Source organism: Anopheles coustani, unplaced genomic scaffold, assembly GCF_943734705.1.
Source record: "Anopheles coustani unplaced genomic scaffold, idAnoCousDA_361_x.2 scaffold_13_ctg1, whole genome shotgun sequence".
NCBI classification, from domain to species: Eukaryota; Metazoa; Arthropoda; class Insecta; order Diptera; family Culicidae; genus Anopheles; species Anopheles coustani.
Window position 1 is genome coordinate 463,979 of NW_026525388.1, and position 72,089 is coordinate 536,067.

Below are 72,089 nucleotides of genomic sequence, written 5' to 3' on the forward strand. Positions count from 1 at the left end.
TTTATATGTAGTTTCTAGCATCTTAGTTCGTCATTCCAAGTATCCCGAAACACTTTATATGTAGTTTCTAGCATCTTAGTTCGTCATCCCACGCATCCCGAAACACTTTATATGTAGTTTCTAGCATCTTAGTTCGTCATCCCACGCATCCCGAAACACTTTATATGTAGTTTCTAGCATCTTAGTTCGTCATCCCACGCATCCCGAAACACTTTATATGTAGTTTCTAGCATCTTAGTTCGTCATCCCAAGTATCCCGAAACACTTTATATGTAGTTTCTAGCATCTTAGTTCGTCATCCCACGCATCCCGAAACACTTTATATGTAGTTTCTAGCATCTTAGTTCGTCATCCCACGCATCCCGAAACACTTTATATGTAGTTTCTAGCATCTTAGTTCGTCATTCCAAGTATCCCGAAACACTTTATATGTAGTTTCTAGCATCTTAGTTCGTCATCCCACGCATCCCGAAACACGTTATATGTAGTTTCTAGCATCTTAGTTCGTCATCCCACGCATCCCGAAACACTTTATATGTAGTTTCTAGCATCTTAGTTCGTCATCCCACGCATCCCGAAACACTTTATATGTAGTTTCTAGCATCTTAGTTCGTCATTCCAAGTATCCCGAAACACTTTATATGTAGTTTCTAGCATCTTAGTTCGTCATTCCAAGCATCCCGAAACACTTTATGTGTAGTTTCTAGCATCTTAGTTCGTCATCCCACGCATCCCGAAACACTTTATATGTAGTTTCTAGCATCTTAGTTCGTCATCCCACGCATCCCGAAACACTTTATATGTAGTTTCTAGCATCTTAGTTCGTCATCCCACGCATCCCGAAACACTTTATATGTAGTTTCTAGCATCTTAGTTCGTCATCCCACGCATCCCGAAACACTTTATATGTAGTTTCTAGCATCTTAGTTCGTCATTCCAAGCATCCCGAAACACTTTATATGTAGTTTCTAGCATCTTAGTTCGTCATTCCAAGCATCCCGAAACACTTTATATGTAGTTTCTAGCATCTTAGTTCGTCATTCCAAGCATCCCGAAACACTTTATATGTAGTTTCTAGCATCTTAGTTCGTCATTCCAAGCATCCCGAAACACTTTATATGTAGTTTCTAGCATCTTAGTTCGTCATCCCAAGCATCCCGAAACACTTTATATGTAGTTTCTAGCATCTTAGTTCGTCATCCCACGCATCTCGAAACACTTTATATGTAGTTTCTAGCATCTCAGTTCGTCATTCCAAGCATCCCGAAACACTTTATATGTAGTTTCTAGCATCTTAGTTCGTCATTCCAAGTATCCCGAAACACTTTATATGTAGTTTCTAGCATCTTGGTTCGTCATTCCAAGTATCCCGAAACACTTTATATGTAGTTTCTAGCATCTTAGTTCGTCATTCCAAGCATACCGAAACACTTTATATGTAGTTTCTAGCATCTTAGTTCGTCATTCCAAGTATCCCGAAACACTTTATATGTAGTTTCTAGCATCTTAGTTCGTCATCCCACGCATCCCGAAACACTTTATATGTAGTTTCTAGCATCTTAGTTCGTCATTCCAAGCATCCCGAAACACTTTATATGTAGTTTCTAGCATCTTAGTTCGTCATCCCACGCATCCCGAAACACTTTATATGTAGTTTCTAGCATCTTAGTTCGTCATTCCAAGCATCCCGAAACACTTTATATGTAGTTTCTAGCATCTTAGTTCGTCATCCCACGCATCCCGAAACACTTTATATGTAGTTTCTAGCATCTTAGTTCGTCATCCCAAGTATCCCGAAACACTTTATATGTAGTTTCTAGCATCTTAGTTCGTCATTCCAAGTATCCCGAAACACTTTATATGTAGTTTCTAGCATCTTAGTTCGTCATCCCACGCATCCCGAAACACTTTATATGTAGTTTCTAGCATCTTAGTTCGTCATTCCAAGCATCCCGAAACACTTTATATATAGTTTCTAGCATCTTAGTTCGTCATCCCACGCATCCCGAAACACTTTATATGTAGTTTCTAGCATCTTAGTTCGTCATCCCAAGTATCCCGAAACACTTTATATGTAGTTTCTAGCATCTTAGTTCGTCATTCCAAGTATCCCGAAACACTTTATATGTAGTTTCTAGCATCTTAGTTCGTCATCCCACGCATCCCGAAACACTTTATATGTAGTTTCTAGCATCTTAGTTCGTCATCCCACGCATCCCGAAACACTTTATATGTAGTTTCTAGCATCTTAGTTCGTCATCCCACGCATCCCGAAACACTTTATATGTAGTTTCTAGCATCTTAGTTCGTCATTCCAAGTATCCCGAAACACTTTATATGTAGTTTCTAGCATCTTAGTTCGTCATCCCACGCATCTCGAAACACTTTATATGTAGTTTCTAGCATCTTAGTTCGTCATTCCAAGTATCCCGAAACACTTTATATGTAGTTTCTAGCATCTTAGTTCGTCATCCCACGCATCCCGAAACACTTTATATGTAGTTTCTAGCATCTTAGTTCGTCATTCCAAGCATCCCGAAACACTTTATATATAGTTTCTAGCATCTTAGTTCGTCATCCCACGCATCCCGAAACACTTTATATGTAGTTTCTAGCATCTTAGTTCGTCATTCCAAGCATCCCGAAACACTTTATATGTAGTTTCTAGCATCTTAGTTCGTCATTCCAAGCATCCCGAAACACTTTATATGTAGTTTCTAGCATCTTAGTTCGTCATTCCAAGCATCCCGAAACACTTTATATGTAGTTTCTAGCATCTTAGTTCGTCATCCCACGCATCTCGAAACACTTTATATGTAGTTTCTAGCATCTTAGTTCGTCATTCCAAGTATCCCGAAACACTTTATATGTAGTTTCTAGCATCTTAGTTCGTCATCCCACGCATCCCGAAACACTTTATATGTAGTTTCTAGCATCTTAGTTCGTCATTCCAAGCATCCCGAAACACTTTATATATAGTTTCTAGCATCTTAGTTCGTCATCCCACGCATCCCGAAACACTTTATATGTAGTTTCTAGCATCTTAGTTCGTCATCCCAAGTATCCCGAAACACTTTATATGTAGTTTCTAGCATCTTAGTTCGTCATTCCAAGTATCCCGAAACACTTTATATGTAGTTTCTAGCATCTTAGTTCGTCATTCCAAGTATCCCGAAACACTTTATATGTAGTTTCTAGCATCTTAGTTCGTCATTCCAAGCATCCCGAAACACTTTATATATAGTTTCTAGCATCTTAGTTCGTCATCCCACGCATCCCGAAACACTTTATATGTAGTTTCTAGCATCTTAGTTCGTCATTCCAAGCATACCGAAACACTTTATATGTAGTTTCTAGCATCTTAGTTCGTCATTCCAAGCATACCGAAACACTTTATATGTAGTTTCTAGCATCTTAGTTCGTCATTCCAAGCATACCGAAACACTTTATATGTAGTTTCTAGCATCTTAGTTCGTCATTCCAAGTATCCCGAAACACTTTATATGTAGTTTCTAGCATCTTAGTTCGTCATTCCAAGTATCCCGAAACACTTTATATGTAGTTTCTAGCATCTTGGTTCGTCATTCCAAGTATCCCGAAACACTTTATATGTAGTTTCTAGCATCTTAGTTCGTCATTCCAAGCATACCGAAACACTTTATATGTAGTTTCTAGCATCTTAGTTCGTCATTCCAAGCATCCCGAAACACTTTATATGTAGTTTCTAGCATCTTAGTTCGTCATTCCAAGTATCCCGAAACACTTTATATGTAGTTTCTAGCATCTTAGTTCGTCATCCCACGCATCCCGAAACACTTTATATGTAGTTTCTAGCATCTTAGTTCGTCATTCCAAGCATCCCGAAACACTTTATATGTAGTTTCTAGCATCTTAGTTCGTCATCCCACGCATCCCGAAACACTTTATATGTAGTTTCTAGCATCTTAGTTCGTCATTCCAAGTATCCCGAAACACTTTATATGTAGTTTCTAGCATCTTAGTTCGTCATCCCACGCATCCCGAAACACTTTATATGTAGTTTCTAGCATCTTAGTTCGTCATTCCAAGCATCCCGAAACACTTTATATATAGTTTCTAGCATCTTAGTTCGTCATCCCACGCATCCCGAAACACTTTATATGTAGTTTCTAGCATCTTAGTTCGTCATTCCAAGCATCCCGAAACACTTTATATGTAGTTTCTAGCATCTTAGTTCGTCATTCCAAGCATCCCGAAACACTTTATATATAGTTTCTAGCATCTTAGTTCGTCATCCCACGCATCCCGAAACACTTTATGTGTAGTTTCTAGCATCTTAGTTCGTCATCCCACGCATCCCGAAACACTTTATATGTAGTTTCTAGCATCTTAGTTCGTCATTCCAAGCATCCCGAAACACTTTATATGTAGTTTCTAGCATCTTAGTTCGTCATCCCACGCATCTCGAAACACTTTATATGTAGTTTCTAGCATCTTAGTTCGTCATTCCCAGCATCCCGAAACACTTTATATGTAGTTTCTAGCATCTCAGTTCGTCATTCCAAGCATCCCGAAACACTTTATATGTAGTTTCTAGCATCTTAGTTCGTCATTCCAAGCATCCCGAAACACTTTATATGTAGTTTCTAGCATCTTAGTTCGTCATCCCACGCATCCCGAAACACTTTATATGTAGTTTCTAGCATCTTAGTTCGTCATTCCAAGCATCCCGAAACACTTTATATGTAGTTTCTAGCATCTTAGTTCGTCATTCCAAGCATCCCGAAACACTTTATATGTAGTTTCTAGCATCTTAGTTCGTCATCCCACGCATCTCGAAACACTTTATATGTAGTTTCTAGCATCTCAGTTCGTCATTCCAAGCATCCCGAAACACTTTATATGTAGTTTCTAGCATCTTAGTTCGTCATTCCAAGCATCCCGAAACACTTTATATGTAGTTTCTAGCATCTTAGTTCGTCATTCCAAGCATCCCGAAACACTTTATATGTAGTTTCTAGCATCTTAGTTCGTCATCCCACGCATCCCGAAACACTTTATATGTAGTTTCTAGCATCTTGGTTCGTCATTCCAAGTATCCCGAAACACTTTATATGTAGTTTCTAGCATCTTAGTTCGTCATTCCAAGCATACCGAAACACTTTATATGTAGTTTCTAGCATCTTAGTTCGTCATTCCAAGCATCCCGAAACACTTTATATGTAGTTTCTAGCATCTTAGTTCGTCATTCCAAGTATCCCGAAACACTTTATATGTAGTTTCTAGCATCTTAGTTCGTCATCCCACGCATCCCGAAACACTTTATATGTAGTTTCTAGCATCTTAGTTCGTCATTCCAAGCATCCCGAAACACTTTATATGTAGTTTCTAGCATCTTAGTTCGTCATCCCACGCATCCCGAAACACTTTATATGTAGTTTCTAGCATCTTAGTTCGTCATTCCAAGTATCCCGAAACACTTTATATGTAGTTTCTAGCATCTTAGTTCGTCATCCCACGCATCCCGAAACACTTTATATGTAGTTTCTAGCATCTTAGTTCGTCATTCCAAGCATCCCGAAACACTTTATATATAGTTTCTAGCATCTTAGTTCGTCATCCCACGCATCCCGAAACACTTTATATGTAGTTTCTAGCATCTTAGTTCGTCATTCCAAGCATCCCGAAACACTTTATATGTAGTTTCTAGCATCTTAGTTCGTCATTCCAAGCATCCCGAAACACTTTATATGTAGTTTCTAGCATCTTAGTTCGTCATTCCAAGCATCCCGAAACACTTTATATGTAGTTTCTAGCATCTTAGTTCGTCATCCCACGCATCTCGAAACACTTTATATGTAGTTTCTAGCATCTTAGTTCGTCATTCCAAGCATCCCGAAACACTTTATATATAGTTTCTAGCATCTTAGTTCGTCATCCCACGCATCCCGAAACACTTTATATGTAGTTTCTAGCATCTTAGTTCGTCATCCCAAGTATCCCGAAACACTTTATATGTAGTTTCTAGCATCTTAGTTCGTCATTCCAAGTATCCCGAAACACTTTATATGTAGTTTCTAGCATCTTAGTTCTTCATTCCAAGCATCCCGAAACACTTTATATGTAGTTTCTAGCATCTTAGTTCGTCATTCCAAGTATCCCGAAACACTTTATATGTAGTTTCTAGCATCTTAGTTCGTCATTCCAAGTATCCCGAAACACTTTATATGTAGTTTCTAGCATCTTGGTTCGTCATTCCAAGTATCCCGAAACACTTTATATGTAGTTTCTAGCATCTTAGTTCGTCATTCCAAGCATACCGAAACACTTTATATGTAGTTTCTAGCATCTTAGTTCGTCATTCCAAGCATCCCGAAACACTTTATATGTAGTTTCTAGCATCTTAGTTCGTCATTCCAAGCATCCCGAAACACTTTATATGTAGTTTCTAGCATCTTAGTTCGTCATTCCAAGCATCCCGAAACACTTTATATGTAGTTTCTAGCATCTTAGTTCGTCATTCCAAGCATCCCGAAACACTTTATATGTAGTTTCTAGCATCTTAGTTCGTCATCCCACGCATCCCGAAACACTTTATATGTAGTTTCTAGCATCTTGGTTCGTCATTCCAAGTATCCCGAAACACTTTATATGTAGTTTCTAGCATCTTAGTTCGTCATTCCAAGCATACCGAAACACTTTATATGTAGTTTCTAGCATCTTTGTTCGTCATTCCAAGTATCCCGAAACACTTTATATGTAGTTTCTAGCATCTCAGTTCGTCATTCCAAGCATCCCGAAACACTTTATATGTAGTTTCTAGCATCTTAGTTCGTCATTCCAAGCATCCCGAAACACTTTATATGTAGTTTCTAGCATCTTAGTTCGTCATTCCAAGCATCCCGAAACACTTTATATGTAGTTTCTAGCATCTTAGTTCGTCATTCCAAGCATCCCGAAACACTTTATATGTAGTTTCTAGCATCTTAGTTCGTCATTCCAAGCATCCCGAAACACTTTATATGTAGTTTCTAGCATCTTAGTTCGTCATCCCACGCATCCCGAAACACTTTATATGTAGTTTCTAGCATCTTGGTTCGTCATTCCAAGTATCCCGAAACACTTTATATGTAGTTTCTAGCATCTTAGTTCGTCATTCCAAGCATACCGAAACACTTTATATGTAGTTTCTAGCATCTTAGTTCGTCATTCCAAGCATCCCGAAACACTTTATATGTAGTTTCTAGCATCTTAGTTCGTCATTCCAAGCATCCCGAAACACTTTATATGTAGTTTCTAGCATCTTAGTTCGTCATCCCACGCATCCCGAAACACTTTATATGTAGTTTCTAGCATCTTGGTTCGTCATTCCAAGCATCCCGAAACACTTTATATGTAGTTTCTAGCATCTTGGTTCGTCATTCCAAGCATACCGAAACACTTTATATGTAGTTTCTAGCATCTTAGTTCGTCATTCCAAGCATCCCGAAACACTTTATATGTAGTTTCTAGCATCTTAGTTCGTCATTCCAAGCATCCCGAAACACTTTATATGTAGTTTCTAGCATCTTAGTTCGTCATTCCAAGCATCCCGAAACACTTTATATGTAGTTTCTAGCATCTTAGTTCGTCATTCCAAGCATCCCGAAACACTTTATATGTAGTTTCTAGCATCTTAGTTCGTCATCCCACGCATCCCGAAACACTTTATATGTAGTTTCTAGCATCTTGGTTCGTCATTCCAAGTATCCCGAAACACTTTATATGTAGTTTCTAGCATCTTAGTTCGTCATTCCAAGCATACCGAAACACTTTATATGTAGTTTCTAGCATCTTAGTTCGTCATTCCAAGCATCCCGAAACACTTTATATGTAGTTTCTAGCATCTTAGTTCGTCATTCCAAGTATCCCGAAACACTTTATATGTAGTTTCTAGCATCTTAGTTCGTCATTCCAAGTATCCCGAAACACTTTATATGTAGTTTCTAGCATCTTGGTTCGTCATTCCAAGTATCCCGAAACACTTTATATGTAGTTTCTAGCATCTTAGTTCGTCATTCCAAGCATACCGAAACACTTTATATGTAGTTTCTAGCATCTTAGTTCGTCATTCCAAGCATCCCGAAACACTTTATATGTAGTTTCTAGCATCTCAGTTCGTCATTCCAAGCATCCCGAAACACTTTATATGTAGTTTCTAGCATCTTAGTTCGTCATTCCAAGCATCCCGAAACACTTTATATGTAGTTTCTAGCATCTTAGTTCGTCATTCCAAGCATCCCGAAACACTTTATATGTAGTTTCTAGCATCTTAGTTCGTCATTCCAAGTATCCCGAAACACTTTATATGTAGTTTCTAGCATCTTAGTTCGTCATTCCAAGCATCCCGAAACACTTTATATGTAGTTTCTAGCATCTTAGTTCGTCATTCCAAGCATCCCGAAACACTTTATATGTAGTTTCTAGCATCTTAGTTCGTCATCCCACGCATCCCGAAACACTTTATATGTAGTTTCTAGCATCTTAGTTCGTCATTCCAAGTATCCCGAAACACTTTATATGTAGTTTCTAGCATCTTAGTTCGTCATCCCACGCATCCCGAAACACTTTATATGTAGTTTCTAGCATCTTAGTTCGTCATTCCAAGTATCCCGAAACACTTTATATGTAGTTTCTAGCATCTTGGTTCGTCATTCCAAGTATCCCGAAACACTTTATATGTAGTTTCTAGCATCTTAGTTCGTCATTCCAAGCATACCGAAACACTTTATATGTAGTTTCTAGCATCTTAGTTCGTCATTCCAAGCATCCCGAAACACTTTATATGTAGTTTCTAGCATCTCAGTTCGTCATTCCAAGTATCCCGAAACACTTTATATGTAGTTTCTAGCATCTTAGTTCGTCATTCCAAGCATACCGAAACACTTTATATGTAGTTTCTAGCATCTTAGTTCGTCATTCCAAGCATCCCGAAACACTTTATATGTAGTTTCTAGCATCTTAGTTCGTCATTCCAAGTATCCCGAAACACTTTATATGTAGTTTCTAGCATCTTAGTTCGTCATCCCACGCATCCCGAAACACTTTATATGTAGTTTCTAGCATCTCAGTTCGTCATTCCAAGTATCCCGAAACACTTTATATGTAGTTTCTAGCATCTTAGTTCGTCATTCCAAGCATACCGAAACACTTTATATGTAGTTTCTAGCATCTTAGTTCGTCATTCCAAGCATCCCGAAACACTTTATATGTAGTTTCTAGCATCTTAGTTCGTCATTCCAAGCATCCCGAAACACTTTATATGTAGTTTCTAGCATCTTAGTTCGTCATCCCACGCATCCCGAAACACTTTATATGTAGTTTCTAGCATCTTAGTTCGTCATCCCACGCATCCCGAAACACTTTATATGTAGTTTCTAGCATCTTAGTTCGTCATTCCAAGTATCCCGAAACACTTTATATGTAGTTTCTAGCATCTTAGTTCGTCATTCCAAGCATACCGAAACACTTTATATGTAGTTTCTAGCATCTTAGTTCGTCATTCCAAGCATCCCGAAACACTTTATATGTAGTTTCTAGCATCTCAGTTCGTCATTCCAAGTATCCCGAAACACTTTATATGTAGTTTCTAGCATCTTAGTTCGTCATTCCAAGCATACCGAAACACTTTATATGTAGTTTCTAGCATCTTAGTTCGTCATTCCAAGCATCCCGAAACACTTTATATGTAGTTTCTAGCATCTTAGTTCGTCATTCCAAGCATCCCGAAACACTTTATATGTAGTTTCTAGCATCTTAGTTCGTCATCCCACGCATCCCGAAACACTTTATATGTAGTTTCTAGCATCTTAGTTCGTCATCCCACGCATCCCGAAACACTTTATATGTAGTTTCTAGCATCTCAGTTCGTCATTCCAAGTATCCCGAAACACTTTATATGTAGTTTCTAGCATCTTAGTTCGTCATTCCAAGTATCCCGAAACACTTTATATGTAGTTTCTAGCATCTTAGTTCGTCATTCCAAGCATCCCGAAACACTTTATATGTAGTTTCTAGCATCTCAGTTCGTCATTCCAAGTATCCCGAAACACTTTATATGTAGTTTCTAGCATCTTAGTTCGTCATTCCAAGCATACCGAAACACTTTATATGTAGTTTCTAGCATCTTAGTTCGTCATTCCAAGCATCCCGAAACACTTTATATGTAGTTTCTAGCATCTTAGTTCGTCATTCCAAGCATCCCGAAACACTTTATATGTAGTTTCTAGCATCTTAGTTCGTCATCCCACGCATCCCGAAACACTTTATATGTAGTTTCTAGCATCTTAGTTCGTCATTCCAAGTATCCCGAAACACTTTATATGTAGTTTCTAGCATCTTAGTTCGTCATCCCACGCATCCCGAAACACTTTATATGTAGTTTCTAGCATCTTAGTTCGTCATTCCAAGTATCCCGAAACACTTTATATGTAGTTTCTAGCATCTTGGTTCGTCATTCCAAGTATCCCGAAACACTTTATATGTAGTTTCTAGCATCTTAGTTCGTCATTCCAAGCATACCGAAACACTTTATATGTAGTTTCTAGCATCTTAGTTCGTCATTCCAAGCATCCCGAAACACTTTATATGTAGTTTCTAGCATCTCAGTTCGTCATTCCAAGTATCCCGAAACACTTTATATGTAGTTTCTAGCATCTTAGTTCGTCATTCCAAGCATACCGAAACACTTTATATGTAGTTTCTAGCATCTTGGTTCGTCATTCCAAGTATCCCGAAACACTTTATATGTAGTTTCTAGCATCTTAGTTCGTCATTCCAAGCATACCGAAACACTTTATATGTAGTTTCTAGCATCTTAGTTCGTCATTCCAAGCATCCCGAAACACTTTATATGTAGTTTCTAGCATCTTAGTTCGTCATTCCAAGTATCCCGAAACACTTTATATGTAGTTTCTAGCATCTTAGTTCGTCATTCCAAGTATCCCGAAACACTTTATATGTAGTTTCTAGCATCTTGGTTCGTCATTCCAAGTATCCCGAAACACTTTATATGTAGTTTCTAGCATCTTAGTTCGTCATTCCAAGCATACCGAAACACTTTATATGTAGTTTCTAGCATCTTAGTTCGTCATTCCAAGCATCCCGAAACACTTTATATGTAGTTTCTAGCATCTCAGTTCGTCATTCCAAGCATCCCGAAACACTTTATATGTAGTTTCTAGCATCTTAGTTCGTCATCCCACGCATCCCGAAACACTTTATATGTAGTTTCTAGCATCTTAGTTCGTCATTCCAAGCATCCCGAAACACTTTATATGTAGTTTCTAGCATCTTAGTTCGTCATTCCAAGTATCCCGAAACACTTTATATGTAGTTTCTAGCATCTTAGTTCGTCATCCCACGCATCCCGAAACACTTTATATGTAGTTTCTAGCATCTTAGTTCGTCATTCCAAGCATCCCGAAACACTTTATATGTAGTTTCTAGCATCTTAGTTCGTCATCCCACGCATCCCGAAACACTTTATATGTAGTTTCTAGCATCTTAGTTCGTCATTCCAAGTATCCCGAAACACTTTATATGTAGTTTCTAGCATCTTAGTTCGTCATCCCACGCATCCCGAAACACTTTATATGTAGTTTCTAGCATCTTAGTTCGTCATTCCAAGTATCCCGAAACACTTTATATGTAGTTTCTAGCATCTTGGTTCGTCATTCCAAGTATCCCGAAACACTTTATATGTAGTTTCTAGCATCTTAGTTCGTCATTCCAAGCATACCGAAACACTTTATATGTAGTTTCTAGCATCTTAGTTCGTCATTCCAAGCATCCCGAAACACTTTATATGTAGTTTCTAGCATCTCAGTTCGTCATTCCAAGTATCCCGAAACACTTTATATGTAGTTTCTAGCATCTTAGTTCGTCATTCCAAGCATACCGAAACACTTTATATGTAGTTTCTAGCATCTTAGTTCGTCATTCCAAGTATCCCGAAACACTTTATATGTAGTTTCTAGCATCTTAGTTCGTCATTCCAAGTATCCCGAAACACTTTATATGTAGTTTCTAGCATCTTAGTTCGTCATCCCACGCATCCCGAAACACTTTATATGTAGTTTCTAGCATCTTAGTTCGTCATTCCAAGCATCCCGAAACACTTTATATGTAGTTTCTAGCATCTTAGTTCGTCATCCCACGCATCCCGAAACACTTTATATGTAGTTTCTAGCATCTTAGTTCGTCATTCCAAGTATCCCGAAACACTTTATATGTAGTTTCTAGCATCTTAGTTCGTCATTCCAAGCATACCGAAACACTTTATATGTAGTTTCTAGCATCTTAGTTCGTCATTCCAAGCATCCCGAAACACTTTATATGTAGTTTCTAGCATCTCAGTTCGTCATTCCAAGCATCCCGAAACACTTTATATGTAGTTTCTAGCATCTTAGTTCGTCATTCCAAGCATCCCGAAACACTTTATATGTAGTTTCTAGCATCTTAGTTCGTCATTCCAAGCATCCCGAAACACTTTATATGTAGTTTCTAGCATCTTAGTTCGTCATCCCACGCATCCCGAAACACTTTATATGTAGTTTCTAGCATCTTAGTTCGTCATTCCAAGCATCCCGAAACACTTTATATGTAGTTTCTAGCATCTTAGTTCGTCATTCCAAGTATCCCGAAACACTTTATATGTAGTTTCTAGCATCTTAGTTCGTCATTCCAAGCATACCGAAACACTTTATATGTAGTTTCTAGCATCTTAGTTCGTCATTCCAAGCATCCCGAAACACTTTATATGTAGTTTCTAGCATCTTAGTTCGTCATCCCACGCATCCCGAAACACTTTATATGTAGTTTCTAGCATCTTAGTTCGTCATTCCAAGCATCCCGAAACACTTTATATGTAGTTTCTAGCATCTTAGTTCGTCATTCCAAGTATCCCGAAACACTTTATATGTAGTTTCTAGCATCTTAGTTCGTCATCCCACGCATCCCGAAACACTTTATATGTAGTTTCTAGCATCTTAGTTCGTCATTCCAAGCATCCCGAAACACTTTATATGTAGTTTCTAGCATCTTAGTTCGTCATCCCACGCATCCCGAAACACTTTATATGTAGTTTCTAGCATCTTAGTTCGTCATTCCAAGCATCCCGAAACACTTTATATGTAGTTTCTAGCATCTTAGTTCGTCATTCCAAGTATCCCGAAACACTTTATATGTAGTTTCTAGCATCTTAGTTCGTCATTCCAAGCATACCGAAACACTTTATATGTAGTTTCTAGCATCTTAGTTCGTCATTCCAAGTATCCCGAAACACTTTATATGTAGTTTCTAGCATCTTAGTTCGTCATCCCACGCATCCCGAAACACTTTATATGTAGTTTCTAGCATCTTAGTTCGTCATTCCAAGTATCCCGAAACACTTTATATGTAGTTTCTAGCATCTTAGTTCGTCATCCCACGCATCCCGAAACACTTTATATGTAGTTTCTAGCATCTTAGTTCGTCATTCCAAGTATCCCGAAACACTTTATATGTAGTTTCTAGCATCTTAGTTCGTCATCCCACGCATCCCGAAACACTTTATATGTAGTTTCTAGCATCTTAGTTCGTCATTCCAAGTATCCCGAAACACTTTATATGTAGTTTCTAGCATCTTAGTTCGTCATTCCAAGTATCCCGAAACACTTTATATGTAGTTTCTAGCATCTTAGTTCGTCATTCCAAGCATCCCGAAACACTTTATATGTAGTTTCTAGCATCTTAGTTCGTCATCCCACGCATCCCGAAACACTTTATATGTAGTTTCTAGCATCTTAGTTCGTCATTCCAAGCATCCCGAAACACTTTATATGTAGTTTCTAGCATCTTAGTTCGTCATCCCACGCATCCCGAAACACTTTATATGTAGTTTCTAGCATCTTAGTTCGTCATTCCAAGCATCCCGAAACACTTTATATGTAGTTTCTAGCATCTTAGTTCGTCATTCCAAGCATCCCGAAACACTTTATATGTAGTTTCTAGCATCTTAGTTCGTCATCCCACGCATCCCGAAACACTTTATATGTAGTTTCTAGCATCTTAGTTCGTCATTCCAAGTATCCCGAAACACTTTATATGTAGTTTCTAGCATCTTAGTTCGTCATCCCACGCATCCCGAAACACTTTATATGTAGTTTCTAGCATCTTAGTTCGTCATTCCAAGCATCCCGAAACACTTTATATGTAGTTTCTAGCATCTTAGTTCGTCATCCCACGCATCCCGAAACACTTTATATGTAGTTTCTAGCATCTTAGTTCGTCATTCCAAGTATCCCGAAACACTTTATATGTAGTTTCTAGCATCTTAGTTCGTCATCCCACGCATCCCGAAACACTTTATATGTAGTTTCTAGCATCTTAGTTCGTCATTCCAAGTATCCCGAAACACTTTATATGTAGTTTCTAGCATCTTAGTTCGTCATTCCAAGTATCCCGAAACACTTTATATGTAGTTTCTAGCATCTTAGTTCGTCATTCCAAGCATACCGAAACACTTTATATGTAGTTTCTAGCATCTTAGTTCGTCATTCCAAGCATCCCGAAACACTTTATATGTAGTTTCTAGCATCTTAGTTCGTCATTCCCAGCATCCCGAAACACTTTATATGAAGTTTCTAGCATCTTAGTTCGTCATCCCACGCATCCCGAAACACTTTATATGTAGTTTCTAGCATCTTAGTTCGTCATTCCAAGTATCCCGAAACACTTTATATGTAGTTTCTAGCATCTTAGTTCGTCATTCCAAGCATACCGAAACACTTTATATGTAGTTTCTAGCATCTTAGTTCGTCATTCCAAGCATCCCGAAACACTTTATATGTAGTTTCTAGCATCTTAGTTCGTCATCCCACGCATCCCGAAACACTTTATATGTAGTTTCTAGCATCTTAGTTCGTCATTCCAAGTATCCCGAAACACTTTATATGTAGTTTCTAGCATCTTAGTTCGTCATTCCAAGCATCCCGAAACACTTTATATGTAGTTTCTAGCATCTTAGTTCGTCATTCCAAGTATCCCGAAACACTTTATATGTAGTTTCTAGCATCTTAGTTCGTCATTCCAAGCATACCGAAACACTTTATATGTAGTTTCTAGCATCTTAGTTCGTCATTCCAAGCATCCCGAAACACTTTATATGTAGTTTCTAGCATCTCAGTTCGTCATTCCAAGTATCCCGAAACACTTTATATGTAGTTTCTAGCATCTTAGTTCGTCATCCCACGCATCCCGAAACACTTTATATGTAGTTTCTAGCATCTTAGTTCGTCATTCCAAGTATCCCGAAACACTTTATATGTAGTTTCTAGCATCTTAGTTCGTCATTCCAAGCATACCGAAACACTTTATATGTAGTTTCTAGCATCTTAGTTCGTCATTCCAAGCATCCCGAAACACTTTATATGTAGTTTCTAGCATCTCAGTTCGTCATTCCAAGCATCCCGAAACACTTTATATGTAGTTTCTAGCATCTTAGTTCGTCATTCCAAGTATCCCGAAACACTTTATATGTAGTTTCTAGCATCTTGGTTCGTCATTCTAAGTATCCCGAAACACTTTATATGTAGTTTCTAGCATCTTAGTTCGTCATTCCAAGCATACCGAAACACTTTATATGTAGTTTCTAGCATCTTAGTTCGTCATTCCAAGCATCCCGAAACACTTTATATGTAGTTTCTAGCATCTTAGTTCGTCATTCCAAGCATCCCGAAACACTTTATATGTAGTTTCTAGCATCTTAGTTCGTCATTCCAAGCATACCGAAACACTTTATATGTAGTTTCTAGCATCTTAGTTCGTCATTCCAAGCATCCCGAAACACTTTATATGTAGTTTCTAGCATCTTAGTTCGTCATTCCAAGCATCCCGAAACACTTTATATGTAGTTTCTAGCATCTTAGTTCGTCATCCCACGCATCCCGAAACACTTTATATGTAGTTTCTAGCATCTTAGTTCGTCATTCCAAGTATCCCGAAACACTTTATATGTAGTTTCTAGCATCTTAGTTCGTCATCCCACGCATCCCGAAACACTTTATATGTAGTTTCTAGCATCTTAGTTCGTCATTCCAAGCATCCCGAAACACTTTATATGTAGTTTCTAGCATCTTAGTTCGTCATCCCACGCATCCCGAAACACTTTATATGTAGTTTCTAGCATCTTAGTTCGTCATTCCAAGTATCCCGAAACACTTTATATGTAGTTTCTAGCATCTTAGTTCGTCATCCCACGCATCCCGAAACACTTTATATGTAGTTTCTAGCATCTTAGTTCGTCATTCCAAGTATCCCGAAACACTTTATATGTAGTTTCTAGCATCTTAGTTCGTCATTCCAAGTATCCCGAAACACTTTATATGTAGTTTCTAGCATCTTAGTTCGTCATTCCAAGCATCCCGAAACACTTTATATGTAGTTTCTAGCATCTTAGTTCGTCATCCCACGCATCCCGAAACACTTTATATGTAGTTTCTAGCATCTTAGTTCGTCATTCCAAGCATCCCGAAACACTTTATATGTAGTTTCTAGCATCTTAGTTCGTCATTCCAAGCATCCCGAAACACTTTATATGTAGTTTCTAGCATCTTAGTTCGTCATCCCACGCATCCCGAAACACTTTATATGTAGTTTCTAGCATCTTAGTTCGTCATTCCAAGCATCCCGAAACACTTTATATGTAGTTTCTAGCATCTTAGTTCGTCATCCCACGCATCCCGAAACACTTTATATGTAGTTTCTAGCATCTTAGTTCGTCATTCCAAGTATCCCGAAACACTTTATATGTAGTTTCTAGCATCTTAGTTCGTCATCCCACGCATCCCGAAACACTTTATATGTAGTTTCTAGCATCTTAGTTCGTCATTCCAAGTATCCCGAAACACTTTATATGTAGTTTCTAGCATCTTGGTTCGTCATTCCAAGTATCCCGAAACACTTTATATGTAGTTTCTAGCATCTTAGTTCGTCATTCCAAGCATACCGAAACACTTTATATGTAGTTTCTAGCATCTTAGTTCGTCATTCCAAGCATCCCGAAACACTTTATATGTAGTTTCTAGCATCTCAGTTCGTCATTCCAAGTATCCCGAAACACTTTATATGTAGTTTCTAGCATCTTAGTTCGTCATCCCACGCATCCCGAAACACTTTATATGTAGTTTCTAGCATCTTAGTTCGTCATTCCAAGTATCCCGAAACACTTTATATGTAGTTTCTAGCATCTTAGTTCGTCATTCCAAGCATACCGAAACACTTTATATGTAGTTTCTAGCATCTTAGTTCGTCATTCCAAGCATCCCGAAACACTTTATATGTAGTTTCTAGCATCTCAGTTCGTCATTCCAAGCATCCCGAAACACTTTATATGTAGTTTCTAGCATCTTAGTTCGTCATTCCAAGCATACCGAAACACTTTATATGTAGTTTCTAGCATCTCAGTTCGTCATTCCAAGTATCCCGAAACACTTTATATGTAGTTTCTAGCATCTTAGTTCGTCATCCCACGCATCCCGAAACACTTTATATGTAGTTTCTAGCATCTTGGTTCGTCATTCTAAGTATCCCGAAACACTTTATATGTAGTTTCTAGCATCTTAGTTCGTCATTCCAAGCATACCGAAACACTTTATATGTAGTTTCTAGCATCTTAGTTCGTCATTCCAAGCATCCCGAAACACTTTATATGTAGTTTCTAGCATCTCAGTTCGTCATTCCAAGCATCCCGAAACACTTTATATGTAGTTTCTAGCATCTTAGTTCGTCATTCCAAGCATCCCGAAACACTTTATATGTAGTTTCTAGCATCTTAGTTCGTCATCCCACGCATCCCGAAACACTTTATATGTAGTTTCTAGCATCTTAGTTCGTCATTCCAAGCATCCCGAAACACTTTATATGTAGTTTCTAGCATCTTAGTTCGTCATTCCAAGTATCCCGAAACACTTTATATGTAGTTTCTAGCATCTTAGTTCGTCATTCCAAGTATCCCGAAACACTTTATATGTAGTTTCTAGCATCTTGGTTCGTCATTCCAAGTATCCCGAAACACTTTATATGTAGTTTCTAGCATCTTAGTTCGTCATTCCAAGCATACCGAAACACTTTATATGTAGTTTCTAGCATCTTAGTTCGTCATTCCAAGCATCCCGAAACACTTTATATGTAGTTTCTAGCATCTCAGTTCGTCATTCCAAGTATCCCGAAACACTTTATATGTAGTTTCTAGCATCTTAGTTCGTCATTCCAAGCATACCGAAACACTTTATATGTAGTTTCTAGCATCTTAGTTCGTCATTCCAAGCATCCCGAAACACTTTATATGTAGTTTCTAGCATCTTAGTTCGTCATTCCAAGTATCCCGAAACACTTTATATGTAGTTTCTAGCATCTTAGTTCGTCATTCCAAGCATCCCGAAACACTTTATATGTAGTTTCTAGCATCTTAGTTCGTCATTCCAAGCATCCCGAAACACTTTATATGTAGTTTCTAGCATCTCAGTTCGTCATTCCAAGTATCCCGAAACACTTTATATGTAGTTTCTAGCATCTTAGTTCGTCATTCCAAGCATACCGAAACACTTTATATGTAGTTTCTAGCATCTTAGTTCGTCATTCCAAGCATCCCGAAACACTTTATATGTAGTTTCTAGCATCTTAGTTCGTCATTCCAAGTATCCCGAAACACTTTATATGTAGTTTCTAGCATCTTAGTTCGTCATTCCAAGCATCCCGAAACACTTTATATGTAGTTTCTAGCATCTTAGTTCGTCATTCCAAGTATCCCGAAACACTTTATATGTAGTTTCTAGCATCTTAGTTCGTCATTCCAAGCATACCGAAACACTTTATATGTAGTTTCTAGCATCTTAGTTCGTCATTCCAAGCATCCCGAAACACTTTATATGTAGTTTCTAGCATCTCAGTTCGTCATTCCAAGCATCCCGAAACACTTTATATGTAGTTTCTAGCATCTTAGTTCGTCATTCCAAGCATACCGAAACACTTTATATGTAGTTTCTAGCATCTCAGTTCGTCATTCCAAGTATCCCGAAACACTTTATATGTAGTTTCTAGCATCTTAGTTCGTCATCCCACGCATCCCGAAACACTTTATATGTAGTTTCTAGCATCTTGGTTCGTCATTCTAAGTATCCCGAAACACTTTATATGTAGTTTCTAGCATCTTAGTTCGTCATCCCACGCATCCCGAAACACTTTATATGTAGTTTCTAGCATCTTAGTTCGTCATTCCAAGCATCCCGAAACACTTTATATGTAGTTTCTAGCATCTTAGTTCGTCATCCCACGCATCCCGAAACACTTTATATGTAGTTTCTAGCATCTTAGTTCGTCATTCCAAGCATCCCGAAACACTTTATATGTAGTTTCTAGCATCTTAGTTCGTCATCCCACGCATCCCGAAACACTTTATATGTAGTTTCTAGCATCTTAGTTCGTCATTCCAAGCATCCCGAAACACTTTATATGTAGTTTCTAGCATCTTAGTTCGTCATTCCAAGTATCCCGAAACACTTTATATGTAGTTTCTAGCATCTTAGTTCGTCATTCCAAGTATCCCGAAACACTTTATATGTAGTTTCTAGCATCTTGGTTCGTCATTCCAAGCATCCCGAAACACTTTATATGTAGTTTCTAGCATCTTAGTTCGTCATTCCAAGCATACCGAAACACTTTATATGTAGTTTCTAGCATCTTAGTTCGTCATTCCAAGCATCCCGAAACACTTTATATGTAGTTTCTAGCATCTCAGTTCGTCATTCCAAGTATCCCGAAACACTTTATATGTAGTTTCTAGCATCTTAGTTCGTCATTCCAAGCATACCGAAACACTTTATATGTAGTTTCTAGCATCTTAGTTCGTCATTCCAAGCATCCCGAAACACTTTATATGTAGTTTCTAGCATCTTAGTTCGTCATTCCAAGTATCCCGAAACACTTTATATGTAGTTTCTAGCATCTTAGTTCGTCATCCCACGCATCCCGAAACACTTTATATGTAGTTTCTAGCATCTTAGTTCGTCATTCCAAGCATCCCGAAACACTTTATATGTAGTTTCTAGCATCTTGGTTCGTCATCCCACGCATCCCGAAACACTTTATATGTAGTTTCTAGCATCTTAGTTCGTCATTCCAAGTATCCCGAAACACTTTATATGTAGTTTCTAGCATCTTAGTTCGTCATCCCACGCATCCCGAAACACTTTATATGTAGTTTCTAGCATCTTAGTTCGTCATTCCAAGCATCCCGAAACACTTTATATATAGTTTCTAGCATCTTAGTTCGTCATCCCACGCATCCCGAAACACTTTATATGTAGTTTCTAGCATCTTAGTTCGTCATTCCAAGCATCCCGAAACACTTTATATGTAGTTTCTAGCATCTTGGTTCGTCATTCCAAGTATCCCGAAACACTTTATATGTAGTTTCTAGCATCTTAGTTCGTCATTCCAAGTATCCCGAAACACTTTATATGTAGTTTCTAGCATCTTAGTTCGTCATCCCACGCATCCCGAAACACTTTATATGTAGTTTCTAGCATCTTAGTTCGTCATTCCAAGCATCCCGAAACACTTTATATATAGTTTCTAGCATCTTAGTTCGTCATCCCACGCATCCCGAAACACTTTATATGTAGTTTCTAGCATCTTAGTTCGTCATCCCAAGTATCCCGAAACACTTTATATGTAGTTTCTAGCATCTTAGTTCGTCATTCCAAGTATCCCGAAACACTTTATATGTAGTTTCTAGCATCTTAGTTCTTCATTCCAAGCATCCCGAAACACTTTATATGTAGTTTCTAGCATCTTAGTTCGTCATTCCAAGTATCCCGAAACACTTTATATGTAGTTTCTAGCATCTTAGTTCGTCATTCCAAGTATCCCGAAACACTTTATATGTAGTTTCTAGCATCTTGGTTCGTCATTCCAAGTATCCCGAAACACTTTATATGTAGTTTCTAGCATCTTAGTTCGTCATTCCAAGCATACCGAAACACTTTATATGTAGTTTCTAGCATCTTAGTTCGTCATTCCAAGCATCCCGAAACACTTTATATGTAGTTTCTAGCATCTTAGTTCGTCATTCCAAGTATCCCGAAACACTTTATATGTAGTTTCTAGCATCTTAGTTCGTCATCCCACGCATCCCGAAACACTTTATATGTAGTTTCTAGCATCTTAGTTCGTCATTCCAAGCATCCCGAAACACTTTATATGTAGTTTCTAGCATCTTAGTTCGTCATCCCACGCATCCCGAAACACTTTATATGTAGTTTCTAGCATCTTAGTTCGTCATTCCAAGTATCCCGAAACACTTTATATGTAGTTTCTAGCATCTTAGTTCGTCATCCCACGCATCCCGAAACACTTTATATGTAGTTTCTAGCATCTTAGTTCGTCATCCCACGCATCCCGAAACACTTTATATGTAGTTTCTAGCATCTTAGTTCGTCATCCCACGCATCCCGAAACACTTTATATGTAGTTTCTAGCATCTTAGTTCGTCATTCCAAGTATCCCGAAACACTTTATATGTAGTTTCTAGCATCTTAGTTCGTCATTCCAAGCATCCCGAAACACTTTATATATAGTTTCTAGCATCTTAGTTCGTCATCCCACGCATCCCGAAACACTTTATGTGTAGTTTCTAGCATCTTAGTTCGTCATCCCACGCATCCCGAAACACTTTATATGTAGTTTCTAGCATCTTAGTTCGTCATTCCAAGCATCCCGAAACACTTTATATGTAGTTTCTAGCATCTTAGTTCGTCATCCCACGCATCTCGAAACACTTTATATGTAGTTTCTAGCATCTTAGTTCGTCATTCCCAGCATCCCGAAACACTTTATATGTAGTTTCTAGCATCTCAGTTCGTCATTCCAAGCATCCCGAAACACTTTATATGTAGTTTCTAGCATCTTAGTTCGTCATTCCAAGCATCCCGAAACACTTTATATGTAGTTTCTAGCATCTTAGTTCGTCATTCCAAGCATCCCGAAACACTTTATATGTAGTTTCTAGCATCTTAGTTCGTCATTCCAAGCATCCCGAAACACTTTATATGTAGTTTCTAGCATCTTAGTTCGTCATTCCAAGCATCCCGAAACACTTTATATGTAGTTTCTAGCATCTTAGTTCGTCATCCCACGCATCTCGAAACACTTTATATGTAGTTTCTAGCATCTCAGTTCGTCATTCCAAGCATCCCGAAACACTTTATATGTAGTTTCTAGCATCTTAGTTCGTCATTCCAAGCATCCCGAAACACTTTATATGTAGTTTCTAGCATCTTAGTTCGTCATTCCAAGCATCCCGAAACACTTTATATGTAGTTTCTAGCATCTTAGTTCGTCATTCCAAGCATCCCGAAACACTTTATATGTAGTTTCTAGCATCTTGGTTCGTCATTCCAAGCATCCCGAAACACTTTATATGTAGTTTCTAGCATCTTAGTTCGTCATTCCACGCATCCCGAAACACTTTAAATGTAGTTTCTAGCATCTTAGTTCGTCATTCCAAGTATCCCGAAACACTTTATATGTAGTTTCTAGCATCTTAGTTCGTCATCCCACGCATCCCGAAACACTTTATATGTAGTTTCTAGCATCTTGGTTCGTCATTCCAAGCATCCCGAAACACTTTATATGTAGTTTCTAGCATCTTAGTTCGTCATTCCCAGCATCCCGAAACACTTTATATGTAGTTTCTAGCATCTTAGTTCGTCATTCCCAGCATCCCGAAACACTTTATATGTAGTTTCTAGCATCTTAGTTCGTCATTCCAAGCATCCCGAAACACTTTATTTGTAGTTTCTAGCATCTTAGTTCGTCATTCCAAGCATCCCGAAACACTTTATATGTAGTTTCTAGCATCTTAGTTCGTCATTCCAAGCATCCCGAAACACTTTATATGTAGTTTCTAGCATCTTAGTTCGTCATTCCAAGCATCCCGAAACACTTTATATATAGTTTCTAGCATCTTAGTTCGTCATTCCCAGCATCCCGAAACACTTTATATGTAGTTTCTAGCATCTTAGTTCGTCATCCCACGCATCCCGAAACACTTTATATGTAGTTTCTAGCATCTTAGTTCGTCATCCCAAGTATCCCGAAACACTTTATATGTAGTTTCTAGCATCTTAGTTCGTCATCCCACGCATCCCGAAACACTTTATATGTAGTTTCTAGCATCTTAGTTCGTCATTCCCAGCATCCCGAAACACTTTATATGTAGTTTCTAGCATCTTAGTTCGTCATTCCAAGCATCCCGAAACACTTTATTTGTAGTTTCTAGCATCTTAGTTCGTCATTCCAAGCATCCCGAAACACTTTATATGTAGTTTCTAGCATCTTAGTTCGTCATCCCACGCATCCCGAAACACTTTATATGTAGTTTCTAGCATCTTAGTTCGTCATTCCCAGCATCCCGAAACACTTTATATGTAGTTTCTAGCATCTTAGTTCGTCATTCCAAGCATCCCGAAACACTTTATTTGTAGTTTCTAGCATCTTAGTTCGTCATTCCACGCATCCCGAAACACTTTATATGTAGTTTCTAGCATCTTAGTTCGTCATCCCACGCATCCCGAAACACTTTATATGTAGTTTCTAGCATCTTGGTTCGTCATTCCAAGCATCCCGAAACACTTTATATGTAGTTTCTAGCATCTTAGTTCGTCATTCCCAGCATCCCGAAACACTTTATATGTAGTTTCTAGCATCTTAGTTCGTCATTCCCAGCATCCCGAAACACTTTATATGTAGTTTCTAGCATCTTAGTTCGTCATTCCAAGCATCCCGAAACACTTTATTTGTAGTTTCTAGCATCTTAGTTCGTCATTCCAAGCATCCCGAAACACTTTATATGTAGTTTCTAGCATCTTAGTTCGTCATTCCAAGCATCCCGAAACACTTTATATGTAGTTTCTAGCATCTTAGTTCGTCATTCCAAGCATCCCGAAACACTTTATATATAGTTTCTAGCATCTTAGTTCGTCATTCCAAGTATCCCGAAACACTTTATATGTAGTTTCTAGCATCTTAGTTCGTCATCCCACGCATCCCGAAACACTTTATATGTAGTTTCTAGCATCTTAGTTCGTCATCCCAAGTATCCCGAAACACTTTATATGTAGTTTCTAGCATCTTAGTTCGTCATCCCACGCATCCCGAAACACTTTATATGTAGTTTCTAGCATCTTAGTTCGTCATTCCCAGCATCCCGAAACACTTTATATGTAGTTTCTAGCATCTCAGTTCGTCATTCCAAGCATCCCGAAACACTTTATATGTAGTTTCTAGCATCTTAGTTCGTCATTCCAAGCATCCCGAAACACTTTATATGTAGTTTCTAGCATCTTAGTTCGTCATCCCACGCATCTCGAAACACTTTATATGTAGTTTCTAGCATCTCAGTTCGTCATTCCAAGCATCCCGAAACACTTTATATGTAGTTTCTAGCATCTTAGTTCGTCATTCCAAGCATCCCGAAACACTTTATATGTAGTTTCTAGCATCTTAGTTCGTCATTCCAAGCATCCCGAAACACTTTATATGTAGTTTCTAGCATCTTAGTTCGTCATTCCAAGCATCCCGAAACACTTTATATGTAGTTTCTAGCATCTTGGTTCGTCATTCCAAGCATCCCGAAACACTTTATATGTAGTTTCTAGCATCTTAGTTCGTCATTCCAAGCATCCCGAAACACTTTATATGTTGTTTCTAGCATCTTAGTTCGTCATCCCACGCATCCCGAAACACTTTATATGTAGTTTCTAGCATCTTAGTTCGTCATCCCACGCATCCCGAAACACTTTATATGTAGTTTCTAGCATCTTAGTTCGTCATTCCAAGCATCCCGAAACACTTTATATGTAGTTTCTAGCATCTTAGTTCGTCATTCCAAGCATCCCGAAACACTTTATATGTAGTTTCTAGCATCTTAGTTCGTCATTCCCAGCATCCCGAAACACTTTATATGTAGTTTCTAGCATCTTAGTTCGTCATTCCAAGCATCCCGAAACACTTTATTTGTAGTTTCTAGCATCTTAGTTCGTCATTCCAAGCATCCCGAAACACTTTATATGTAGTTTCTAGCATCTTAGTTCGTCATCCCACGCATCTCGAAACACTTTATATGTAGTTTCTAGCATCTTAGTTCGTCATTCCCAGCATCCCGAAACACTTTATATGTAGTTTCTAGCATCTCAGTTCGTCATTCCAAGCATCCCGAAACACTTTATATGTAGTTTCTAGCATCTTAGTTCGTCATTCCAAGCATCCCGAAACACTTTATATGTAGTTTCTAGCATCTTAGTTCGTCATCCCACGCATCTCGAAACACTTTATATGTAGTTTCTAGCATCTCAGTTCGTCATTCCAAGCATCCCGAAACACTTTATATGTAGTTTCTAGCATCTTAGTTCGTCATTCCAAGTATCCCGAAACACTTTATATGTAGTTTCTAGCATCTTAGTTCGTCATTCCAAGCATCCCGAAACACTTTATATGTAGTTTCTAGCATCTTAGTTCGTCATTCCAAGCATCCCGAAACACTTTATATGTAGTTTCTAGCATCTTGGTTCGTCATTCCAAGCATCCCGAAACACTTTATATGTAGTTTCTAGCATCTTAGTTCGTCATTCCACGCATCCCGAAACACTTTAAATGTAGTTTCTAGCATCTTAGTTCGTCATTCCAAGTATCCCGAAACACTTTATATGTAGTTTCTAGCATCTTAGTTCGTCATCCCACGCATCCCGAAACACTTTATATGTAGTTTCTAGCATCTTAGTTCGTCATTCCCAGCATCCCGAAACACTTTATATGTAGTTTCTAGCATCTCAGTTCGTCATTCCAAGTATCCCGAAACACTTTATATGTAGTTTCTAGCATCTTAGTTCGTCATTCCAAGCATCCCGAAACACTTTATATGTAGTTTCTAGCATCTTAGTTCGTCATTCCAAGCATCCCGAAACACTTTATATGTAGTTTCTAGCATCTTAGTTCGTCATTCCAAGCATCCCGAAACACTTTATATGTAGTTTCTAGCATCTTAGTTCGTCATTCCAAGCATCCCGAAACACTTTATATGTAGTTTCTAGCATCTTGGTTCGTCATTCCAAGCATCCCGAAACACTTTATATGTAGTTTCTAGCATCTTAGTTCGTCATTCCCAGCATCCCGAAACACTTTATATGTAGTTTCTAGCATCTCAGTTCGTCATCCCACGCATCCCGAAACACTTTATATGTAGTTTCTAGCATCTTAGTTCGTCATTCCCAGCATCCCGAAACACTTTATATGTAGTTTCTAGCATCTCAGTTCGTCATTCCAAGTATCCCGAAACACTTTATATGTAGTTTCTAGCATCTTAGTTCGTCATCCCACGCATCCCGAAACACTTTATATGTAGTTTCTAGCATCTTAGTTCGTCATTCCAAGCATCCCGAAACACTTTATATGTAGTTTCTAGCATCTTAGTTCGTCATTCCAAGCATCCCGAAACACTTTATATGTAGTTTCTAGCATCTTAGTTCGTCATTCCCAGCATCCCGAAACACTTTATATGTAGTTTCTAGCATCTTAGTTCGTCATTCCAAGCATCCCGAAACACTTTATTTGTAGTTTCTAGCATCTTAGTTCGTCATTCCAAGCATCCCGAAACACTTTATATGTAGTTTCTAGCATCTTAGTTCGTCATCCCACGCATCTCGAAACACTTTATATGTAGTTTCTAGCATCTCAGTTCGTCATTCCAAGCATCCCGAAACACTTTATATGTAGTTTCTAGCATCTTAGTTCGTCATTCCAAGCATCCCGAAACACTTTATATGTAGTTTCTAGCATCTTAGTTCGTCATTCCAAGCATCCCGAAACACTTTATATGTAGTTTCTAGCATCTTAGTTCGTCATTCCAAGCATCCCGAAACACTTTATATGTAGTTTCTAGCATCTTGGTTCGTCATTCCAAGCATCCCGAAACACTTTATATGTAGTTTCTAGCATCTTAGTTCGTCATTCCACGCATCCCGAAACACTTTAAATGTAGTTTCTAGCATCTTAGTTCGTCATTCCAAGTATCCCGAAACACTTTATATGTAGTTTCTAGCATCTTAGTTCGTCATCCCACGCATCCCGAAACACTTTATATGTAGTTTCTAGCATCTTGGTTCGTCATTCCAAGCATCCCGAAACACTTTATATGTAGTTTCTAGCATCTTAGTTCGTCATTCCCAGCATCCCGAAACACTTTATATGTAGTTTCTAGCATCTCAGTTCGTCATTCCAAGCATCCCGAAACACTTTATATGTAGTTTCTAGCATCTCAGTTCGTCATCCCACGCATCCCGAAACACTTTATATGTAGTTTCTAGCATCTTAGTTCGTCATTCCCAGCATCCCGAAACACTTTATATGTAGTTTCTAGCATCTCAGTTCGTCATTCCAAGTATCCCGAAACACTTTATATGTAGTTTCTAGCATCTTAGTTCGTCATTCCCAGCATCCCGAAACACTTTATATGTAGTTTCTAGCATCTTAGTTCGTCATTCCCAGCATCCCGAAACACTTTATATGTAGTTTCTAGCATCTTAGTTCGTCATTCCAAGCATCCCGAAACACTTTATTTGTAGTTTCTAGCATCTTAGTTCGTCATTCCAAGCATCCCGAAACACTTTATATGTAGTTTCTAGCATCTTAGTTCGTCATTCCAAGCATCCCGAAACACTTTATATGTAGTTTCTAGCATCTTAGTTCGTCATTCCAAGCATCCCGAAACACTTTATATGTTGTTTCTAGCATCTTAGTTCGTCATCCCACGCATCCCGAAACACTTTATATGTAGTTTCTAGCATCTTAGTTCGTCATCCCACGCATCCCGAAACACTTTATATGTAGTTTCTAGCATCTTAGTTCGTCATTCCAAGCATCCCGAAACACTTTAAATGTAGTTTCTAGCATCTTAGTTCGTCATTCCACGCATCCCGAAACACTTTATATGTAGTTTCTAGCATCTTAGTTCGTCATTCCACGCATACCGAAACACTTTAAATGTAGTTTCTAGCATCTTAGTTCGTCATTCCAAGTATCCCGAAACACTTTATATGTAGTTTCTAGCATCTTAGTTCGTCATCCCACGCATCCCGAAACACTTTATATGTAGTTTCTAGCATCTTGGTTCGTCATTCCAAGCATCCCGAAACACTTTATATGTAGTTTCTAGCATCTTAGTTCGTCATTCCCAGCATCCCGAAACACTTTATATGTAGTTTCTAGCATCTCAGTTCGTCATTCCAAGCATCCCGAAACACTTTATATGTAGTTTCTAGCATCTCAGTTCGTCATCCCACGCATCCCGAAACACTTTATATGTAGTTTCTAGCATCTTAGTTCGTCATTCCCAGCATCCCGAAACACTTTATATGTAGTTTCTAGCATCTCAGTTCGTCATTCCAAGTATCCCGAAACACTTTATATGTAGTTTCTAGCATCTTAGTTCGTCATTCCCAGCATCCCGAAACACTTTATATGTAGTTTCTAGCATCTTAGTTCGTCATTCCCAGCATCCCGAAACACTTTATATGTAGTTTCTAGCATCTTAGTTCGTCATTCCAAGCATCCCGAAACACTTTATATGTAGTTTCTAGCATCTTAGTTCGTCATTCCAAGCATCCCGAAACACTTTATATGTAGTTTCTAGCATCTTAGTTCGTCATTCCAAGCATCCCGAAACACTTTAAATGTAGTTTCTAGCATCTTGGTACGTCATTCCAAGTATCCCGAAACACTTTATATGTTGTTTCTAGCATCTTAGTTCGTCATCCCACGCATCCCGAAACACTTTATATGTAGTTTCTAGCATCTTAGTTCGTCATCCCACGCATCCCGAAACACTTTATATGTAGTTTCTAGCATCTTAGTTCGTCATCCCACGCATCCCGAAACACTTTATATGTAGTTTCTAGCATCTTAGTTCGTCATTCAAAGTATCCCGAAACACTTTATATGTAGTTTCTAGCATCTTAGTTCGTCATTCCAAGCATCCCGAAACACTTTATATGTAGTTTCTAGCATCTTAGTTCGTCATCCCACACATCCCGAAACACTTTATATGTAGTTTCTAGCATCTTAGTTCGTCATCCCACGCATCCCGAAACACTTTATATGTAGTTTCTAGCATCTCAGTTCGTCATTCCAAGTATCCCGAAACACTTTATATGTAGTTTCTAGCATCTTAGTTCGTCATCCCACGCATCTCGAAACACTTTATATGTAGTTTCTAGCATCTTAGTTCGTCATTCCAAGCATCCCGAAACACTTTATATGTAGTTTCTAGCATCTTAGTTCGTCATTCCAAGCATCCCGAAACACTTTATATGTAGTTTCTAGCATCTTAGTTTGTCATTCCAAGCATCCCGAAACACTTTATATGTAGTTTCTAGCATCTTAGTTCGTCATCCCACGCATCTCGAAACACTTTATATGTAGTTTCTAGCATCTTAGTTCGTCATTCCCAGCATCCCGAAACACTTTATATGTAGTTTCTAGCATCTCAGTTCGTCATTCCAAGTATCCCGAAACACTTTATATGTAGTTTCTAGCATCTTAGTTCGTCATTCCCAGCATCCCGAAACACTTTATATGTAGTTTCTAGCATCTCAGTTCGTCATCCCACGCATCCCGAAACACTTTATATGTAGTTTCTAGCATCTTAGTTCGTCATTCCAAGCATCCCGAAACACTTTATATGTAGTTTCTAGCATCTTAGTTCGTCATTCCAAGTATCCCGAAACACTTTATATGTAGTTTCTAGTATCTTAGTTCGTCATTCCAAGTATCCCGAAACACTTTATATGTAGTTTCTAGCATCTTAGTTCGTCATTCCAAGTATCCCGAAACACTTTATATGTAGTTTCTAGCATCTTAGTTCGTCATTCCAAGTATCCCGAAACACTTTATATGTAGTTTCTAGCATCTTAGTTCGTCATTCCACGTATCCCGAAACACTTTATATGTAGTTTCTAGCATCTTAGTTCGTCATTCCAAGCATCCCGAAACACTTTATATGTAGTTTCTAGCATCTTAGTTCGTCATTCCACGTATCCCGAAACACTTTATATGTAGTTTCTAGCATCTTAGTTCGTCATCCCACGCATCCCGAAACACTTTATATGTAGTTTCTAGCATCTTAGTTCGTCATTCCACGCATCCCGAAACACTTTATATGTAGTTTCTAGCATCTTAGTTCGTCATCCCACGCATCCCGAAACACTTTATATGTAGTTTCTAGCATCTTAGTTCGTCATCCCACGCATCCCGAAACACTTTATATGTAGTTTCTAGCATCTTAGTTCGTCATTCCAAGCATCCCGAAACACTTTATATGTAGTTTCTAGCATCTTAGTTCGTCATCCCACGCATCCCGAAACACTTTATATGTAGTTTCTAGCATCTTAGTTCGTCATCCCACGCATCCCGAAACACTTTATATGTAGTTTCTAGCATCTTAGTTCGTCATCCCACGCATCCCGAAACACTTTATATGTAGTTTCTAGCATCTTAGTTCGTCATTCCAAGCATCCCGAAACACTTTATATGTAGTTTCTAGCATCTTAGTTCGTCATCCCACGCATCCCGAAACACTTTATATGTAGTTTCTAGCATCTTAGTTCGTCATTCCCAGCATCCCGAAACACTTTATATGTAGTTTCTAGCATCTTAGTTCGTCATTCCCAGCATCCCGAAACACTTTATATGTAGTTTCTAGCATCTTAGTTCGTCATCCCACGCATCCCGAAACACTATATATGTAGTTTCTAGCATCTTAGTTCGTCATCCCACGCATCCCGAAACACTATATATGTAGTTTCTAGCATCTTAGTTCGTCATTCCACGTATCCCGAAACACTTTATATGTAGTTTCTAGCATCTTAGTTCGTCATTCCAAGCATCCCGAAACACTTTATATGTAGTTTCTAGCATCTTAGTTCGTCATTCCAAGTATCCCTAAACACTTTATATGTAGTTTCTAGCATCTTAGTTCGTCATTCCCAGCATCCCGAAACACTTTATATGTAGTTTCTAGCATCTCAGTTCGTCATCCCACGCATCCCGAAACACTTTATATGTAGTTTCTAGCATCTTAGTTCGTCATTCCAAGCATCCCGAAACACTTTATATGTAGTTTCTAGCATCTTAGTTCGTCATTCCAAGTATCCCGAAACACTTTATATGTAGTTTCTAGTATCTTAGTTCGTCATTCCAAGTATCCCGAAACACTTTATATGTAGTTTCTAGCATCTTAGTTCGTCATTCCAAGTATCCCGAAACACTTTATATGTAGTTTCTAGCATCTTAGTTCGTCATTCCAAGTATCCCGAAACACTTTATATGTAGTTTCTAGCATCTTAGTTCGTCATTCCACGTATCCCGAAACACTTTATATGTAGTTTCTAGCATCTTAGTTCGTCATTCCAAGCATCCCGAAACACTTTATATGTAGTTTCTAGCATCTTAGTTCGTCATTCCACGTATCCCGAAACACTTTATATGTAGTTTCTAGCATCTTAGTTCGTCATCCCACGCATCCCGAAACACTTTATATGTAGTTTCTAGCATCTTAGTTCGTCATTCCACGTATCCCGAAACACTTTATATGTAGTTTCTAGCATCTTAGTTCGTCATCCCACGCATCCCGAAACACTTTATATGTAGTTTCTAGCATCTTAGTTCGTCATTCCACGCATCCCGAAACACTTTATATGTAGTTTCTAGCATCTTAGTTCGTCATCCCACGCATCCCGAAACACTTTATATGTAGTTTCTAGCATCTTAGTTCGTCATCCCACGCATCCCGAAACACTTTATATGTAGTTTCTAGCATCTTAGTTCGTCATTCCAAGCATCCCGAAACACTTTATATGTAGTTTCTAGCATCTTAGTTCGTCATCCCACGCATCCCGAAACACTTTATATGTAGTTTCTAGCATCTTAGTTCGTCATCCCACGCATCCCGAAACACTTTATATGTAGTTTCTAGCATCTTAGTTCGTCATTCCACGCATCCCGAAACACTTTATATGTAGTTTCTAGCATCTTAGTTCGTCATTCCACGTATCCCGAAACACTTTATATGTAGTTTCTAGCATCTTAGTTCGTCATTCCAAGCATCCCGAAACACTTTATATGTAGTTTCTAGCATCTTAGTTCGTCATTCCAAGTATCCCTAAACACTTTATATGCAGTTTCTAGCGCATTAGTTCGTCATTCCAAGTATCCCGAAACACTTTATATGTAGTTTCTAGCATCTTGGTTCGTCATTCCAAGTATCCCTAAACACTTTATATGCAGTTTCTAGCGCATTAGTTCGTCATTCCAAGTATCCCGAAACACTTTATATGTAGTTTCTAGCATCTTAGTTCGTCATCCCACGCATCCCGAAACACTTTATATGTAGTTTCTAGCATCTTAGTTCGTCATCCCACGCATCCCGAAACACTTTATATGTAGTTTCTAGCATCTTAGTTCGTCATCCCACGCATCCCGAAACACTTTATATGTAGTTTCTAGCATCTTAGTTCGTCATTCCAAGCATCCCGAAACACTTTATATGTAGTTTCTAGCATCTTAGTTCGTCATCCCACGCATCCCGAAACACTTTATATGTAGTTTCTAGCATCTTAGTTCGTCATTCCCAGCATCCCGAAACACTTTATATGTAGTTTCTAGCATCGTAGTTCGTCATTCCCAGCATCCCGAAACACTTTATATGTAGTTTCTAGCATCTTAGTTCGTCATCCCACGCATCCCGAAACACTATATATGTAGTTTCTAGCATCTTAGTTCGTCATCCCACGCATCCCGAAACACTATATATGTAGTTTCTAGCATCTTAGTTCGTCATCCCACGCATCCCGAAACACTTTATATGTAGTTTCTAGCATCTTAGTTCGTCATTCCCAGCATCCCGAAACACTTTATATGTAGTTTCTAGCATCTTAGTTCGTCATCCCACGCATCCCGAAACACTATATATGTAGTTTCTAGCATCTTAGTTCGTCATCCCACGCATCCCGAAACACTATATATGTAGTTTCTAGCATCTTAGTTCGTCATCCCACGCATCCCGAAACACTTTATATGTAGTTTCTAGCATCATAGTTCGTCATCCCACGCATCCCGAAACACTTTATATGTAGTTTCTAGCATCTTAGTTCGTCATTCCCAGCATCCCGAAACACTTTATATGTAGTTTCTAGCCTCTTAGTTCGTCATTCCAAGCATCCCGAAACACTTTATATGTAGTTTCTAGCATCTTAGTTCGTCATTCCAAGCATCCCGAAACACTTTAAATGTAGTTTCTAGCATCTTGGTTCGTCATTCCAAGCATCCCGAAACACTTTATATGTAGTTTCTAGCATCTTGGTTCGTCATTCCAAGCATCCCGAAACACTTTATATGTAGTTTCTAGCATCTTGGTTCGTCATTCCAAGCATCCCGAAACACTTTATATGTAGTTTCTAGCATCTTGGTTCGTCATTCCAAGTATCCCGAAACACTTTAAATGTAGTTTCTAGCATCTTGGTTCGTCATTCCAAGCATCCCGAAACACTTTAAATGTAGTTTCTAGCATCTTAGTTCGTCTTTCCAAGCATCCCGAAACACTTTATATGTAGTTTCTAGCATCTTAGTTCGTCATCCCACGCATCCCGAAACACTTTATATGTAGTTTCTAGCATCTAAGTTCGTCATCCCACGCATCCCGAAACACTTTATATGTAGTTTCTAGCATCTTAGTTCGTCATTCCAAGTATCCCGAAACACTTTATATGTAGTTTCTAGCATCTTGGTTCGTCATTCCAAGCATCCCGAAACACTTTATATGTAGTTTCTAGCATCTTGGTTCGTCATTCCAAGCATCCCGAAACACTTTAAATGTAGTTTCTAGCATCTTAGTTCGTCATTCCAAGCATCCCGAAACACTTTAAATGTAGTTTCTAGCATCTTGGTTCGTCATTCCAAGCATCCCGAAACACTTTATATGTAGTTTCTAGCATCTTGGTTCGTCATTCCAAGCATCCCGAAACACTTTATATGTAGTTTCTAGCATCTTGGTTCGTCATTCCAAGCATCCCGAAACACTTTATATGTAGTTTCTAGCATCTTGGTTCGTCATTCCAAGTATCCCGAAACACTTTAAATGTAGTTTCTAGCATCTTGGTTCGTCATTCCAAGCATCCCGAAACACTTTATATGTAGTTTCTAGCATCTTGGTTCGTCATTCCAAGCATCCCGAAACACTTTATATGTAGTTTCTAGCATCTTAGTTCGTCATCCCACGCATCCCGAAACACTTTATATGTAGTTTCTAGCATCTAAGTTCGTCATCCCACGCATCCCGAAACACTTTATATGTAGTTTCTAGCATCTTAGTTCGTCATTCCAAGCATCCCGAAACACTTTAAATGTAGTTTCTAGCATCTTGGTTCGTCATTCCAAGCATCCCGAAACACTTTATATGTAGTTTCTAGCATCTTAGTTCGTCATTCCAAGCATCCCGAAACACTTTATATGTAGTTTCTAGCATCTTGGTTCGTCATTCCAAGCATCCCGAAACACTTTATATGTAGTTTCTAGCATCTTGGTTCGTCATTCCAAGCATCCCGAAACACTTTATATGTAGTTTCTAGCATCTTGGTTCGTCATTCCAAGTATCCCGAAACACTTTAAATGTAGTTTCTAGCATCTTGGTTCGTCATTCCAAGCATCCCGAAACACTTTAAATGTAGTTTCTAGCATCTTGGTTCGTCATTCCAAGCATCCCGAAACACTTTAAATGTAGTTTCTAGCATCTTAGTTCGTCATTCCAAGCATCCCGAAACACTTTATATGTAGTTTCTAGCATCTTAGTTCGTCATCCCACGCATCCCGAAACACTTTATATGTAGTTTCTAGCATCTAAGTTCTTCATCCCACGCATCCCGAAACACTATATATGTAGTTTCTAGCATCTTAGTTCGTCATCCCACGCATCCCGAAACACTATATATGTAGTTTCTAGCATCTTAGTTCGTCATCCCACGCATCCCGAAACACTTTATATGTAGTTTCTAGCATCTTAGTTCGTCATTCCCAGCATCCCGAAACACTTTATATGTAGTTTCTAGCATCTTAGTTCGTCATCCCACGCATCCCGAAACACTATATATGTAGTTTCTAGCATCTTAGTTCGTCATCCCACGCATCCCGAAACACTATATATGTAGTTTCTAGCATCTTAGTTCGTCATTCCAAGCATCCCGAAACACTTTATATGTAGTTTCTAGCATCTTAGTTCGTCATTCCAAGCATCCCGAAACACTTTAAATGTAGTTTCTAGCATCTTGGTTCGTCATTCCAAGCATCCCGAAACACTTTATATATAGTTTCTAGCATCTTAGTTCGTCATTCCCAGCATCCCGAAACACTTTAAATGTAGTTTCTAGCATCTTAGTTCGTCATTCCACGCATCCCGAAACACTTTAAATGTAGTTTCTAGCATCTTGGTTCGTCATTCCAAGCATCCCGAAACACTATATATGTAGTTTCTAGCATCTTAGTTCGTCATTCCAAGCATCCCGAAACACTTTAAATGTAGTTTCTAGCATCTTAGTTCGTCATTCCCAGCATCCCGAAACACTTTATATGTAGTTTCTAGCCTCTTAGTTCGTCATTCCAAGCATCCCGAAACACTATATATGTAGTTTCTAGCATCTTAGTTCGTCATTCCAAGCATCCCGAAACACTTTATATGTAGTTTCTAGCATCTTAGTTCGTCATTCCAAGCATCCCGAAACACTTTAAATGTAGTTTCTAGCATCTTGGTTCGTCATTCCAAGCATCCCGAAACACTTTATATATAGTTTCTAGCATCTTAGTTCGTCATTCCCAGCATCCCGAAACACTTTAAATGTAGTTTCTAGCATCTTAGTTCGTCATTCCACGCATCCCGAAACACTTTAAATGTAGTTTCTAGCATCTTGGTTCGTCATCCCACGCATCCCGAAACACTATATATGTAGTTTCTAGCATCTTAGTTCGTCATCCCACGCATCCCGAAACACTATATATGTAGTTTCTAGCATCTTAGTTCGTCATTCCCAGCATCCCGAAACACTTTATATGTAGTTTCTAGCCTCTTAGTTCGTCATTCCAAGCATCCCGAAACACTTTATATGTAGTTTCTAGCATCTTAGTTCGTCATTCCAAGCATCCCGAAACACTTTAAATGTAGTTTCTAGCATCTTGGTTCGTCATTCCAAGCATCCCGAAACACTTTATATATAGTTTCTAGCATCTTAGTTCGTCATTCCCAGCATCCCGAAACACTTTAAATGTAGTTTCTAGCATCTTAGTTCGTCATTCCACGCATCCCGAAACACTTTAAATGTAGTTTCTAGCATCTTGGTTCGTCATTCCAAGCATCCCGAAACACTTTATATGTAGTTTCTAGCATCTTAGTTCGTCATTCCAAGCATCCCGAAACACTTTAAATGTAGTTTCTAGCATCTTGGTTCGTCATTCCAAGTATCCCGAAACACTTTATATGTAGTTTCTAGCATCTTAGTTCGTCATTCCAAGCATCCCGAAACACTTTAAATGTAGTTTCTAGCATCTTGGTTCGTCATTCCAAGCATCCCGAAACACTTTATATGTAGTTTCTAGCATCTTAGTTCGTCATTCCAAGCATCCCGAAACACTTTATATGTAGTTTCTAGCATCTTAGTTCGTCATCCCACGCATCCCGAAACACTTTATATGTAGTTTCTAGCCTCTTAGTTCGTCATTCCAAGCATCCCGAAACACTTTATATGTAGTTTCTAGCATCTTAGTTCGTCATTCCAAGCATCCCGAAACACTTTAAATGTAGTTTCTAGCATCTTGGTTCGTCATTCCAAGCATCCCGAAACACTTTATATGTAGTTTCTAGCATCTTGGTTCGTCATTCCAAGCATCCCGAAACACTTTATATGTAGTTTCTAGCATCTTGGTTCGTCATTCCACGCATCCCGAAACACTTTAAATGTAGTTTCTAGCATCTTGGTTCGTCATTCCAAGCATCCCGAAACACTTTATATGTAGTTTCTAGCATCTTAGTTCGTCATTCCAAGCATCCCGAAACACTTTAAATGTAGTTTCTAGCATCTTGGTTCGTCATTCCAAGTATCCCGAAACACTTTATATGTAGTTTCTAGCATCTTAGTTCGTCATTCCAAGCATCCCGAAACACTTTAAATGTAGTTTCTAGCATCTTGGTTCGTCATTCCAAGCATCCCGAAACACTTTATATGTAGTTTCTAGCATCTTAGTTCGTCATTCCAAGCATCCCGAAACACTTTATATGTAGTTTCTAGCATCTTAGTTCGTCATTCCAAGCATCCCGAAACACTTTATATGTAGTTTCTAGCATCTTAGTTCGTCATCCCACGCATCCCGAAACACTTTATATGTAGTTTCTAGCCTCTTAGTTCGTCATTCCAAGCATCCCGAAACACTTTATATGTAGTTTCTAGCATCTTAGTTCGTCATTCCAAGCATCCCGAAACACTTTAAATGTAGTTTCTAGCATCTTGGTTCGTCATTCCAAGCATCCCGAAACACTTTATATGTAGTTTCTAGCATCTTGGTTCGTCATTCCAAGCATCCCGAAACACTTTATATGTAGTTTCTAGCATCTTGGTTCGTCATTCCAAGCATCCCGAAACACTTTATATATAGTTTCTAGCATCTTGGTTCGTCATTCCAAGCATCCCGAAACACTTTAAATGTAGTTTCTAGCATCTTAGTTCGTCATTCCAAGCATCCCGAAACACTTTATATGTAGTTTCTAGCATCTTAGTTCGTCATTCCAAGCATCCCGAAACACTTTAAATGTAGTTTCTAGCATCTTGGTTCGTCATTCCAAGTATCCCGAAACACTTTATATGTAGTTTCTAGCATCTTAGTTCGTCATTCCAAGCATCCCGAAACACTTTAAATGTAGTTTCTAGCATCTTGGTTCGTCATTCCAAGCATCCCGAAACACTTTATATGTAGTTTCTAGCATCTTAGTTCGTCATTCCAAGCATCCCGAAACACTTTAAATGTAGTTTCTAGCATCTTAGTTCGTCATTCCAAGCATCCCGAAACACTTTAAATGTAGTTTCTAGCATCTTGGTTCGTCATTCCAAGCATCCCGAAACACTTTATATATAGTTTCTAGCATCTTAGTTCGTCATTCCCAGCATCCCGAAACACTTTATATGTAGTTTCTAGCATCTTAGTTCGTCATCCCACGCATCCCGAAACACTTTATATGTAGTTTCTAGCCTCTTAGTTCGTCATTCCAAGCATCCCGAAACACTTTATATGTAGTTTCTAGCATCTTAGTTCGTCATTCCAAGCATCCCGAAACACTTTAAATGTAGTTTCTAGCATCTTGGTTCGTCATTCCAAGCATCCCGAAACACTTTATATATAGTTTCTAGCATCTTAGTTCGTCATTCCCAGCATCCCGAAACACTTTAAATGTAGTTTCTAGCATCTTAGTTCGTCATTCCACGCATCCCGAAACACTTTAAATGTAGTTTCTAGCATCTTGGTTCGTCATTCCAAGCATCCCGAAACACTTTATATGTAGTTTCTAGCATCTTAGTTCGTCATTCCAAGCATCCCGAAACACTTTAAATGTAGTTTCTAGCATCTTGGTTCGTCATTCCAAGTATCCCGAAACACTTTATATGTAGTTTCTAGCATCTTAGTTCGTCATTCCAAGCATCCCGAAACACTTTATATGTAGTTTCTAGCATCTTAGTTCGTCATTCCAAGCATCCCGAAACACTTTAAATGTAGTTTCTAGCATCTTGGTTCGTCATTCCAAGCATCCCGAAACACTTTATATGTAGTTTCTAGCATCTTAGTTCGTCATTCCAAGCATCCCGAAACACTTTATATGTAGTTTCTAGCATCTTAGTTCGTCATCCCACGCATCCCGAAACACTTTATATGTAGTTTCTAGCCTCTTAGTTCGTCATTCCAAGCATCCCGAAACACTTTATATGTAGTTTCTAGCATCTTAGTTCGTCATTCCAAGCATCCCGAAACACTTTAAATGTAGTTTCTAGCATCTTGGTTCGTCATTCCAAGCATCCCGAAACACTTTATATGTAGTTTCTAGCATCTTGGTTCGTCATTCCAAGCATCCCGAAACACTTTATATGTAGTTTCTAGCATCTTGGTTCGTCATTCCAAGCATCCCGAAACACTTTATATATAGTTTCTAGCATCTTGGTTCGTCATTCCAAGCATCCCGAAACACTTTAAATGTAGTTTCTAGCATCTTAGTTCGTCATTCCAAGCATCCCGAAACACTTTATATGTAGTTTCTAGCATCTTAGTTCGTCATTCCAAGCATCCCGAAACACTTTAAATGTAGTTTCTAGCATCTTGGTTCGTCATTCCAAGCATCCCGAAACACTTTATATATAGTTTCTAGCATCTTAGTTCGTCATTCCCAGCATCCCGAAACACTTTATATGTAGTTTCTAGCATCTTAGTTCGTCATTCCAAGCATCCCGAAACACTTTAAATGTAGTTTCTAGCATCTTGGTTCGTCATTCCAAGTATCCCGAAACACTTTATATGTAGTTTCTAGCATCTTAGTTCGTCATTCCAAGCATCCCGAAACACTTTAAATGTAGTTTCTAGCATCTTGGTTCGTCATTCCAAGCATCCCGAAACACTTTATATGTAGTTTCTAGCATCTTAGTTCGTCATTCCAAGCATCCCGAAACACTTTATATGTAGTTTCTAGCATCTTAGTTCGTCATCCCACGCATCCCGAAACACTTTATATGTAGTTTCTAGCCTCTTAGTTCGTCATTCCAAGCATCCCGAAACACTTTATATGTAGTTTCTAGCATCTTAGTTCGTCATTCCAAGCATCCCGAAACACTTTAAATGTAGTTTCTAGCATCTTGGTTCGTCATTCCAAGCATCCCGAAACACTTTATATATAGTTTCTAGCATCTTAGTTCGTCATTCCCAGCATCCCGAAACACTTTAAATGTAGTTTCTAGCATCTTAGTTCGTCATTCCACGCATCCCGAAACACTTTAAATGTAGTTTCTAGCATCTTGGTTCGTCATTCCAAGCATCCCGAAACACTTTATATGTAGTTTCTAGCATCTTAGTTCGTCATTCCAAGCATCCCGAAACACTTTAAATGTAGTTTCTAGCATCTTGGTTCGTCATTCCAAGTATCCCGAAACACTTTATATGTAGTTTCTAGCATCTTAGTTCGTCATTCCAAGCATCCCGAAACACTTTAAATGTAGTTTCTAGCATCTTGGTTCGTCATTCCAAGCATCCCGAAACACTTTATATGTAGTTTCTAGCATCTTAGTTCGTCATTCCAAGCATCCCGAAACACTTTATATGTAGTTTCTAGCATCTTAGTTCGTCATTCCAAGCATCCCGAAACACTTTATATGTAGTTTCTAGCATCTTAGTTCGTCATCCCACGCATCCCGAAACACTTTATATGTAGTTTCTAGCCTCTTAGTTCGTCATTCCAAGCATCCCGAAACACTTTATATGTAGTTTCTAGCATCTTAGTTCGTCATTCCAAGCATCCCGAAACACTTTAAATGTAGTTTCTAGCATCTTGGTTCGTCATTCCAAGCATCCCGAAACACTTTATATGTAGTTTCTAGCATCTTGGTTCGTCATTCCAAGCATCCCGAAACACTTTATATGTAGTTTCTAGCATCTTGGTTCGTCATTCCAAGCATCCCGAAACACTTTATATATAGTTTCTAGCATCTTGGTTCGTCATTCCAAGCATCCCGAAACACTTTAAATGTAGTTTCTAGCATCTTAGTTCGTCATTCCAAGCATCCCGAAACACTTTATATGTAGTTTCTAGCATCTTAGTTCGTCATTCCAAGCATCCCGAAACACTTTAAATGTAGTTTCTAGCATCTTGGTTCGTCATTCCAAGCATCCCGAAACACTTTATATATAGTTTCTAGCATCTTAGTTCGTCATTCCCAGCATCCCGAAACACTTTATATGTAGTTTCTAGCATCTTAGTTCGTCATTCCAAGCATCCCGAAACACTTTAAATGTAGTTTCTAGCATCTTGGTTCGTCATTCCAAGTATCCCGAAACACTTTATATGTAGTTTCTAGCATCTTAGTTCGTCATTCCAAGCATCCCGAAACACTTTAAATGTAGTTTCTAGCATCTTGGTTCGTCATTCCAAGCATCCCGAAACACTTTATATGTAGTTTCTAGCATCTTAGTTCGTCATTCCAAGCATCCCGAAACACTTTATATGTAGTTTCTAGCCTCTTAGTTCGTCATTCCAAGCATCCCGAAACACTTTATATGTAGTTTCTAGCATCTTAGTTCGTCATTCCAAGCATCCCGAAACACTTTAAATGTAGTTTCTAGCATCTTGGTTCGTCATTCCAAGCATCCCGAAACACTTTATATATAGTTTCTAGCATCTTAGTTCGTCATTCCCAGCATCCCGAAACACTTTAAATGTAGTTTCTAGCATCTTAGTTCGTCATTCCACGCATCCCGAAACACTTTAAATGTAGTTTCTAGCATCTTGGTTCGTCATTCCAAGCATCCCGAAACACTTTATATGTAGTTTCTAGCATCTTAGTTCGTCATTCCAAGCATCCCGAAACACTTTAAATGTAGTTTCTAGCATCTTGGTTCGTCATTCCAAGTATCCCGAAACACTTTATATGTAGTTTCTAGCATCTTAGTTCGTCATTCCAAGCATCCCGAAACACTTTAAATGTAGTTTCTAGCATCTTGGTTCGTCATTCCAAGCATCCCGAAACACTTTATATGTAGTTTCTAGCATCTTAGTTCGTCATTCCAAGCATCCCGAAACACTTTATATGTAGTTTCTAGCATCTTAGTTCGTCATCCCACGCATCCCGAAACACTTTATATGTAGTTTCTAGCCTCTTAGTTCGTCATTCCAAGCATCCCGAAACACTTTATATGTAGTTTCTAGCATCTTAGTTCGTCATTCCAAGCATCCCGAAACACTTTAAATGTAGTTTCTAGCATCTTGGTTCGTCATTCCAAGCATCCCGAAACACTTTATATGTAGTTTCTAGCATCTTGGTTCGTCATTCCAAGCATCCCGAAACACTTTATATGTAGTTTCTAGCATCTTGGTTCGTCATTCCAAGCATCCCGAAACACTTTATATATAGTTTCTAGCATCTTGGTTCGTCATTCCAAGCATCCCGAAACACTTTAAATGTAGTTTCTAGCATCTTAGTTCGTCATTCCAAGCATCCCGAAACACTTTATATGTAGTTTCTAGCATCTTAGTTCGTCATCCCACGCATCCCGAAACACTTTATATGTAGTTTCTAGCATCTAAGTTCGTCATCCCACGCATCCCGAAACACTTTATATGTAGTTTCTAGCATCTTAGTTCGTCATTCCAAGCATCCCGAAACACTTTAAATGTAGTTTCTAGCATCTTGGTTCGTCATTCCAAGCATCCCGAAACACTTTATATGTAGTTTCTAGCATCTTAGTTCGTCATTCCAAGCATCCCGAAACACTTTATATATAGTTTCTAGCATCTTAGTTCGTCATTCCAAGCATCCCGAAACACTTTATATGTAGTTTCTAGCATCTTGGTTCGTCATTCCAAGCATCCCGAAACACTTTATATGTAGTTTCTAGCCTCTTAGTTCGTCATTCCAAGCATCCCGAAACACTTTATATGTAGTTTCTAGCATCTTAGTTCGTCATTCCAAGCATCCCGAAACACTTTAAATGTAGTTTCTAGCATCTTGGTTCGTCATTCCAAGCATCCCGAAACACTTTATATATAGTTTCTAGCATCTTAGTTCGTCATTCCCAGCATCCCGAAACACTTTAAATGTAGTTTCTAGCATCTTAGTTCGTCATTCCACGCATCCCGAAACACTTTAAATGTAGTTTCTAGCATCTTGGTTCGTCATTCCAAGCATCCCGAAACACTATATATGTAGTTTCTAGCATCTTAGTTCGTCATTCCAAGCATCCCGAAACACTTTAAATGTAGTTTCTAGCATCTTGGTTCGTCATTCCAAGTATCCCGAAACACTTTATATGTAGTTTCTAGCATCTTAGTTCGTCATTCCAAGCATCCCGAAACACTTTAAATGTAGTTTCTAGCATCTTGGTTCGTCATTCCAAGCATCCCGAAACACTTTATATGTAGTTTCTAGCATCTTAGTTCGTCATTCCAAGCATCCCGAAACACTTTATATGTAGTTTCTAGCATCTTAGTTCGTCATCCCACGCATCCCGAAACACTTTATATGTAGTTTCTAGCCTCTTAGTTCGTCATTCCAAGCATCCCGAAACACTTTATATGTAGTTTCTAGCATCTTAGTTCGTCATTCCAAGCATCCCGAAACACTTTAAATGTAGTTTCTAGCATCTTGGTTCGTCATTCCAAGCATCCCGAAACACTTTATATGTAGTTTCTAGCATCTTGGTTCGTCATTCCAAGCATCCCGAAACACTTTATATGTAGTTTCTAGCATCTTGGTTCGTCATTCCAAGCATCCCGAAACACTTTATATGTAGTTTCTAGCATCTTGGTTCGTCATTCCAAGCATCCCGAAACACTTTAAATGTAGTTTCTAGCATCTTGGTTCGTCATTCCAAGCATCCCGAAACACTTTAAATGTAGTTTCTAGCATCTTGGTTCGTCATTCCAAGCATCCCGAAACACTTTATATATAGTTTCTAGCATCTTAGTTCGTCATTCCCAGCATCCCGAAACACTTTAAATGTAGTTTCTAGCATCTTAGTTCGTCATTCCACGCATCCCGAAACACTTTAAATGTAGTTTCTAGCATCTTGGTTCGTCATTCCAAGCATCCCGAAACACTTTATATGTAGTTTCTAGCATCTTAGTTCGTCATTCCAAGCATCCCGAAACACTTTAAATGTAGTTTCTAGCATCTTGGTTCGTCATTCCAAGTATCCCGAAACACTTTATATGTAGTTTCTAGCATCTTAGTTCGTCATTCCAAGCATCCCGAAACACTTTAAATGTAGTTTCTAGCATCTTGGTTCGTCATTCCAAGCATCCCGAAACACTTTATATGTAGTTTCTAGCATCTTAGTTCGTCATTCCAAGCATCCCGAAACACTTTATATGTAGTTTCTAGCATCTTAGTTCGTCATCCCACGCATCCCGAAACACTTTATATGTAGTTTCTAGCCTCTTAGTTCGTCATTCCAAGCATCCCGAAACACTTTATATGTAGTTTCTAGCATCTTAGTTCGTCATTCCAAGCATCCCGAAACACTTTAAATGTAGTTTCTAGCATCTTGGTTCGTCATTCCAAGCATCCCGAAACACTTTATATGTAGTTTCTAGCATCTTGGTTCGTCATTCCAAGCATCCCGAAACACTTTATATGTAGTTTCTAGCATCTTGGTTCGTCATTCCAAGCATCCCGAAACACTTTATATGTAGTTTCTAGCATCTTGGTTCGTCATTCCAAGCATCCCGAAACACTTTATATATAGTTTCTAGCATCTTAGTTCGTCATTCCAAGTATCCCGAAACACTTTAAATGTAGTTTCTAGCATCTTGGTTCGTCATTCCAAGCATCCCGAAACACTTTAAATGTAGTTTCTAGCATCTTAGTTCGTCATTCCAAGCATCCCGAAACACTTTATATGTAGTTTCTAGCATCTTAGTTCGTCATCCCACGCATCCCGAAACACTTTATATGTAGTTTCTAGCATCTTAGTTCGTCATCCCACGCATCCCGAAACACTTTATATGTAGTTTCTAGCATCTTAGTTCGTCATTCCAAGCATCCCGAAACACTTTAAATGTAGTTTCTAGCATCTTGGTTCGTCATTCCAAGCATCCCGAAACACTTTATATGTAGTTTCTAGCATCTTAGTTCGTCATTCCAAGCATCCCGAAACACTTTATATATAGTTTCTAGCATCTTAGTTCGTCATTCCAAGCATCCCGAAACACTTTATATGTAGTTTCTAGCATCTTAGTTCGTCATTCCAAGCATCCCGAAACACTTTAAATGTAGTTTCTAGCATCTTGGTTCGTCATTCCAAGCATCCCGAAACACTTTAAATGTAGTTTCTAGCATCTTGGTTCGTCATTCCAAGCATCCCGAAACACTTTATATATAGTTTCTAGCATCTTAGTTCGTCATTCCCAGCATCCCGAAACACTTTAAATGTAGTTTCTAGCATCTTAGTTCGTCATTCCACGCATCCCGAAACACTTTAAATGTAGTTTCTAGCATCTTGGTTCGTCATTCCAAGCATCCCGAAACACTTTATATGTAGTTTCTAGCATCTTAGTTCGTCATTCCAAGCATCCCGAAACACTTTAAATGTAGTTTCTAGCATCTTGGTTCGTCATTCCAAGTATCCCGAAACACTTTATATGTAGTTTCTAGCATCTTAGTTCGTCATTCCAAGCATCCCGAAACACTTTAAATGTAGTTTCTAGCATCTTGGTTCGTCATTCCAAGCATCCCGAAACACTTTAAATGTAGTTTCTAGCATCTTGGTTCGTCATTCCAAGCATCCCGAAACACTATATATGTAGTTTCTAGCATCTTAGTTCGTCATTGCAAGCATCCCGAAACACTTTAAATGTAGTTTCTAGCATCTTGGTTCGTCATTCCAAGTATCCCGAAACACTTTATATGTAGTTTCTAGCATCTTAGTTCGTCATTCCAAGCATCCCGAAACACTTTAAATGTAGTTTCTAGCATCTTGGTTCGTCATTCCAAGCATCCCGAAACACTTTATATGTAGTTTCTAGCATCTTAGTTCGTCATTCCAAGCATCCCGAAACACTTTATATGTAGTTTCTAGCATCTTAGTTCGTCATCCCACGCATCCCGAAACACTTTATATGTAGTTTCTAGCCTCTTAGTTCGTCATTCCAAGCATCCCGAAACACTTTATATGTAGTTTCTAGCATCTTAGTTCGTCATTCCAAGCATCCCGAAACACTTTAAATGTAGTTTCTAGCATCTTGGTTCGTCATTCCAAGCATCCCGAAACACTTTATATGTAGTTTCTAGCATCTTGGTTCGTCATTCCAAGCATCCCGAAACACTTTATATGTAGTTTCTAGCATCTTGGTTCGTCATTCCAAGCATCCCGAAACACTTTATATATAGTTTCTAGCATCTTAGTTCGTCATTCCAAGTATCCCGAAACACTTTAAATGTAGTTTCTAGCATCTTGGTTCGTCATTCCAAGCATCCCGAAACACTTTAAATGTAGTTTCTAGCATCTTAGTTCGTCATTCCAAGCATCCCGAAACACTTTATATGTAGTTTCTAGCATCTTAGTTCGTCATCCCACGCATCCCGAAACACTTTATATGTAGTTTCTAGCATCTAAGTTCGTCATCCCACGCATCCCGAAACACTTTATATGTAGTTTCTAGCATCTTAGTTCGTCATTCCAAGCATCCCGAAACACTTTAAATGTAGTTTCTAGCATCTTGGTTCGTCATTCCAAGCATCCCGAAACACTTTATATGTAGTTTCTAGCATCTTAGTTCGTCATTCCAAGCATCCCGAAACACTTTATATATAGTTTCTAGCATCTTAGTTCGTCATTCCAAGCATCCCGAAACACTTTATATGTAGTTTCTAGCATCTTGGTTCGTCATTCCAAGCATCCCGAAACACTTTATATGTAGTTTCTAGCATCTTGGTTCGTCATTCCAAGCATCCCGAAACACTTTATATGTAGTTTCTAGCATCTTGGTTCGTCATTCCAAGTATCCCGAAACACTTTAAATGTAGTTTCTAGCATCTTGGTTCGTCATTCCAAGCATCCCGAAACACTTTAAATGTAGTTTCTAGCATCTTGGTTCGTCATTCCAAGCATCCCGAAACACTTTATATGTAGTTTCTAGCATCTTAGTTCGTCATTCCAAGCATCCCGAAACACTTTATATGTAGTTTCTAGCATCTTGGTTCGTCATTCCAAGCATCCCGAAACACTTTATATGTAGTTTCTAGCATCTAAGTACGTCATTCCAAGCATCCCGAAACACTTTAAATGTAGTTTCCAGCATCTTAGTTCGTCATTCCACGCATCCCGAAACACTTTATATGTAGTTTCTAGCATCTTGGTTCGTCATTCCAAGTATCCCGAAACACTTTATATGTAGTTTCTAGCATCTTAGTTCGTCATTCCAAGTATCCCGAAACACTTTATATGTAGTTTCTAGCATCTTGGTTCGTCATTCCAAGCATCCCGAAACACTTTAAATGTAGTTTCTAGCATCTTAGTTCGTCATTCCAAGCATCCCGAAACACTTTATATGTAGTTTCTAGCATCTTAGTTCGTCATTCCACGCATCCCGAAACACTTTATATGTAGTTTCTAGCATCTTAGTTCGTCATCCCACGCATCCCGAAACACTTTATATGTAGTTTCTAGCATCTTGGTTCGTCATTCCAAGCATCCCGAAACACTTTATATGTAGTTTCTAGCATCTTGGTTCGTCATTCCAAGCATCCCGAAACACTTTAAATGTAGTTTCTAGCATCTTAGTTCGTCATTCCAAGCATCCCGAAACACTTAATATGTAGTTTCTAGCATCTAAGTTCGTCATTCCAAGCATCCCGAAACACTTTAAATGTAGTTTCTAGCATCTTGGTTCGTCATTCCAAGCATCCCGAAACACTTTATATGTAGTTTCTAGCATCTTGGTTCGTCATTCCAAGTATCCCGAAACACTTTAAATGTAGTTTCTAGCATCTTGGTTCGTCATTCCAAGCATCCCGAAACACTTTAAATGTAGTTTCTAGCATCTTAGTTCGTCATTCCACGCATCCCGAAACACTTTATATGTAGTTTCTAGCATCTTGGTTCGTCATTCCAAGTATCCCGAAACACTTTATATGTAGTTTCTAGCATCTTAGTTCGTCATTCCAAGTATCCTGAAACACTTTATATGTAGTTTCTAGCATCTTGGTTCGTCATTCCAAGCATCCCGAAACACTTTATATGTAGTTTCTAGCATCTTAGTTCGTCATTCCAAGCATCCCGAAACACTTTATATGTAGTTTCTAGCATCTTAGTTCGTCATTCCACGCATCCCGAAACACTTTATATGTAGTTTCTAGCATCTTAGTTCGTCATCCCACGCATCCCGAAACACTTTATATGTAGTTTCTAGCATCTTGGTTCGTCATTCCAAGCATCCCGAAACACTTTATATGTAGTTTCTAGCATCTTGGTTCGTCATTCCAAGCATCCCGAAACACTTTAAATGTAGTTTCTAGCATCTTAGTTCGTCATTCCAAGCATCCCGAAACACTTAATATGTAGTTTCTAGCATCTTGGTTCGTCATTCCAAGCATCCCGAAACACTTTAAATGTAGTTTCTAGCATCTTGGTTCGTCATTCCAAGCATCCCGAAACACTTTATATGTAGTTTCTAGCATCTTGGTTCGTCATTCCAAGTATCCCGAAACACTTTAAATGTAGTTTCTAGCATCTTGGTTCGTCATTCCAAGCATCCCGAAACACTTTAAATGTAGTTTCTAGCATCTTAGTTCGTCATTCCACGCATCCCGAAACACTTTATATGTAGTTTCTAGCATCTTAGTTCGTCATTCCAAGCATCCCGAAACACTTTATATGTAGTTTCTAGCATCTTGGTTCGTCATTCCAAGCATCCCGAAACACTTTATATGTAGTTTCTAGCATCTAAGTACGTCATTCCAAGCATCCCGAAACACTTTAAATGTAGTTTCCAGCATCTTAGTTCGTCATTCCACGCATCCCGAAACACTTTATATGTAGTTTCTAGCATCTTGGTTCGTCATTCCAAGTATCCCGAAACACTTTATATGTAGTTTCTAGCATCTTAGTTCGTCATTCCAAGTATCCTGAAACACTTTATATGTAGTTTCTAGCATCTTGGTTCGTCATTCCAAGCATCCCGAAACACTTTAAATGTAGTTTCTAGCATCTTAGTTCGTCATTCCAAGCATCCCGAAACACTTTATATGTAGTTTCTAGCATCTTAGTTCGTCATTCCACGCATCCCGAAACACTTTATATGTAGTTTCTAGCATCTTAGTTCGTCATCCCACGCATCCCGAAACACTTTATATGTAGTTTCTAGCATCTTGGTTCGTCATTCCAAGCATCCCGAAACACTTTATATGTAGTTTCTAGCATCTTGGTTCGTCATTCCAAGCATCCCGAAACACTTTAAATGTAGTTTCTAGCATCTTAGTTCGTCATTCCAAGCATCCCGAAACACTTAATATGTAGTTTCTAGCATCTAAGTTCGTCATTCCAAGCATCCCGAAACACTTTAAATGTAGTTTCCAGCATCTTAGTTCGTCATTCCACGCATCCCGAAACACTTTATATGTAGTTTCTAGCATCTTAGTTCGTCATTCCAAGCATCCCGAAACACTTTAAATGTAGTTTCTAGCATCTTAGTTCGTCATTCCAAGCATCCCGAAACACTTTATATGTAGTTTCTAGCATCTTAGTTCGTCATCCCACGCATCCCGAAACACTTTATATGTAGTTTCTAGCATCTTAGTTCGTCATCCCACGCATCCCGAAACACTTTATATGTAGTTTCTAGCATCTAAGTTCGTCATCCCACGCATCCCGAAACACTTTATATGTAGTTTCTAGCATCTTAGTTCGTCATTCCAAGTATCCCGAAACACTTTATATGTAGTTTCTAGCATCTTGGTTCGTCATTCCAAGTATCCCGAAACACTTTATATGTAGTTTCTAGCATCTTGGTTCGTCATTCCAAGCATCCCGAAACACTTTAAATGTAGTTTCTAGCATCTTGGTTCGTCATTCCAAGCATCCCGAAACACTTTATATGTAGTTTCTAGCATCTTAGTTCGTCATTCCAAGCATCCCGAAACACTTTATATATAGTTTCTAGCATCTTAGTTCGTCATTCCAAGCATCCCGAAACACTTTATATGTAGTTTCTAGCATCTTGGTTCGTCATTCCAAGCATCCCGAAACACTTTATATGTAGTTTCTAGCATCTTGGTTCGTCAGTCCAAGCATCCCGAAACACTTTTTCTAGTTTCTAGCATCTTAGTTCGTCATTCCAAGCATCCCGAAACACTTTATATGTAGTTTCTAGCATCTTGGTTCGTCATTCCAAGCATCCCGAAACACTTTATATGTAGTTTCTAGCATCTTAGTTCGTCATTCCAAGCATCCCGAAACACTTTAAATGTAGTTTCTAGCATCTTAGTTCGTCATTCCAAGCATCCCGAAACACTTTATATGTAGTTTCTAGCATCTTAGTTCGTCATCCCACGCATCCCGAAACACTTTATATGTAGTTTCTAGCATCTAAGTTCGTCATCCCACGCATCCCGAAACACTTTATATGTAGTTTCTAGCATCTTAGTTCGTCATTCCAAGTATCCCGAAACACTTTATATGTAGTTTCTAGCATCTTGGTTCGTCATTCCAAGTATCCCGAAACACTTTATATGTAGTTTCTAGCATCTTGGTTCGTCATTCCAAGCATCCCGAAACACTTTATATGTAGTTTCTAGCATCTTAGTTCGTCATTCCAAGCATCCCGAAACACTTTATATATAGTTTCTAGCATCTTAGTTCGTCATTCCAAGCATCCCGAAACACTTTAAATGTAGTTTCTAGCATCTTGGTTCGTCATTCCAAGCATCCCGAAACACTTTAAATGTAGTTTCTAGCATCTTGGTTCGTCATTCCAAGCATCCCGAAACACTTTAAATGTAGTTTCTAGCATCTTGGTACGTCATTCCAAGTATCCCGAAACACTTTATATGTAGTTTCTAGCATCTTGGTTCGTCATTCCAAGCATCCCGAAACACTTTATATATAGTTTCTAGCATCTTGGTACGTCATTCCAAGTATCCCGAAACACTTTATATGTAGTTTCTAGCATCTTGGTTCGTCATTCCAAGCATCCCGAAACACTTTATATGTAGTTTCTAGCATCTTGGTACGTCATTCCAAGTATCCCGAAACACTTTATATGTAGTTTCTAGCATCTTAGTTCGTCATCCCACGCATCCCGAAACACTTTATATGTAGTTTCTAGCATCTTGGTTCGTCATTCCAAGTATCCCGAAACACTTTATATGTAGTTTCTAGCATCTTGGTTCGTCATTCCAAGCATCCCGAAACACTTTATATGTAGTTTCTAGCATCTTGGTTCGTCATTCCAAGCATCCCGAAACACTTTAAATGTAGTTTCTAGCATCTTAGTTCGTCATTCCACGCATCCCGAAACACTTTATATGTAGTTTCTAGCATCTTAGTTCGTCATTCCAAGCATCCCGAAACACTTTATATGTAGTTTCTACCATCTTGGTTCGTCATTCCAAGCATCCCGAAACACTTTATATGTAGTTTCTAGCATCTTAGTTCGTCATTCCAAGCATCCCGAAACACTTTATATATAGTTTCTAGCATCTTAGTTCGTCATTCCAAGCATCCCGAAACACTTTAAATGTAGTTTCTAGCATCTTGGTTCGTCATTCCAAGTATCCCGAAACACTTTATATGTAGTTTCTAGCATCTTGGTTCGTCATTCCAAGCATCCCGAAACACTTTATATGTAGTTTCTAGCATCTTAGTTCGTCATTCCAAGCATCCCGAAACACTTTATATGTAGTTTCTACCATCTTGGTTCGTCATTCCAAGCATCCCGAAACACTTTATATGTAGTTTCTAGCATCTTAGTTCGTCATTCCAAGCATCCCGAAACACTTTAAATGTAGTTTCTAGCATCTTGGTTCGTCATTCCAAGCATCCCGAAACACTTTAAATGTAGTTTCTAGCATCTTGGTACGTCATTCCAAGTATCCCGAAACACTTTATATGTAGTTTCTAGCATCTTGGTTCGTCATTCCAAGCATCCCGAAACACTTTATATATAGTTTCTAGCATCTTGGTACGTCATTCCAAGTATCCCGAAACACTTTATATGTAGTTTCTAGCATCTTAGTTCGTCATCCCACGCATCCCGAAACACTTTATATGTAGTTTCTAGCATCTTGGTTCGTCATTCCAAGTATCCCGAAACACTTTATATGTAGTTTCTAGCATCTTGGTTCGTCATTCCAAGCATCCCGAAACACTTTATATGTAGTTTCTAGCATCTTGGTTCGTCATTCCAAGCATCCCGAAACACTTTAAATGTAGTTTCTAGCATCTTGGTTCGTCATTCCAAGCATCCCGAAACACTTTAAATGTAGTTTCTAGCATCTTGGTACGTCATTCCAAGCATCCCGAAACACTTTATATGTAGTTTCTAGCATCTTGGTTCGTCATTCCAAGCATCCCGAAACACTTTATATGTAGTTTCTAGCATCTTGGTACGTCATTCCAAGCATCCCGAAACACTTTATATGTAGTTTCTAGCATCTTGGTTCGTCATTCCAAGCATCCCGAAACACTTTATATGTAGTTTCTAGCATCTTGGTTCGTCATTCCAAGCATCCCGAAACACTTTAAATGTAGTTTCTAGCATCTTAGTTCGTCATTCCAAGCATCCCGAAACACTTTAAATGTAGTTTCTAGCATCTTGGTACGTCATTCCAAGTATCCCGAAACACTTAATATGTAGTTTCTAGCATCTAAGTTCGTCATTCCAAGCATCCCGAAACACTTTAAATGTAGTTTCCAGCATCTTTGTTCGTCATTCCACGCATCCCGAAACACTTTATATGTAGTTTCTAGCATCTTAGTTCGTCATTCCAAGCATCCCGAAACACTTTAAATGTAGTTTCTAGCATCTTGGTACGTCATTCCAAGTATCCCGAAACACTTTATATATAGTTTCTAGCATCTTAGTTCGTCATTCCAAGCATCCCGAAACACTTTAAATGTAGTTTCTAGCATCTTGGTTCGTCATTCCAAGTATCCCGAAACACTTTATATGTAGTTTCTAGCATCTTGGTTCGTCATTCCAAGCATCCCGAAACACTTTATATGTAGTTTCTAGCATCTTAGTTCGTCATTCCAAGCATCCCGAAACACTTTATATGTAGTTTCTACCATCTTGGTTCGTCATTCCAAGCATCCCGAAACACTTTATATGTAGTTTCTAGCATCTTAGTTCGTCATTCCAAGCATCCCGAAACACTTTAAATGTAGTTTCTAGCATCTTGGTTCGTCATTCCAAGCATCCCGAAACACTTTAAATGTAGTTTCTAGCATCTTGGTACGTCATTCCAAGTATCCCGAAACACTTTATATGTAGTTTCTAGCATCTTGGTTCGTCATTCCAAGCATCCCGAAACACTTTATATGTAGTTTCTAGCATCTTGGTTCGTCATTCCAAGCATCCCGAAACACTTTATATGTAGTTTCTAGCATCTTGGTTCGTCATTCCAAGCATCCCGAAACACTTTATATGTAGTTTCTAGCATCTTAGTTCGTCATTCCAAGCATCCCGAAACACTTTAAATGTAGTTTCTAGCATCTTAGTTCGTCATTCCAAGCATCCCGAAACACTTTAAATGTAGTTTCTAGCATCTTGGTACGTCATTCCAAGTATCCCGAAACACTTAATATGTAGTTTCTAGCATCTAAGTTCGTCATTCCAAGCATCCCGAAACACTTTAAATGTAGTTTCCAGCATCTTTGTTCGTCATTCCACGCATCCCGAAACACTTTATATGTAGTTTCTAGCATCTTAGTTCGTCATTCCAAGCATCCCGAAACACTTTAAATGTAGTTTCTAGCATCTTGGTACGTCATTCCAAGTATCCCGAAACACTTTATATGTAGTTTCTAGCATCTTGGTACGTCATTCCAAGTATCCCGAAACACTTTATATGTAGTTTCTAGCATCTTGGTTCGTCATTCCAAGCATCCCGAAACACTTTATATGTAGTTTCTAGCATCTTGGTACGTCATTCCAAGTATCCCGAAACACTTTATATGTAGTTTCTAGCATCTTAGTTCGTCATCCCACGCATCCCGAAACACTTTATATGTAGTTTCTAGCATCTTGGTTCGTCATTCCAAGTATCCCGAAACACTTTATATGTAGTTTCTAGCATCTTGGTTCGTCATTCCAAGCATCCCGAAACACTTTATATGTAGTTTCTAGCATCTTGGTTCGTCATTCCAAGCATCCCGAAACACTTTAAATGTAGTTTCTAGCATCTTAGTTCGTCATTCCAAGCATCCCGAAACACTTTAAATGTAGTTTCTAGCATCTTAGTTCGTCATTCCAAGCATCCCGAAACACTTTAAATGTAGTTTCTAGCATCTTGGTTCGTCATTCCAAGCATCCCGAAACACTTTATATGTAGTTTCTACCATCTTGGTTCGTCATTCCAAGCATCCCGAAACACTTTATATGTAGTTTCTAGCATCTTAGTTCGTCATTCCAAGCATCCCGAAACACTTTAAATGTAGTTTCTAGCATCTTGGTTCGTCATTCCAAGCATCCCGAAACACTTTAAATGTAGTTTCTAGCATCTTGGTACGTCATTCCAAGTATCCCGAAACACTTTATATGTAGTTTCTAGCATCTTGGTTCGTCATTCCAAGCATCCCGAAACACTTTATATATAGTTTCTAGCATCTTGGTACGTCATTCCAAGTATCCCGAAACACTTTATATGTAGTTTCTAGCATCTTAGTTCGTCATCCCACGCATCCCGAAACACTTTATATGTAGTTTCTAGCATCTTGGTTCGTCATTCCAAGCATCCCGAAACACTTTATATGTAGTTTCTAGCATCTTGGTTCGTCATTCCAAGCATCCCGAAACACTTTAAATGTAGTTTCTAGCATCTTGGTTCGTCATTCCAAGCATCCCGAAACACTTTAAATGTAGTTTCTAGCATCTTGGTACGTCATTCCAAGTATCCCGAAACACTTTATATGTAGTTTCTAGCATCTTGGTTCGTCATTCCAAGCATCCCGAAACACTTTATATGTAGTTTCTAGCATCTTGGTACGTCATTCCAAGTATCCCGAAACACTTTATATGTAGTTTCATCCCGAAACACTTTATATGTAGTTTCTAGCATCTTGGTTCGTCATTCCAAGTATCCCGAAACACTTTATATGTAGTTTCTAGCATCTTGGTTCGTCATTCCAAGCATCCCGAAACACTTTATATGTAGTTTCTAGCATCTTGGTTCGTCATTCCAAGCATCCCGAAACACTTTAAATGTAGTTTCTAGCATCTTAGTTCGTCATTCCAAGCATCCCGAAACACTTTAAATGTAGTTTCTAGCATCTTGGTACGTCATTCCAAGTATCCCGAAACACTTAATATGTAGTTTCTAGCATCTAAGTTCGTCATTCCAAGCATCCCGAAACACTTTAAATGTAGTTTCCAGCATCTTTGTTCGTCATTCCACGCATCCCGAAACACTTTATATGTAGTTTCTAGCATCTTAGTTCGTCATTCCAAGCATCCCGAAACACTTTAAATGTAGTTTCTAGCATCTTGGTACGTCATTCCAAGTATCCCGAAACACTTTATATATAGTTTCTAGCATCTTAGTTCGTCATTCCAAGCATCCCGAAACACTTTAAATGTAGTTTCTAGCATCTTGGTTCGTCATTCCAAGTATCCCGAAACACTTTATATGTAGTTTCTAGCATCTTGGTTCGTCATTCCAAGCATCCCGAAACACTTTATATGTAGTTTCTAGCATCTTAGTTCGTCATTCCAAGCATCCCGAAACACTTTATATGTAGTTTCTACCATCTTGGTTCGTCATTCCAAGCATCCCGAAACACTTTATATGTAGTTTCTAGCATCTTAGTTCGTCATTCCAAGCATCCCGAAACACTTTAAATGTAGTTTCTAGCATCTTGGTTCGTCATTCCAAGCATCCCGAAACACTTTAAATGTAGTTTCTAGCATCTTGGTACGTCATTCCAAGTATCCCGAAACACTTTATATGTAGTTTCTAGCATCTTGGTTCGTCATTCCAAGCATCCCGAAACACTTTATATATAGTTTCTAGCATCTTGGTTCGTCATTCCAAGCATCCCGAAACACTTTAAATGTAGTTTCTAGCATCTTGGTACGTCATTCCAAGTATCCCGAAACACTTTATATGTAGTTTCTAGCATCTTGGTACGTCATTCCAAGTATCCCGAAACACTTTATATGTAGTTTCTAGCATCTTGGTTCGTCATTCCAAGCATCCCGAAACACTTTATATGTAGTTTCTAGCATCTTGGTACGTCATTCCAAGTATCCCGAAACACTTTATATGTAGTTTCTAGCATCTTAGTTCGTCATCCCACGCATCCCGAAACACTTTATATGTAGTTTCTAGCATCTTGGTTCGTCATTCCAAGTATCCCGAAACACTTTATATGTAGTTTCTAGCATCTTGGTTCGTCATTCCAAGCATCCCGAAACACTTTATATGTAGTTTCTAGCATCTTGGTTCGTCATTCCAAGCATCCCGAAACACTTTAAATGTAGTTTCTAGCATCTTAGTTCGTCATTCCAAGCATCCCGAAACACTTTAAATGTAGTTTCTAGCATCTTGGTACGTCATTCCAAGTATCCCGAAACACTTTATATGTAGTTTCTAGCATCTTAGTTCGTCATTCCAAGCATCCCGAAACACTTTATATGTAGTTTCTAGCATCTTGGTTCGTCATTCCAAGTATCCCGAAACACTTTATATGTAGTTTCTAGCATCTTGGTTCGTCATTCCAAGCATCCCGAAACACTTTATATGTAGTTTCTAGCATCTTAGTTCGTCATTCCAAGCATCCCGAAACACTTTATATGTAGTTTCTACCATCTTGGTTCGTCATTCCAAGCATCCCGAAACACTTTATATGTAGTTTCTAGCATCTTAGTTCGTCATTCCAAGCATCCCGAAACACTTTAAATGTAGTTTCTAGCATCTTGGTTCGTCATTCCAAGCATCCCGAAACACTTTAAATGTAGTTTCTAGCATCTTGGTACGTCATTCCAAGTATCCCGAAACACTTTATATGTAGTTTCTAGCATCTTGGTTCGTCATTCCAAGCATCCCGAAACACTTTATATATAGTTTCTAGCATCTTGGTACGTCATTCCAAGCATCCCGAAACACTTTAAATGTAGTTTCTAGCATCTTGGTACGTCATTCCAAGTATCCCGAAACACTTTAAATGTAGTTTCTAGCATCTTGGTTCGTCATTCCAAGCATCCCGAAACACTTTATATGTAGTTTCTAGCATCTTAGTTCGTCATTCCAAGCATCCCGAAACACTTTATATGTAGTTTCTACCATCTTGGTTCGTCATTCCAAGCATCCCGAAACACTTTATATGTAGTTTCTAGCATCTTAGTTCGTCATTCCAAGCATCCCGAAACACTTTAAATGTAGTTTCTAGCATCTTGGTTCGTCATTCCAAGCATCCCGAAACACTTTAAATGTAGTTTCTAGCATCTTGGTACGTCATTCCAAGTATCCCGAAACACTTTATATGTAGTTTCTAGCATCTTGGTTCGTCATTCCAAGTATCCCGAAACACTTTATATGTAGTTTCTAGCATCTTGGTTCGTCATTCCAAGCATCCCGAAACACTTTATATGTAGTTTCTAGCATCTTAGTTCGTCATTCCAAGCATCCCGAAACACTTTATATGTAGTTTCTACCATCTTGGTTCGTCATTCCAAGCATCCCGAAACACTTTATATGTAGTTTCTAGCATCTTAGTTCGTCATTCCAAGCATCCCGAAACACTTTAAATGTAGTTTCTAGCATCTTGGTTCGTCATTCCAAGCATCCCGAAACACTTTAAATGTAGTTTCTAGCATCTTAGTTCGTCATTCCAAGCATCCCGAAACACTTTAAATGTAGTTTCTAGCATCTTGGTACGTCATTCCAAGTATCCCGAAACACTTTATATGTAGTTTCTAGCATCTTAGTTCGTCATTCCAAGCATCCCGAAACACTTTAAATGTAGTTTCTAGCATCTTGGTTCGTCATTCCAAGCATCCCGAAACACTTTAAATGTAGTTTCTAGCATCTTGGTACGTCATTCCAAGTATCCCGAAACACTTTATATGTAGTTTCTAGCATCTTGGTTCGTCATTCCAAGCATCCCGAAACACTTTATATGTAGTTTCTAGCATCTTAGTTCGTCATTCCAAGCATCCCGAAACACTTTATATGTAGTTTCTACCATCTTGGTTCGTCATTCCAAGCATCCCGAAACACTTTATATGTAGTTTCTAGCATCTTAGTTCGTCATTCCAAGCATCCCGAAACACTTTAAATGTAGTTTCTAGCATCTTGGTTCGTCATTCCAAGCATCCCGAAACACTTTAAATGTAGTTTCTAGCATCTTGGTACGTCATTCCAAGTATCCCGAAACACTTTATATGTAGTTTCTAGCATCTTAGTTCGTCATTCCAAGCATCCCGAAACACTTTATATGTAGTTTCTAGCATCTTGGTTCGTCATTCCAAGTATCCCGAAACACTTTATATGTAGTTTCTAGCATCTTGGTTCGTCATTCCAAGCATCCCGAAACACTTTATATGTAGTTTCTAGCATCTTAGTTCGTCATTCCAAGCATCCCGAAACACTTTATATGTAGTTTCTAGCATCTTGGTTCGTCATTCCAAGCATCCCGAAACACTTTATATGTAGTTTCTAGCATCTTAGTTCGTCATTCCAAGCATCCCGAAACACTTTAAATGTAGTTTCTAGCATCTTGGTTCGTCATTCCAAGCATCCCGAAACACTTTAAATGTAGTTTCTAGCATCTTAGTTCGTCATTCCAAGCATCCCGAAACACTTTAAATGTAGTTTCTAGCATCTTGGTACGTCATTCCAAGTATCCCGAAACACTTAATATGTAGTTTCTAGCATCTAAGTTCGTCATTCCAAGCATCCCGAAACACTTTATATGTAGTTTCTAGCATCTTAGTTCGTCATTCCAAGCATCCCGAAACACTTTAAATGTAGTTTCTAGCATCTTGGTACGTCATTCCAAGTATCCCGAAACACTTTATATATAGTTTCTAGCATCTTAGTTCGTCATTCCAAGCATCCCGAAACACTTTAAATGTAGTTTCTAGCATCTTGGTTCGTCATTCCAAGTATCCCGAAACACTTTATATGTAGTTTCTAGCATCTTGGTTCGTCATTCCAAGCATCCCGAAACACTTTATATGTAGTTTCTAGCATCTTAGTTCGTCATTCCAAGCATCCCGAAACACTTTATATGTAGTTTCTACCATCTTGGTTCGTCATTCCAAGCATCCCGAAACACTTTATATGTAGTTTCTAGCATCTTAGTTCGTCATTCCAAGCATCCCGAAACACTTTAAATGTAGTTTCTAGCATCTTGGTTCGTCATTCCAAGCATCCCGAAACACTTTAAATGTAGTTTCTAGCATCTTGGTACGTCATTCCAAGTATCCCGAAACACTTTATATGTAGTTTCTAGCATCTTGGTTCGTCATTCCAAGCATCCCGAAACACTTTATATATAGTTTCTAGCATCTTGGTACGTCATTCCAAGCATCCCGAAACACTTTAAATGTAGTTTCTAGCATCTTGGTACGTCATTCCAAGTATCCCGAAACACTTTATATGTAGTTTCTAGCATCTTGGTACGTCATTCCAAGTATCCCGAAACACTTTATATATAGTTTCTAGCATCTTAGTTCGTCATTCCAAGCATCCCGAAACACTTTAAATGTAGTTTCTAGCATCTTGGTTCGTCATTCCAAGTATCCCGAAACACTTTATATGTAGTTTCTAGCATCTTAGTTCGTCATTCCAAGCATCCCGAAACACTTTATATGTAGTTTCTAGCATCTTAGTTCGTCATTCCAAGCATCCCGAAACACTTTAAATGTAGTTTCTAGCATCTTGGTTCGTCATTCCAAGTATCCCGAAACACTTTATATGTAGTTTCTAGCATCTTAGTTCGTCATTCCAAGCATCCCGAAACACTTTAAATGTAGTTTCTAGCATCTTGGTTCGTCATTCCAAGCATCCCGAAACACTTTATATGTAGTTTCTAGCATCTTAGTTCGTCATTCCAAGCATCCCGAAACACTTTAAATGTAGTTTCTAGCATCTTAGTTCGTCATTCCAAGCATCCCGAAACACTTTAAATGTAGTTTCTAGCATCTTGGTTCGTCATTCCAAGCATCCCGAAACACTTTATATATAGTTTCTAGCATCTTAGTTCGTCATTCCCAGCATCCCGAAACACTTTATATGTAGTTTCTAGCATCTTAGTTCGTCATCCCACGCATCCCGAAACACTTTAAATGTAGTTTCTAGCATCTTGGTTCGTCATTCCAAGCATCCCGAAACACTTTAAATGTAGTTTCTAGCATCTTGGTACGTCATTCCAAGTATCCCGAAACACTTTAAATGTAGTTTCTAGCATCTTGGTTCGTCATTCCAAGCATCCCGAAACACTTTAAATGTAGTTTCTAGCATCTTGGTACGTCATTCCAAGTATCCCGAAACACTTTATATGTAGTTTCTAGCATCTTGGTTCGTCATTCCAAGCATCCCGAAACACTTTATATATAGTTTCTAGCATCTTGGTTCGTCATTCCAAGCATCCCGAAACACTTTAAATGTAGTTTCTAGCATCTTGGTACGTCATTCCAAGTATCCCGAAACACTTTATATGTAGTTTCTAGCATCTTGGTACGTCATTCCAAGTATCCCGAAACACTTTATATGTAGTTTCTAGCATCTTGGTTCGTCATTCCAAGCATCCCGAAACACTTTATATGTAGTTTCTAGCATCTTGGTACGTCATTCCAAGTATCCCGAAACACTTTATATGTAGTTTCTAGCATCTTAGTTCGTCATCCCACGCATCCCGAAACACTTTATATGTAGTTTCTAGCATCTTAGTTCGTCATTCCAAGCATCCCGAAACACTTTATATATAGTTTCTAGCATCTTAGTTCGTCATTCCAAGCATCCCGAAACACTTTAAATGTAGTTTCTAGCATCTTGGTTCGTCATTCCAAGTATCCCGAAACACTTTATATGTAGTTTCTAGCATCTTGGTTCGTCATTCCAAGCATCCCGAAACACTTTATATGTAGTTTCTAGCATCTTAGTTCGTCATTCCAAGCATCCCGAAACACTTTATATGTAGTTTCTACCATCTTGGTTCGTCATTCCAAGCATCCCGAAACACTTTATATGTAGTTTCTAGCATCTTAGTTCGTCATTCCAAGCATCCCGAAACACTTTAAATGTAGTTTCTAGCATCTTGGTTCGTCATTCCAAGCATCCCGAAACACTTTAAATGTAGTTTCTAGCATCTTGGTACGTCATTCCAAGTATCCCGAAACACTTTATATGTAGTTTCTAGCATCTTGGTTCGTCATTCCAAGCATCCCGAAACACTTTATATATAGTTTCTAGCATCTTGGTACGTCATTCCAAGTATCCCGAAACACTTTATATGTAGTTTCTAGCATCTTAGTTCGTCATCCCACGCATCCCGAAACACTTTATATGTAGTTTCTAGCATCTTGGTTCGTCATTCCAAGTATCCCGAAACACTTTATGTGTAGTTTCTAGCATCTTGGTTCGTCATTCCAAGCATCCCGAAACACTTTATATGTAGTTTCTAGCATCTTGGTTCGTCATTCCAAGCATCCCGAAACACTTTAAATGTAGTTTCTAGCATCTTGGTTCGTCATTCCAAGCATCCCGAAACACTTTAAGTGTAGTTTCTAGCATCTTGGTACGTCATTCCAAGTATCCCGAAACACTTTATATGTAGTTTCTAGCATCTTGGTTCGTCATTCCAAGCATCCCGAAACACTTTATATGTAGTTTCTAGCATCTTGGTACGTCATTCCAAGTATCCCGAAACACTTTATATGTAGTTTCTAGCATCTTAGTTCGTCATCCCACGCATCCCGAAACACTTTATATGTAGTTTCTAGCATCTTGGTTCGTCATTCCAAGTATCCCGAAACACTTTATATGTAGTTTCTAGCATCTTGGTTCGTCATTCCAAGCATCCCGAAACACTTTATATGTAGTTTCTAGCATCTTGGTTCGTCATTCCAAGCATCCCGAAACACTTTAAATGTAGTTTCTAGCATCTTGGTACGTCATTCCAAGTATCCCGAAACACTTTATATGTAGTTTCTAGCATCTTAGTTCGTCATCCCACGCATCCCGAAACACTTTATATGTAGTTTCTAGCATCTTGGTTCGTCATTCCAAGTATCCCGAAACACTTTATATGTAGTTTCTAGCATCTTGGTTCGTCATTCCAAGCATCCCGAAACACTTTAAATGTAGTTTCTAGCATCTTGGTACGTCATTCCAAGTATCCCGAAACACTTTATATGTAGTTTCTAGCATCTTAGTTCGTCATTCCAAGCATCCCGAAACACTTTAAATGTAGTTTCTAGCATCTTGGTACGTCATTCCAAGTATCCCGAAACACTTTATATGTAGTTTCTAGCATCTTAGTTCGTCATTCCAAGCATCCCGAAACACTTTAAATGTAGTTTCTAGCATCTTGGTTCGTCATTCCAAGCATCCCGAAACACTTTATATGTAGTTTCTAGCATCTTGGTACGTCATTCCAAGTATCCCGAAACACTTTATATGTAGTTTCTAGCATCTTAGTTCGTCATCCCACGCATCCCGAAACACTTTATATGTAGTTTCTAGCATCTTGGTTCGTCATTCCAAGTATCCCGAAACACTTTATATGTAGTTTCTAGCATCTTGGTTCGTCATTCCAAGCATCCCGAAACACTTTATATGTAGTTTCTAGCATCTTGGTTCGTCATTCCAAGCATCCCGAAACACTTTAAATGTAGTTTCTAGCATCTTAGTTCGTCATTCCAAGCATCCCGAAACACTTTAAATGTAGTTTCTAGCATCTTGGTACGTCATTCCAAGTATCCCGAAACACTTAATATGTAGTTTCTAGCATCTAAGTTCGTCATTCCAAGCATCCCGAAACACTTTAAATGTAGTTTCCAGCATCTTTGTTCGTCATTCCACGCATCCCGAAACACTTTATATGTAGTTTCTAGCATCTTAGTTCGTCATTCCAAGCATCCCGAAACACTTAAAATGTAGTTTCTAGCATCTTGGTACGTCATTCCAAGTATCCCGAAACACTTTATATATAGTTTCTAGCATCTTAGTTCGTCATTCCAAGCATCCCGAAACACTTTAAATGTAGTTTCTAGCATCTTGGTTCGTCATTCCAAGCATCCCGAAACACTTTAAATGTAGTTTCTACCATCTTGGTTCGTCATTCCAAGCATCCCGAAACACTTTATATGTAGTTTCTAGCATCTTAGTTCGTCATCCCAAGTATCCCGAAACACTTTATATGTAGTTTCTAGCATCTTGGTTCGTCATTCCAAGCATCCCGAAACACTTTATATGTAGTTTCTAGCATCTTAGTTCGTCATTCCAAGCATCCCGAAACACTTTATATGTAGTTTCTACCATCTTGGTTCGTCATTCCAAGCATCCCGAAACACTTTATATGTAGTTTCTAGCATCTTAGTTCGTCATTCCAAGCATCCCGAAACACTTTAAATGTAGTTTCTAGCATCTTGGTTCGTCATTCCAAGCATCCCGAAACACTTTAAATGTAGTTTCTAGCATCTTGGTACGTCATTCCAAGTATCCCGAAACACTTTATATGTAGTTTCTAGCATCTTGGTTCGTCATTCCAAGCATCCCGAAACACTTTATATATAGTTTCTAGCATCTTGGTTCGTCATTCCAAGCATCCCGAAACACTTTAAATGTAGTTTCTAGCATCTTGGTACGTCATTCCAAGTATCCCGAAACACTTTATATGTAGTTTCTAGCATCTTGGTACGTCATTCCAAGTATCCCGAAACACTTTATATGTAGTTTCTAGCATCTTGGTTCGTCATTCCAAGCATCCCGAAACACTTTATATGTAGTTTCTAGCATCTTGGTACGTCATTCCAAGTATCCCGAAACACTTTATATGTAGTTTCTAGCATCTTAGTTCGTCATCCCACGCATCCCGAAACACTTTAAATGTAGTTTCTAGCATCTTGGTTCGTCATTCCAAGCATCCCGAAACACTTTATATGTAGTTTCTAGCATCTTAGTTCGTCATTCCAAGCATCCCGAAACACTTTAAATGTAGTTTCTAGCATCTTGGTACGTCATTCCAAGTATCCCGAAACACTTTATATGTAGTTTCTAGCATCTTGGTTCGTCATTCCAAGCATCCCGAAACACTTTATATGTAGTTTCTAGCATCTTGGTTCGTCATTCCAAGTATCCCGAAACACTTTATATGTAGTTTCTAGCATCTTGGTTCGTCATTCCAAGCATCCCGAAACACTTTATATGTAGTTTCTAGCATCTTGGTTCGTCATTCCAAGCATCCCGAAACACTTTAAATGTAGTTTCTAGCATCTTAGTTCGTCATTCCAAGCATCCCGAAACACTTTATATGTAGTTTCTAGCATCTTGGTACGTCATTCCAAGTATCCCGAAACACTTTATATGTAGTTTCTAGCATCTTAGTTCGTCATCCCACGCATCCCGAAACACTTTAAATGTAGTTTCTAGCATCTTGGTTCGTCATTCCAAGCATCCCGAAACACTTTATATGTAGTTTCTAGCATCTTAGTTCGTCATTCCAAGCATCCCGAAACACTTTAAATGTAGTTTCTAGCATCTTGGTACGTCATTCCAAGTATCCCGAAACACTTTATATATAGTTTCTAGCATCTTGGTTCGTCATTCCAAGCATCCCGAAACACTTTATATGTAGTTTCTAGCATCTTGGTTCGTCATTCCAAGTATCCCGAAACACTTTATATGTAGTTTCTAGCATCTTGGTTCGTCATTCCAAGCATCCCGAAACACTTTATATGTAGTTTCTAGCATCTTGGTTCGTCATTCCAAGCATCCCGAAACACTTTAAATGTAGTTTCTAGCATCTTAGTTCGTCATTCCAAGCATCCCGAAACACTTTAAATGTAGTTTCTAGCATCTTGGTACGTCATTCCAAGTATCCCGAAACACTTTATATGTAGTTTCTAGCATCTTAGTTCGTCATTCCAAGCATCCCGAAACACTTTATATGTAGTTTCTAGCATCTTGGTTCGTCATTCCAAGCATCCCGAAACACTTTATATGTAGTTTCTAGCATCTTGGTACGTCATTCCAAGTATCCCGAAACACTTTATATGTAGTTTCTAGCATCTTGGTTCGTCATTCCAAGCATCCCGAAACACTTTATATGTAGTTTCTAGCATCTTGGTTCGTCATTCCAAGTATCCCGAAACACTTTATATGTAGTTTCTAGCATCTTGGTTCGTCATTCCAAGCATCCCGAAACACTTTATATGTAGTTTCTAGCATCTTGGTACGTCATTCCAAGTATCCCGAAACACTTTATATATAGTTTCTAGCATCTTGGTTCGTCATTCCAAGCATCCCGAAACACTTTAAATGTAGTTTCTAGCATCTTGGTACGTCATTCCAAGTATCCCGAAACACTTTATATGTAGTTTCTAGCATCTTGGTACGTCATTCCAAGTATCCCGAAACACTTTATATGTAGTTTCTAGCATCTTGGTTCGTCATTCCAAGTATCCCGAAACACTTTATATGTAGTTTCTAGCATCTTGGTTCGTCATTCCAAGCATCCCGAAACACTTTATATGTAGTTTCTAGCATCTTGGTTCGTCATTCCAAGCATCCCGAAACACTTTATATGTAGTTTCTAGCATCTTGGTACGTCATTCCAAGTATCCCGAAACACTTTATATATAGTTTCTAGCATCTTGGTTCGTCATTCCAAGCATCCCGAAACACTTTATATGTAGTTTCTAGCATCTTGGTTCGTCATTCCAAGTATCCCGAAACACTTTATATGTAGTTTCTAGCATCTTGGTTCGTCATTCCAAGCATCCCGAAACACTTTATATGTAGTTTCTAGCATCTTGGTTCGTCATTCCAAGCATCCCGAAACACTTTAAATGTAGTTTCTAGCATCTTAGTTCGTCATTCCAAGCATCCCGAAACACTTTAAATGTAGTTTCTAGCATCTTGGTACGTCATTCCAAGTATCCCGAAACACTTTATATGTAGTTTCTAGCATCTTAGTTCGTCATTCCAAGCATCCCGAAACACTTTATATGTAGTTTCTAGCATCTTGGTTCGTCATTCCAAGCATCCCGAAACACTTTATATGTAGTTTCTAGCATCTTGGTACGTCATTCCAAGTATCCCGAAACACTTTATATGTAGTTTCTAGCATCTTGGTTCGTCATTCCAAGCATCCCGAAACACTTTATATGTAGTTTCTAGCATCTTGGTACGTCATTCCAAGTATCCCGAAACACTTTATATGTAGTTTCTAGCATCTTAGTTCGTCATCCCACGCATCCCGAAACACTTTAAATGTAGTTTCTAGCATCTTGGTTCGTCATTCCAAGCATCCCGAAACACTTTATATGTAGTTTCTAGCATCTTAGTTCGTCATTCCAAGCATCCCGAAACACTTTAAATGTAGTTTCTAGCATCTTGGTACGTCATTCCAAGTATCCCGAAACACTTTATATGTAGTTTCTAGCATCTTGGTTCGTCATTCCAAGCATCCCGAAACACTTTATATGTAGTTTCTAGCATCTTGGTTCGTCATTCCAAGTATCCCGAAACACTTTATATGTAGTTTCTAGCATCTTGGTTCGTCATTCCAAGCATCCCGAAACACTTTATATGTAGTTTCTAGCATCTTGGTTCGTCATTCCAAGCATCCCGAAACACTTTATATGTAGTTTCTAGCATCTTGGTTCGTCATTCCAAGTATCCCGAAACACTTTATATGTAGTTTCTAGCATCTTGGTTCGTCATTCCAAGCATCCCGAAACACTTTATATGTAGTTTCTAGCATCTTGGTTCGTCATTCCAAGCATCCCGAAACACTTTATATATAGTTTCTAGCATCTTGGTTCGTCATTCCAAGCATCCCGAAACACTTTAAATGTAGTTTCTAGCATCTTGGTACGTCATTCCAAGTATCCCGAAACACTTTATATGTAGTTTCTAGCATCTTGGTACGTCATTCCAAGTATCCCGAAACACTTTATATGTAGTTTCTAGCATCTTGGTACGTCATTCCAAGCATCCCGAAACACTTTATATGTAGTTTCTAGCATCTTGGTACGTCATTCCAAGTATCCCGAAACACTTTATATGTAGTTTCTAGCATCTTAGTTCGTCATCCCACGCATCCCGAAACACTTTAAATGTAGTTTCTAGCATCTTGGTTCGTCATTCCAAGCATCCCGAAACACTTTATATGTAGTTTCTAGCATCTTAGTTCGTCATTCCAAGCATCCCGAAACACTTTAAATGTAGTTTCTAGCATCTTGGTACGTCATTCCAAGTATCCCGAAACACTTTATATGTAGTTTCTAGCATCTTGGTTCGTCATTCCAAGCATCCCGAAACACTTTATATGTAGTTTCTAGCATCTTGGTTCGTCATTCCAAGTATCCCGAAACACTTTATATGTAGTTTCTAGCATCTTGGTTCGTCATTCCAAGCATCCCGAAACACTTTATATGTAGTTTCTAGCATCTTGGTTCGTCATTCCAAGTATCCCGAAACACTTTATATGTAGTTTCTAGCATCTTGGTTCGTCATTCCAAGCATCCCGAAACACTTTATATGTAGTTTCTAGCATCTTGGTACGTCATTCCAAGTATCCCGAAACACTTTATATGTAGTTTCTAGCATCTTAGTTCGTCATCCCACGCATCCCGAAACACTTTAAATGTAGTTTCTAGCATCTTGGTTCGTCATTCCAAGCATCCCGAAACACTTTATATGTAGTTTCTAGCATCTTAGTTCGTCATTCCAAGCATCCCGAAACACTTTAAATGTAGTTTCTAGCATCTTAGTTCGTCATTCCAAGCATCCCGAAACACTTTATATGTAGTTTCTAGCATCTTGGTTCGTCATTCCAAGTATCCCGAAACACTTTATATGTAGTTTCTAGCATCTTGGTTCGTCATTCCAAGCATCCCGAAACACTTTATATGTAGTTTCTAGCATCTTGGTTCGTCATTCCAAGCATCCCGAAACACTTTAAATGTAGTTTCTAGCATCTTAGTTCGTCATTCCAAGCATCCCGAAACACTTTAAATGTAGTTTCTAGCATCTTGGTACGTCATTCCAAGTATCCCGAAACACTTTATATGTAGTTTCTAGCATCTTAGTTCGTCATTCCAAGCATCCCGAAACACTTTATATGTAGTTTCTAGCATCTTGGTTCGTCATTCCAAGCATCCCGAAACACTTTATATGTAGTTTCTAGCATCTTGGTACGTCATTCCAAGTATCCCGAAACACTTTATATGTAGTTTCTAGCATCTTAGTTCGTCATCCCACGCATCCCGAAACACTTTATATGTAGTTTCTAGCATCTTGGTTCGTCATTCCAAGTATCCCGAAACACTTTATATGTAGTTTCTAGCATCTTGTTTCGTCATTCCAAGCATCCCGAAACACTTTATATGTAGTTTCTAGCATCTTGGTTCGTCATTCCAAGCATCCCGAAACACTTTATATGTAGTTTCTAGCATCTTAGTTCGTCATTCCAAGCATCCCGAAACACTTTAAATGTAGTTTCTAGCATCTTGGTACGTCATTCCAAGTATCCCGAAACACTTAATATGTAGTTTCTAGCATCTAAGTTCGTCATTCCAAGCATCCCGAAACACTTTAAATGTAGTTTCCAGCATCTTTGTTCGTCATTCCACGCATCCCGAAACACTTTATATGTAGTTTCTAGCATCTTAGTTCGTCATTCCAAGCATCCCGAAACACTTTAAATGTAGTTTCTAGCATCTTGGTACGTCATTCCAAGTATCCCCAAACACTTTATATATAGTTTCTAGCATCTTAGTTCGTCATTCCAAGCATCCCGAAACACTTTAAATGTAGTTTCTAGCATCTTGGTTCGTCATTCCAAGTATCCCGAAACACTTTATATGTAGTTTCTAGCATCTTGGTTCGTCATTCCAAGCATCCCGAAACACTTTATATGTAGTTTCTAGCATCTTAGTTCGTCATTCCAAGCATCCCGAAACACTTTATATGTAGTTTCTACCATCTTGGTTCGTCATTCCAAGCATCCCGAAACACTTTATATGTAGTTTCTAGCATCTTAGTTCGTCATTCCAAGCATCCCGAAACACTTTAAATGTAGTTTCTAGCATCTTGGTTCGTCATTCCAAGCATCCCGAAACACTTTAAATGTAGTTTCTAGCATCTTGGTACGTCATTCCAAGTATCCCGAAACACTTTATATGTAGTTTCTAGCATCTTGGTTCGTCATTCCAAGCATCCCGAAACACTTTATATATAGTTTCTAGCATCTTGGTACGTCATTCCAAGTATCCCGAAACACTTTATATGTAGTTTCTAGCATCTTAGTTCGTCATCCCACGCATCCCGAAACACTTTATATGTAGTTTCTAGCATCTTGGTACGTCATTCCAAGTATCCCGAAACACTTTATATGTAGTTTCTAGCATCTTGGTTCGTCATTCCAAGCATCCCGAAACACTTTATATGTAGTTTCTAGCATCTTAGTTCGTCATTCCAAGCATCCCGAAACACTTTATATGTAGTTTCTAGCATCTTGGTTCGTCATTCCAAGCATCCCGAAACACTTTAAATGTAGTTTCTAGCATCTTGGTACGTCATTCCAAGTATCCCGAAACACTTTATATGTAGTTTCTAGCATCTTGGTTCGTCATTCCAAGCATCCCGAAACACTTTATATATAGTTTCTAGCATCTTGGTACGTCATTCCAAGTATCCCGAAACACTTTATATGTAGTTTCTAGCATCTTAGTTCGTCATCCCACGCATCCCGAAACACTTTATATGTAGTTTCTAGCATCTTGGTTCGTCATTCCAAGTATCCCGAAACACTTTATATGTAGTTTCTAGCATCTTGGTTCGTCATTCCAAGCATCCCGAAACACTTTATATGTAGTTTCTAGCATCTTGGTTCGTCATTCCAAGCATCCCGAAACACTTTAAATGTAGTTTCTAGCATCTTAGTTCGTCATTCCAAGCATCCCGAAACACTTTAAATGTAGTTTCTAGCATCTTGGTACGTCATTCCAAGTATCCCGAAACACTTAATATGTAGTTTCTAGCATCTTGGTTCGTCATTCCAAGCATCCCGAAACACTTTAAATGTAGTTTCTAGCATCTTGGTTCGTCATTCCAAGTATCCCGAAACACTTTATATGTAGTTTCTAGCATCTTGGTTCGTCATTCCAAGCATCCCGAAACACTTTATATGTAGTTTCTAGCATCTTAGTTCGTCATTCCAAGCATCCCGAAACACTTTATATGTAGTTTCTACCATCTTGGTTCGTCATTCCAAGCATCCCGAAACACTTTATATGTAGTTTCTAGCATCTTAGTTCGTCATTCCAAGCATCCCGAAACACTTTAAATGTAGTTTCTAGCATCTTGGTTCGTCATTCCAAGCATCCCGAAACACTTTAAATGTAGTTTCTAGCATCTTGGTACGTCATTCCAAGTATCCCGAAACACTTTATATGTAGTTTCTAGCATCTTGGTTCGTCATTCCAAGCATCCCGAAACACTTTATATATAGTTTCTAGCATCTTGGTACGTCATTCCAAGTATCCCGAAACACTTTATATGTAGTTTCTAGCATCTTAGTTCGTCATCCCACGCATCCCGAAACACTTTATATGTAGTTTCTAGCATCTTGGTACGTCATTCCAAGTATCCCGAAACACTTTATATGTAGTTTCTAGCATCTTGGTTCGTCATTCCAAGCATCCCGAAACACTTTATATGTAGTTTCTAGCATCTTAGTTCGTCATTCCAAGCATCCCGAAACACTTTAAATGTAGTTTCTAGCATCTTGGTTCGTCATTCCAAGCATCCCGAAACACTTTAAATGTAGTTTCTAGCATCTTGGTACGTCATTCCAAGTATCCCGAAACACTTTATATGTAGTTTCTAGCATCTTGGTTCGTCATTCCAAGCATCCCGAAACACTTTATATGTAGTTTCTAGCATCTTGGTACGTCATTCCAAGTATCCCGAAACACTTTATATGTAGTTTCTAGCATCTTAGTTCGTCATCCCACGCATCCCGAAACACTTTATATGTAGTTTCTAGCATCTTGGTTCGTCATTCCAAGTATCCCGAAACACTTTATATGTAGTTTCTAGCATCTTGGTTCGTCATTCCAAGCATCCCGAAACACTTTATATGTAGTTTCTAGCATCTTGGTTCGTCATTCCAAGCATCCCGAAACACTTTAAATGTAGTTTCTAGCATCTTAGTTCGTCATTCCAAGCATCCCGAAACACTTTAAATGTAGTTTCTAGCATCTTGGTACGTCATTCCAAGTATCCCGAAACACTTAATATGTAGTTTCTAGCATCTAAGTTCGTCATTCCAAGCATCCCGAAACACTTTAAATGTAGTTTCTAGCATCTTAGTTCGTCATTCCAAGCATCCCGAAACACTTTATATGTAGTTTCTAGCATCTTGGTACGTCATTCCAAGTATCCCGAAACACTTAATATGTAGTTTCTAGCATCTTGGTTCGTCATTCCAAGCATCCCGAAACACTTTATATGTAGTTTCTAGCATCTTGGTACGTCATTCCAAGCATCCCGAAACACTTTAAATGTAGTTTCTAGCATCTTAGTTCGTCATTCCAAGCATCCCGAAACACTTTAAATGTAGTTTCTAGCATCTTGGTACGTCATTCCAAGTATCCCGAAACACTTAATATGTAGTTTCTAGCATCTTGGTTCGTCATTCCAAGCATCCCGAAACACTTTAAATGTAGTTTCTAGCATCTTGGTTCGTCATTCCAAGTATCCCGAAACACTTTATATGTAGTTTCTAGCATCTTGGTTCGTCATTCC